The sequence below is a fragment of the Gossypium raimondii genome, chromosome 10 (assembly GCF_025698545.1).
Source record: "Gossypium raimondii isolate GPD5lz chromosome 10, ASM2569854v1, whole genome shotgun sequence".
NCBI lineage: Eukaryota > Viridiplantae > Streptophyta > Magnoliopsida > Malvales > Malvaceae > Gossypium > Gossypium raimondii.
Genome location: NC_068574.1, coordinates 1,432,233 through 1,492,246, shown reverse-complemented (window position 1 = coordinate 1,492,246; position 60,014 = coordinate 1,432,233). Strand labels below are relative to the sequence as shown.

At 31.2% G+C, this 60,014-nt stretch overlaps 7 protein-coding genes and 1 non-coding gene across 11 annotated transcripts; 3 read left to right on the top strand and 5 right to left on the bottom strand.

The window, feature by feature from the left end:
* Positions 1 to 5,924: 5,924 nt before the first annotated feature.
* On the top strand, positions 5,925 to 8,498 carry LOC105776538 (endonuclease 1). Its single transcript, XM_012599247.2, has 8 exons — positions 5,925 to 6,104; positions 6,189 to 6,369; positions 6,467 to 6,574; positions 6,660 to 6,799; positions 6,902 to 6,997; positions 7,082 to 7,146; positions 7,906 to 7,979; positions 8,195 to 8,498. Exons 1-8 carry the CDS (start codon positions 5,991 to 5,993, stop codon positions 8,317 to 8,319), a joined length of 903 nt encoding a protein of 300 aa, XP_012454701.1. The 5' UTR covers positions 5,925 to 5,990; the 3' UTR covers positions 8,320 to 8,498.
* Positions 8,499 to 17,949: 9,451 nt separating this feature from the next.
* Positions 17,950 to 20,022, top strand: LOC105776451 (putative cyclin-D6-1). 2 transcript variants are annotated; one of them, XM_052622714.1, is made up of 6 exons: positions 17,950 to 18,360; positions 18,441 to 18,527; positions 18,605 to 18,700; positions 18,770 to 18,971; positions 19,093 to 19,184; positions 19,621 to 20,022. In XM_052622714.1, exons 1-6 carry the CDS (start codon positions 18,181 to 18,183, stop codon positions 19,843 to 19,845), a joined length of 882 nt encoding a protein of 293 aa, XP_052478674.1. In that variant the 5' UTR covers positions 17,950 to 18,180; the 3' UTR covers positions 19,846 to 20,022. The 2 variants fall into 2 exon arrangements, with proteins under 2 accessions (XP_052478674.1, XP_012454559.1); XM_012599105.2 differs by having other exon boundaries at positions 17,965 to 18,360; positions 19,054 to 19,184.
* Positions 20,023 to 21,206: 1,184 nt separating this feature from the next.
* Positions 21,207 to 23,397, bottom strand: LOC105776454 (transcription factor MYB14). Its single transcript, XM_012599108.2, has 4 exons — positions 23,232 to 23,397; positions 22,925 to 23,133; positions 22,721 to 22,850; positions 21,207 to 21,746 (listed from the first exon to the last, which is right to left on the bottom strand). The coding sequence occupies exons 2-4, from the start codon at positions 23,049 to 23,051 to the stop codon at positions 21,491 to 21,493; spliced, it is 513 nt and encodes a 170-aa protein (XP_012454562.1). The 5' UTR covers positions 23,052 to 23,133; positions 23,232 to 23,397; the 3' UTR covers positions 21,207 to 21,490.
* A 1,387-nt stretch (positions 23,398 to 24,784) lies between these two features.
* LOC105776453 (uncharacterized) lies at positions 24,785 to 27,003 on the bottom strand. Of its 3 annotated transcripts, none has more exons than XM_052621750.1 (6): positions 26,512 to 27,003; positions 26,357 to 26,420; positions 26,029 to 26,193; positions 25,731 to 25,796; positions 25,427 to 25,645; positions 24,785 to 25,268 (listed from the first exon to the last, which is right to left on the bottom strand). In XM_052621750.1, the coding sequence occupies exons 1-5, from the start codon at positions 26,769 to 26,771 to the stop codon at positions 25,463 to 25,465; spliced, it is 738 nt and encodes a 245-aa protein (XP_052477710.1). In that variant the 5' UTR covers positions 26,772 to 27,003; the 3' UTR covers positions 24,785 to 25,268; positions 25,427 to 25,462. The 3 variants fall into 3 exon arrangements, with proteins under 3 accessions (XP_052477710.1, XP_052477711.1, XP_012454561.1); XM_052621751.1 differs by lacking the exon at positions 24,785 to 25,268 and adding an exon at positions 25,303 to 25,338; XM_012599107.2 differs by lacking the exon at positions 24,785 to 25,268 and having other exon boundaries at positions 25,303 to 25,645; positions 26,512 to 27,002.
* A 573-nt stretch (positions 27,004 to 27,576) lies between these two features.
* LOC105776452 (E3 ubiquitin-protein ligase CSU1) lies at positions 27,577 to 29,929 on the bottom strand. Its single transcript, XM_012599106.2, has 2 exons — positions 29,593 to 29,929; positions 27,577 to 28,449 (listed from the first exon to the last, which is right to left on the bottom strand). The coding sequence occupies exons 1-2, from the start codon at positions 29,829 to 29,831 to the stop codon at positions 27,777 to 27,779; spliced, it is 912 nt and encodes a 303-aa protein (XP_012454560.1). The 5' UTR covers positions 29,832 to 29,929; the 3' UTR covers positions 27,577 to 27,776.
* A 1,951-nt stretch (positions 29,930 to 31,880) lies between these two features.
* Positions 31,881 to 32,583, bottom strand: LOC105776455 (calcium-binding protein KRP1). Its single transcript, XM_012599109.2, has one exon. The coding sequence runs from the start codon at positions 32,376 to 32,378 to the stop codon at positions 32,043 to 32,045; it is 336 nt and encodes a 111-aa protein (XP_012454563.1). The 5' UTR covers positions 32,379 to 32,583; the 3' UTR covers positions 31,881 to 32,042.
* Positions 32,584 to 37,341: 4,758 nt separating this feature from the next.
* Positions 37,342 to 39,846, bottom strand: LOC128034106 (classical arabinogalactan protein 11-like). Its single transcript, XM_052622850.1, has 2 exons — positions 39,131 to 39,846; positions 37,342 to 37,797 (listed from the first exon to the last, which is right to left on the bottom strand). The coding sequence occupies exon 2, from the start codon at positions 37,774 to 37,776 to the stop codon at positions 37,495 to 37,497; it is 282 nt and encodes a 93-aa protein (XP_052478810.1). The 5' UTR covers positions 37,777 to 37,797; positions 39,131 to 39,846; the 3' UTR covers positions 37,342 to 37,494.
* Positions 39,847 to 51,282: 11,436 nt separating this feature from the next.
* LOC128034170 (small nucleolar RNA R71) lies at positions 51,283 to 51,389 on the top strand. Its single transcript, XR_008190302.1, has one exon. It is a non-coding gene; the product is annotated as a small nucleolar RNA R71 (small nucleolar RNA).
* Positions 51,390 to 60,014: the final 8,625 nt, after the last annotated feature.

Below are 60,014 nucleotides of genomic sequence, written 5' to 3'. Positions count from 1 at the left end.
ACATAACTGAGAACAAGAATCAAGTATTTATCATGTAATTCAGAAATCAAATAATAAGATTCATCTTAGGTTTCATCTTCCCTAGGTATCTAGGGAATTTAGTTCATAATCTGAAATAAAATCATCTCAAAATTAGGATAACAACAAAACATAAAGAAACTCAATAAAACTTCTAAGGAAATTGAATGGAGATCTTCAATCTTGGAGGAGATTCGCTTCTGAGTTGAATTCGGTGGCGTTCTTCGAGTATTTTCTTCGTTCTTCTCCGCGTGCTCCCTTAGGTCCTCTCCTAATATGTATTTATAGACTTTAGAATGCTCAGAAAACCTAAAAATTGAGTTTTTATGCGTGTTTGGGAATCAGGGTGCGAAATCGACACGGACTGGCACATGGGCGTGTGGCCAGCCCATGTGGAAATGCCCAGGTCCCAGGCCGTGTGGATCCTGAAAACAGCTCCACTGAAATAAGCACATTAAACATGAAGTAATATCTTGAAAATATTAAAACACGAAATAAGCATACATAACTGAGAACAAGAATCAAGTATTTATCATGTAATTTAGAAATCAAATAATAAGATTCATCTTAGGTTTCATCTTCCCTAGGTATCTAGGGAATTTAGTTCATAATTTGAAATAAAATCATCTCAAAGTTAGGATAACAACAAGACATAAAGAAACTCAATAAAACTTCTAAGGAAATTGAATGGAGATCTTCAATATTGGAGGAGATTCGCTTCTGAGTTGAATTCGGTGGCGTTCTTCGAGTCTTTTCTTCGTTCTTCTTTGCGTGCTCCCTTAGGTCCTCTCCTAATATGTATTTATAGACTTTAGAATGCTCAGAAAGCCTAAAAATTGAGTTTTTCTGCGTGTTTGGGAATCAGGGTGCGAAATCGACACGGGCTGGCACATATGCGTGTGGCCAGCCCATGTGGAAATGCCCAGGCCCCAGGCCGTGTGGATCTTGAAAATAGCTCTTTTTGTCCAATTTTGGCTCGTTTTTCACTCCTTTCACTCCCCTATGCTCACCTAAGTATATAAATATGAATTTAAAGGATTAGGAGCATCAAATTCACTAATTTACATAATAAATCATCCAAAAACGCATCAAGAATGAGATTATAAACATGTTACTTTTGTGGTGTATCAGTTACCATGAAAACTCTCACTAAAACTCATATACGACTACATTTTGTCACCCTCAAAGAAAAACCCTTATTGATTGACATAACTAAACAGGGATATAATAACCCCTTTAAATAGGCTTAGATTAGAGATCTAATTATACTAAAATATCCCTGCAATAATCAAAGTCCAATTAGGAGAAACAATCCACTTGAAGTCTAAAACGAGACTGCCAAATAAGACAACACGTCGTGACATCGTGACGTGCTGGCTCTCCTCGTAATGACATTGAAGTCGCATTTTCCTAAAATTTACATTGCATTGTCCCAACAAGCCTTACCTACTCATCATGACGTTAGGCCTGTTTTGGTCCTTCTTCAACTATTTGTTTATTTTTGTCTTAAATACTTGTAAATTTTTCGATAAATGCGAGATACACCTCACGTTTACCGAAACCAACCTATGACAACAGTACTAACTTGTTGAGAATCTAATGCCAATTCATGAATGACACATATGAGAGCTATCATACAAAAGCTTACAAACACCGAAAAATTGGGTCAAGACATTTTCACTCTGAGTGAACTGTTATAAACCGTCATTATATTAAGAGTGGATTTTATTTAATCAAATTTGACGTTGGATTTACAAGGTTTTTAATTAAAATTTTTCAAAAATATGTTATGATGGAATTTTGATCAAACACACATCATCCTCATCAATTATTAATATTTTGAGCAGTTAAAATCTCCGAACTCGAATTTTTCTTTATAGATACAATTTAAATAAAATCGGAATTGAAGCAGGCAATTAGTTTCCCAAGGGCAGAAATTCATTTAAAACTGACATTAATACAAGCTTCTGTACAAAATTACAGACATGAACATGAACCAATAATAATAATAAGCAGCTCACATCTTTCTTAGGACAGGCAACACCCTCTCCCATTGTTTTTTTTTTTTCCTTACAAAATCATCAAAAAATCGATTTTTATTATTATAAATTAAGACAAACGAGAAGAAGATGCTCTGCGACTGCTTGCAGTGAAAATAGAAGCAAAAGAATGGGCAATCCCCGCCATTATAGCAACTTTCACTTGTCCCCTCCTCGGTATCGGCCGGCCCGCGATCCTCCGTGAGATATTCCCGCCGTTGATCATTTCCCTCCTTGCACCTGCCATTTTTGCTTTTTTTTTTGTTTGTTTGGCGAAGATGGGTAATTGAAACAGAGATGAAAACAGAGAGGCCTTTGAAGGAAACTCAGGTGAGTTAACTGAGTTAGATTTGGGGTTGTATGGTTTATATAGAGAGGAATACAAATGATTGCCCTTTGATTCAGGTAGATATTACGGTCATGCCCACAGATTTTGACTGTATTGACATTTTGGCATTAGTGTACTTTTCTATGTCGGATTTTGACCAGAAATCTTCCTTTTCTTTAGTTTGTTTTAGATATTTTTAGATTATTGTTAAATTAATTCTTAAATAATGTATGTAATATGAAATTATTTTTATAAATGATAATTTATTTATTTTGAACATGATAAGTTAAAATTTTGATCAACACAAGTTGAAATGAGTTTCTTAAACACTAATATTTTCATTAAAAAAGCACTCTAATATTTAAATTAACGTTATTTTATAAAATTTCAAAATTTAGAGTTGTTTTGGCATCATTTTTGTTATATATAATATTTGGGGTAATCTAATTCAAATAGTGCTAAGTTTTAGCTCGAATTTTATTCGAATTTCAATATTTAACTTCAAACTTAATCAATTTTTATACTCAAGATTAGGGTCATGAAAAGCTTGATTAGGGTCATGAGTTGTTCGAATCGAGTATTAAAGTGTTCGAATTTGACTCAATCAATAGTTCAAGTTGCTCAAGTTCGAGCTCAACTTAATAATTACCAATCAAATTCAAAGTTTTTATTTCAAATCAAACTTTAATAGCTCTTGCAAACACCAACATCTTATTTACACCCTTAAGCTCTTTCTATATAGTAAGGTAAAAACATAGTTTCATTATATAAAAAATTATTAAAATGAAAAGCTTAATTAAGCTCACAAACTAATTGAATCAAGTACTAAAGTACTTGACTTCTGCTTGATCGTACTTGAGTTCAACTCAATAATTATTGTATCGAATTCGAGTTTTTTAAATCAAATTGTAATAATACCTAAACACCAATGTCTCGCTTACGTCTCTAATTATATTACTTTTTAAATTTCCATTATTTAATTTATTTGAAATAAAATTATATATAGAAGACAAAACCAGCTTGACGTAAAAAATTCAAGTTATTTTTGTTTTGTCGAACATATTCAAACATAAGAGAATTATATATATATATATGTATGTATGTATCGATGTTTGATTTAATGAGAAGTAGACTCTTTCAAGGATATTTTCTTTTATTATAAAATTTAAACAATTTTATTTTTAAAAATACTAGATTTTTATCGTCAATATTTTCTCTTATGATTTTGAGTGATAATTTGCACCTAACAGTCTTTACCCAATATTTTTAAAAAATTACTAAAATTCAAAAGAGGAAATAATTAAAATTATGTGTTGGCATCAAAACCGAAATATAAAATTGAAAAGTTAATTTTATAAATAAAAAAATTGATGAATTGGATCATATTTAGACAAGACGACAAAAAGGATGCTAATCTTCATAAAATAATATTAAATTAAGGTTTAAGATTGTTGTTTATATAAAGCAAATTATTGATGTCATGTCAGAAATAAAAAAATGAAAAAATCACGTGATGAATTGAATCCAGACCCTAAAGTCATCGATGGCTTTTAGACTTTAGTTACCCTGTCCCTGTCACTCACACTGCCTCCACCTTATCCAACGGATCCGATTAGATGTAGCCGCCACACTGGTACTGTCATTAAGGAAACCCTTTTTAGAACAGGTGTTCCAATCATCCCTTTATCTGTCCAACCAGTTCCGATCACACCATCCCTTAAAATTTTATTTGAAATGATATCTCGATTACTTCCTAATTCAATTGATTTGCCTAACCATTTTCATCAAATCTGATAAAATTTTGTTGTTTTATCATCTCTCCAAAGTCTGTATTTAATTCCAATAATAAATTGAAACTAGTCACGCCGACTCATTTCGCCCAAATCTAATTATATTGGCTAAAACAATATACATTGATTAAAGTTAAAAAAAATCTAAAATTACATATACAAAATAATTTTATTAAAACGAATCGATATCAGTACATATTAATTTCATTTGAATATGTTCACCAATACAATATTAATTATCTTATACTAAACTTAATTAAATTTAAAATTCAATCAAATTAACTCAGAAATTTTATTTTAAAAATATTAAATTCATTCTCACTCGATCCAATATCGTTTGGATCGAGTGATGTACATAATCTTTTCTTATGTGGTTAGTGGGGAAGTCACCACCTCATTCACCAATCTATTTAAAATAATGTAAGTTATAAAGTTTAATTTCTATATTTTTGAATTTTAAAATTTTATTTATGATCAAAATTGGTAGTATAAAGGTTAAATTCTATTATTCGTTACGTGGTGTGCGTAAGTTATGAATTTAATTTTTGTTTATTAATTTGATCATTTTAATTTTATACTCTTTAAATTTTAAATTTTCAATTATGTCTCAAATTTGATAACAATAAAATCCATTGATGTACAATAATAAAGCATATTGTGTGGATTTTATAAGTATTGTGTCTTGATAGTAAAGCATATTATATTGTCAAAAGAGAATGTAGGTTTAAAATTTAAAGAAGATATTGTTGAGAGGGTCAGTCACAATCTACGAATATGGATGGTAAAACAAATATGATGAATAAAAATAATTTAAAATTATAAATAAAATTTTATTAATTGTTATTAACATGTGATTATGAAAATTAATTTTTATATGTGGTTTTATTTTATTTTGTCATGTGATTTCAATATTTTAATTTAAAATTATAAATAATTTTTATTAATTGTTATTAACATGTGATTATGAAAATTCAATTTTATATAGGTTTTAAATATTCTTGTCATGTGATTTCAGTATTTTTATAAAATACATGTAAATAAATAATATTTTTCTGAGCAGTGCACAGGGTATCGAACTAGTTTAATATAACCAAATTGCACAAGGTATCAAACTATTATATATCCAAATGCACAGGGTATCAAACTATTTTTATATAGGTTAAAATATCTCATAAACCCTATACTCTTCGAGAATTTGAAATTGTCTTTTACTTTCATTTTCAAGAATTTAGCTCTTTTACTTTTCAATTCTCAAATTCAGCTTGGTTATTAACACTTATTATTATTATTTTGTTAAATTTATGTTCATAACATCATTTTTTAATCGCATGGTTATTAAGTGAGTTTTTTATTATTTCAAAATGTCACAACAAAAGTTTACCAGATTAACAATTGGATTTGAATTTTGAAAATGAAAATAGATGGACTAAATTCTTGGAAATAAAAGTAGAGGACTAAATTCTAAATTTTCAAAAGTACAAGAACTTATGTCATATTTTAACCATATATATAATTAACTAACCTTATAAACTATTACATACACCAAACTTACGTACGTACACCCATCATTAATCATCCTTGATTAATGATTAATAATTAATTAACTCTATGTTCATCATTGATCTACATCACATCACATATACCAGAATAATGCTCCCACTTGCGTCCATGTCAGGTCAACCTTGTGGTAGTTAACGTGAAAAACAGTGAGAATCTAGACCACTTATTGTGTTTATATACATTACATGAACCCCATTGTTATTGAGTTGCCAAAACTAGTAAAACAATAGCAGGAAAGACAAGACATTGAGGAATATGGTCGTGTTGTGGAGGTTGTCTTCATTGTTGGTGGCTCTGGCACTGGTTTTAGTGCCTAGAACCCATGGTTGGAGCAAAGAAGGTCATGTTTTAACATGCCGGATAGCTCAGGTACTGTTCGTTGAATTGCTCTTTTGGTACTTTTTTGTGCTTTGATTAGTATTTGATGGACCGTGTACGGAAATTTTGGTATAGGGTCTTTTAGAGCCTGAGGCAGCAGCAGCTGTTGAAAATTTGTTGCCTGACTATGCTAATGGAGACCTTTCGTCCCTTTGCGTATGGCCGGACCAAATCCGGCATTGGTATAAGTATCGATGGACGAGTCCACTTCATTTCATCGATACTCCGGATAATGCTTGCTCGTATGAGTACTCGAGTAAGCTGAAATCCCAGCAATTTTTTGGTCATAAAATAATGTAAAAGATCACTTGGATTGTGTATGAATAATGCACATTTGCTCATTTTTGTTTTAGGGGACTGTCATGATACTAATGGTGTGAAGGACATGTGCGTTGCTGGTGCAATCCAAAACTTCACCTCACAGCTTGTGCACTACAGGGAAGGAACATCAGATCGTCGATGTAAGAAAATCGTATTTACTCGTCCATGATTCATGTTATCGTTTCCTTGAATTCGATACCGGATGACCTCTTTTGTCCCCTGCAGATAACATGACAGAAGCCTTATTGTTCTTGTCACACTTCATGGGAGATATCCATCAGCCAATGCACGTCGGTTTTACGACCGACGAAGGCGGAAACACCATCTCGGTTCGATGGTTTAGGCATAAATCTAACCTGCACCATGTGAGTGTCTGTGGTTAAACTAAACTTATAGCTAAATTGAGTGATTTAATTAGTCACATTTTATGAAATATTTCAACAATGTGTATGTGTGTATATATATAGGTATGGGATAGGGAGATCATCCTTACAGCTCTAGCAGATTACTATGAAAAGAACTTGGACAGCCTTCAAGAGGACTTAGTAGGGAACTTTACTGATGTAAGTTCAATTTAGTCCCTAATTACTATACAAATTCTAGCTTAGTATTTGTATTTAAACATAATGATTGTTGCTTTCATATAGGGGATCTGGTTTGATGATGTAGCATCATGGGAAGAATGTGATGATCTTCTTACATGCTCGAACAAGTAAGATTTCTACCCTCTTTCGATCAATTATAAAACGTGGGTCAAATTTTGATTTTGGTACTTTAATAAGTTTAAACTTGAGATTTAGTCTTTATATTTTAATTTGGCGTATTTTGGTCTATTTACTTTTACAATGTCTTCAAGGTGAAGTCAACATAAAATTATAAAACTTTTGGATGCCAAAGCCGAAAACTTTTTTGTTAAAACTTTAAAGAACTTAATTGAATTATTAAATTTTGGGAGGATAAAATGCAATTTTTCCATTTAATCAGCTAAAATGGATTAAAATTAAATTATTAATTTTAGAAGCATCTAACCAAAGAGATAGAAGGGCTTAAATTAATTGATTTTTTAGGAGCTAAAATTACTACTTTTTCATTTAACCAAGTTGGGTCCCTATCTACTCTCAAATTTTATTCTTGAATGTTATTAGTGGTTCAAATAGTTAACATCGTTAACTTTTTCAATTCATATTTTAAAATGATTTTTTTAAAATTATTTGTTCTAACCCATCATATTGACATAATTTTTTTTAGATTGTTTTAAAAATCTCACATTTAAATCTTAACCAAAATAGTTAATGGAGTTAGCTATTATGTCAAATTAAAATACAACAGTTAAATCACAAAATTTAGCATAGTAGAAGGGTCAAACCAAATTTTTTTTCTATCCCATCTGGTAATTTCAGAGAAAAAAGAATATGAGTTTTTGCTTGCTTGATGATATGTTTAATAAAAGCTACCATTTTCATATGAGTAGGTATGCTAATGAGAGCATAAACCTAGCTTGCAAATGGGGTTACAAAGGAGTAGAGCCTGGACAAACCTTGGCAGGTATGTTATATTATTGCTTAAAGCTTTGGAAAAACAAGGTCAAAATTTTCTATTAGTCCCTGTATAATGCATAAGTTGTAGATTCAGTCCCTACAATTTGATCATGTTCTAGTCCTTACTGAACTCCTACCGATTGAATTGGAATTGAATTTTTAAAAGGTTAAAATATACCATAGGTGTTTGTACTCTTCATAGTGTCTTGTTTTTGGTTGCAGATGAGTACTTCAATTCAAGGATGCCTATAGTAATGAAAAGAATTGCTCAAGGAGGGGTCAGATTAGCCATGATTTTGAACTTGGTTTTTGGTGATTCTCAACATGGTTTTGCAGCCGCGTCTTAAATTTAACATCCAAAACTCCACCCAAATTTGAATAAACAGAGGGCTTTGTAGCTTTGTTTAATCTTAGAACAATAACATTACTATGATCAATGTTGATCCACCCTTCATTTGTACTTTGTAACTCCGATCATAAAATGAATTTGTTAACATCAACAATGGTATCATTCAAATTGATCAAATTTTCATTTTCGTCCCTCTACTATATCCTATATTTTTATAATATCATCAATGAGTCTTACCCGTGTCAATGCAAAACAGTTTCCAAAAGGCAGAAATTCATTTAAAACAGACATTAATACAAGCTTCTGTACATAATTACCGAAATGAACATGAACCCAAAATAATAATAATAATAATAATAATAATAATAAGCAGCTCACATCTTTCTTTAGGACAGGCAATACCCTCTCCCACTGGTTTTTTTTTTTACAAAATCATAAAAAATTCGTGTGTTTCTTTTTATTATAAATTAAGACAAACGAGAAGGAGATGCTCTGCGACTGCTTGTAGTGAAAATAGAAGCAAAAGAATGTGCAATCCCCGCCATTATAGCAACTTTCACTTGTCCCCTCCTTGGGATTGGACGGCCGGCGATCCTCCGTGAGATATTCCCGCCATTGATCATTTCCCTCCTTGCACCTGCCATTTAAGCTTTTTTCTTTTTCTTTTTTTTGGGGGATTGGGTAATTGAATAGAGGAGATGAAAACAGAGTTTTCTTTTTATGGAAACTCGGGTGAGTTAATAGAGATGGATTTGGGCTTGTATGGTTTATATAGAGGGGAATATAAATGATTGCCCTTTGATTCTGGTAGATATTACGGTCGAAGTTCGATAATCCTTTCTAAACTTAATTAACCTACTTAAGTAAGTTTAATTATTTTTATCGATTCTCGTATTCAAGATTGAATTAATTTAATTGAGTTAATGTATATGTTAAAATAAAAATGTAATTAAACTCGTGAGTTTTAAATCAAATATTAAAGTGCTCGAATAAAATTTAATTCATAGTTCAATATGCTCAAATTTAAATTTGATTCAATAATTCAAAATTAAATTTATTTATTTTTGAATCAAGTTCGAATAACACTTAAGAATTAATATCTCATTTACATTTTAATTATATATACTTTTTAACTTTACATAATTTAAAAATTTATCCATCATTATTTTTAATTTAATCACCCAACTTAAATTGAAACTCATAAAATATAGAAAATTTTATCACTCTATTCAATTATTTTCTTTTTATAATTTGAGTGATATTCGAAGCTAACATCTTTAGGCTAAAATGTTGAAAATTTTAATTTTATAAGTAAAAGGATGATGAGTGGGATCATATTTAGACAAGAAAGATACGTAAGGATTAAATTAAGGTGTAAGACAAATTATTGATGTCATGTCTGAAATTAAAAAGAATCACGTGATTAATTGAACCCAGACCCTAAAGTCATCGATGGCTTTTTTGCTTTCCAGTCCCTCTCTCCACCTTATCCGAAGAATCCCGGATTAGATAGTTCAGCCACACTGATAGAGTCATTGGATCCAATCTTCAAAATAGATATTCGATACTCACTAATATCATATTTCGTATCGATTTCAGTTGTATCGGTTAATACATATTATTTCGACTTGTATGTGGATTAGTTTCATCTAATTTCATTCTTATCAACGAAAATAATGTGTACCAACTAATGTATTTTACATGTACGAGATGATATTATTGTATGGAATGTATTTTTCCTTGTTTATTTTGTATTTGTAAAATCAAGATTTTTTCATATTTATTTTATAGTTTGAAAGCATCCTTTTAAGAATATTAAAAACTTAAAATAATATATCAAAATAATCGATATTGGTATGTGTCAATATTAATAGAAAAACGATACGTATAATGATACAATATTAATAACTTTATATATTTAAAATGAATTAAATTTGTCCAACATTGTCCAAATTTAAAGCATTGAAAAAGTTAACATGATTAGCGGAGGAGTCAACTCACCATCTCATTCACCAATATATTGTGAAGGACTGTCGCATCACTAAAAAGGTCTTCTTCAGGATTATATTTAATTTGGATTGAATTATTAATTAAATTGAAAATTAGTTAGAGTAATAGTTTGGAGAAAAGTTTTAAATCGGTTGATTTACGAAACAATTCAATAAAATTAAAAATTAATTAAATCTATTTTTAATAATTTTTTATTTTTAATTAATTTTTAATGATATATTTAATCAAACAGTCCAGACCATATTTGTGAAAATTGAACGTCGATAATGATAATGAATCGCAAAGAAAGAGAGAAAATAGAACACACATAATTTTACGTGGAAACCCTTTCGGGGAAAAATCACGGGCAGAGGAGAAGAAAATTTACTATGTTGAATTTGAATGATATAAGAAGGGAGACGACTACGCCTATTTATAGGTTTGTAAAACCATATTCTAATCAAAGTCTAATAGAAGTAATCAATAATGTTAAAATACGTTATTCTAATCAAATATCAAATAAATGAAGTAAACTTCAACCTATATCATACCACGGGGGCTAATACGACCCCAGTCCATTATTTTGCTTATTGGAGATCTGCAATGAACTACGACCTTCACATGTTCGACCACCAATTTGATTTTGAAAAGGTTAATAGAGAGGTGTAAAACAACTAATTTATTGTTGATATATTACAACTAAATACTATTAGTAATTATGAAGTAAATAATTTGTTATTTTTAAAAATTTAAGTTACGAATTTAATTATTATGCTCTTGGTGAAGTTTAGGTTTAAAAATTTTTAAAATTAAAATTTTTGTCGGGATCGAAATAACAACAATTAAATTTGTTAGGTTAAATTTTACTATTAGTCACGTATTAGGCATAAGTTATAGATTTAGTCTCTATTCTTCAATTTGATCATTTCTAGTTCTTATACTTTTTTTTTTTGAATTTTGATATTTCAACCATGTATTAAATGATAACCGTTAAATTTATTAACTAAAATAACATGATTTTTGTTGAGCATTATGTGAAAGTAATAAGCTGATATAACATTATATATGTGATAATATATTTGTCACATAAAATTTTGAAATTGGTATACACTAATTTAATGAATTTAATGACATACCATGATTGAAATTTCAAATTTTAAAAATACACGACTTGAAAATAATCAAACTAAAATAAAAGAATTAAATCTAATATTATAATATCTTTATTAAATATAATAATTAGTAAATTTATTTATTTTTTATATTAATCTTAAAAAGAAGATTACTTTTTAAAACATTCTTTAATAAATATCCTCTAAGTTGAAGTCATGGGCTCTTTATGGGGATTTAATTGGACTATCCATGCAAATAAAAGCCCATCGGGCTTAACAAAATACAGTGACGAGCTGGCTGGGTCACCTTTGCTCATGCTTTCGAATACTATGGTTGGGTTTGCTTTAAACTTACTCCAATAGCCGATGGAATCTAACTGAACGAAACTAAAAAAATTATATTAAGAGATAAAAAAATGAATCATAATTTTTCAGAGGGATTAAAATAAAATTTTATCAACGTATTAAGTTTACAATTTATGAGAAAACCTAATTATAATTTTATCAAGTTTGAATAATTTGATTGCATCTCGAGTTTAGAATTGATGTTTAATTGAACTCGAATCGAATATCGAGCCATGAATTTTAAGTCGAGTTTAACCTTGTATATATCACTATTTGAGTTCAACTTAGACCAATTACACCCCTACACCCAAGGGTGAATCCATTTTCTTTTGAAGCAGGCGAAATTAAATTATTAATGAAAATAAAAATAAAAATTTATCATTATATTAATTTAAATTTTATAATTTTAGCAATAATTAAATTATAAATTTATTATTTTTAAAAGTTTAAATATAATTTTATCATATCTTAATTCGGATCCAAGAACAGTAAAACTACATCCCAATAAATGAAGATGATTGATCAAAGAACCCATCATATTATGGCAATAAAAAAACATCATAAATAACATACACATTTTTTGTTATAATAATATATATATATATATATATATATATAATGATTTTGTCCTTGGATCAAAAATAGCACTCATACAACCCTCACATTAATCTTTCTTGTCCATTTAAAGCACCCCGTTCAACATTAATTAATATACATTTAGGTTAAAATATGCTGTAGGTCTTAATACTCTTCACAAATTTAGAGTTCAATTTATATATTTTATTTTTCGAGAATTTAATTTTTCTAACATTTATATTTCAAAATTCACTTCCAATTGTTAAATTTATTGGTATGATATTTTTAATTAAAAAATTGATGTAATGAACTTGAATTTAGCGAAATAATTTTAACAATGTTAACAATTAAACTTGAATTTTAGAATCTTAAAAGTAGAGAAACTAAATTTTAAGAAATACAAATATAAGGACTAAATTCTAAATTTACAAAAAAAAATATAAAGACTTATGACATTTTAACCATATATTTTAGTAAAGGCTAATTTAATGGATATATTATTAATATATTTTCAAATTGATACTGTAATTAGATATCAATTATTGTATACAAAGGTATGTAAAATGATATTTTGGATTTTATATATAAAGACACAGATATTTTCATTTCACATTTTCTTTATATAAAGGGACGAAGTATAAATCTATTGCATAAAACAACTTAATTAATTTTTGGGTTTTATTTTATTTACTTATACAGATAAATTATTCATCATACTTAACTGTCATTGTGATAAAAAAAAAATTTTGAAAGGGATATTGGATATTACACAGGGACAAAGTGAGGGGTGAAGAATGCTTTTTACTACCATTGCAGCATCCCTTTTCCTCCTCATCTTATATCTATATCACAATATAGGACTTTGGCTATACCGTAAATAGATAAAAAAAATTCTCAACCACGCAAAGAATTTTATGGATGGTTGTGTGTTTTTAATTGTTTATAGGATTAAATAAGAAATTTATCATTTTTTGAGAGATATAGTGCAATTTTATTATATGCTAATTTAAAATTTTATAAATCTTGAGGGACTAAGGAGTCGAGCTCCTGCTAGCCCCTAGTGCCACTCCTGTTGTGATTAGTTATGTAAACATTTTAGGGATGACACATGACATGTTCATCACGTGAAATCTCTTCTATCAATCTTATCAAAATAGATGTCGAGCCTTTCTTATGCTTGAATACCATGTGAGATTCTATTAAATTTATACAAGTTTAAAATCCAACCGCTACTCAATTAAGAAACTATGTTGCCCCCTAAAATGGCATACAAATGTCTAGGCTTGAGAAGAGTTGATGACCAAATCTGCTTATAAAATATCATCTCCTTCACCATCAAGGGTAAGGACTCTCTTTAGGCTAAAACCCTGTCTTATCTTCCACCAGTAACTCAGGTCTTCGCTCAACTTCTCCCTCACCACTGTGCGAACCATTTATGTTTCATATTCTATGGGAAAACACTAATAATCAAGGGACTTCGCTATATGACATCAAATCTTAGGATCAACCAATGACCATGGGATTATAATCTGTGGAATTCCTGCATATTCTTTGTTAATTTATAAACAAAAAAGGGTGAAAATAGTTTCATCTAATATAAAAGACAAGGAACCCAAAGCTGTCACCTCTGCCATGAAAATGAAAGAATATTAGAACACAAATTTGTTTGTAATGAAAAGTTCAAGAATGTTAAACCAAAAAAAAAGAAAAACTCTACTCGGGGAACAATTTGGTTTTTGTGACATTGTTGCTATCTATATCTTCTTTGTTTCTTCCTATAAAGGAATTGGGCATTGGCATGTTTGAATTTAATATACCAAAGGGGGCTGTCCTCGAAGCTACTTCACTTGTCCATTTCTTTGTTCTCACATATATAGTTCCGGGTTAATTTGTCTACATGTTCTTAAATCCGCTCGCGATTTGAAATTAATCATTATTTTTAAAATTACTCAAAGTATTACAATCTAATTATTAGGGTGAATCTAGGGAAATGTATAATGTATGGAGGTTAAAATGGGTTGTTAGTACCTATACTTTGACAAATTTTGAGATTTAACCTTTATACGTAAAAAAGTATTAATTTAAAAGTTGATTTTAAAATTTTCTATCAAAATTTGTCAATTGGCCTTATGAGAATTGTCATATGATTGACTGAAAATAAACATATTAAGTTAAAAATTTTGAACGAAACTACCAATGACGATAATGATTGGACTAATATTTTAAGTTGAAAAGTAAGAGGATTGAAGTTTTAATTTTTACTGTACAAGGACTAAATCTCAATTTAAGCATTCTAAAATTGATATAATGGTAAAATTTTCTTTTGGCCCCAAAGAATTTATTATTAAAATCTGCCCCGCCCCAGCATTAAATGCTAGCTCTAATTAAAATATATAGGTCAAATTGAAAACATACAGACGCTAGGTAACATAGATTCTATATATTAAAGAAAAAAATAGGCCTCTAAATTTAGAAACCAATTAAGAATCCAAAGGAGAGTTTAAGGACATGTAATGCAATTAGCCGTATAGTTTCCCCACTCCATGGCCATCCATGTTTTTGTTTAGTTCCCATATGAATAATATTTTGTGTTTTGTTGTGTTGAATTGATTGAAATGGCACACTTGTGTGGAACCAGCTTTTTGGAATTAGGAAATTTCCAAGAATCTGAGACTGGTGTTTTGGCAGTGAGTGGGGTCGTATGGCATTTTTGTTTCACAAGATTCTCAACATTTTGGTGAATTGTTGATGTTGATGAAAGGATGGATCTTCGTCGTTACTTCATCAAACTTTAATTTCTCAGCAGAAATGAAAAATTATATATATAGTTTTGGACATTTATCACAAACACGTGACTCTCATGTAGGGTCAAATTACATATACATATATTTATTGATTGCTTTGCCATGCCAGTTTAGCCACAAACATTGGAGGTTAATCATTTTGGTCGTGAGGTAAATTTGGATATGTGTGGATATTCAAATCGATTTTTATGGGTTTGAATATTGCAGATTAAATTATATTTAAATTTTAAAGTTATTAATCATTGCGGATTTAAGATTCATAGATAAGTCGAAATTCATTATCGAATTAACATTGTTTATTCGGATAAATGCATGTTTAAATTTGAATCTATTTGTTATAAAATGTTTATAAATTTGATTATATATATATACATATATATATAAATTTGTATTTTGTGGATTTGGATATAAGAAAATTATCTAAAATTTTGAAATTAATTCTTTTATGAATTTGGATATTTGATAGATGATAGTACTTAATTTGGATAATAGTACTTAGACAATTTACTGATGGTAAACGGACTCAGATTTTAAGTATATTTTGTTATAGTATGTTTGGAAAGTTATGTAGTAATTAGATTTGAGTGCAATTTGTTGTAAATAATCATTGTAATTAATAATTCTCACAGAATTGATTGTAATTGTAGGACTCAATTGTAATTTTCAAGATGAGAATTTAGGTAATTACAAACAATTATAGTCAAATCCAATTAGTGTATAATTTTTCAAACAAATTAACCCGTAAGTGATTTTTGTTTAAGAAATGATTTTTATACGATAATAATAGTGTTTTAAGTTTGGGACATATTTTCTTTTTAACATAAATTGTACCCTATTTTACTAATATTATTTTAATAATCTAAAAGATTTATTGAAAAAATATTTTCTATACATTGTGACCTACTAGGTATTTAACTAGATTACATAGTGTTTGTTATAAATAATTTATACTAATTTTAATTAAATACATAGTATTGTTAAATGTTTATACTTGGTTAGGGACTAACGATGAATACAGAAAGTTAGAGCAATTAATTAGATAAAATTGTATAAAATGTTTAATTTTCTTGTTAATTTTTTAGTAATCATGTTGTTGAATACTTTCTTTAACTAACATATTATATGCAATGATTTGATTTTATGTTTTGTTACTTACTTATTGATTTTTTCATTATTTTTATAATAATTAATTTCTTTTAGAATTTAAAATCGTGTAGGTGTGTAATTATAATTTAGACAATCAAACATGACACAAAGAATTACGATGTAATTACACTCTACCAACCAAATATGTCTAAAGAATTAGAATTCCTTGTAACTAATTACAAGAGGATGTAATTACAAACTATTAGTGTTGTAATTACACTTTTATCTAATTAGTCTACGGCGTCTAAGCACACTTTAGACCATAACTCAAACCCTTAGCTCCAACATTTAATGTTATTGGAACCGAACTAGTTAGCTATAATAATTGGATTGACAATTGGTCGATATATTGATTTGAACCAAGGGTTTGATCCAACCTCTAAGCGAATCACTTAAAATCAGTAAAAAAACGAAAAAATCTGGACGAAAAACCCGCAATTAAATTGATTGAATATGTTATAAAAAAAGGCAAGATAAAAGTTCAAAATTTTTGATAAAATATAAAACTCGGATGAAATTAAAGAGTTTAAAAACTCTTATATGACACATTTGAAAATATTAATTATAATTTTTTTTAAAAAATTATGAAATGTATTCATTATTTATAAAATTTTAAATATTTAATATGTTTATAATGTGTAAGATATAAAATTGGATTTCATTTGCTATATTTTGCAAGCTACTTTTCTGTGCTTGCTTTAGCTTTGGGCCACTTTGTCTTTTGCTTCTTAACTATAAGTCTTCCTACACTTTTTTCATTTTTAAAATTTTCTTTTAACTAAATTAAAATATAACCTTGTTTATTTGCAAAATCAAAGGTTGTAATTTTGCTTTTGGTGAATCCAACAATTAGTACAACAAGGAGCACTTAAAATATGTGATTTTTGGGACTTCCTTTTTCATAAAAATCTAAGTATATTGTTACTAAAATATACTTGACAGATGAAAACACTAATGCAACATTAAACAAATAATGTAACATAGAATCTTTTCTCATAAATATCAGTTTCAATGATTACTGTTGTGAAGTAGTAAATAGTAAAAGGTTATCCATTTCTTCGACATTATTAGTTTCAATAAATTAGTTTTGGATTAAATTAATGTAATAATTCTGTATCATCGGTTTTATAAAAGATTAAAAGTAATATTTATAGATAATTCACTAAATGAAATTGTTAGATATTTATTAGCAGAGACAAAATAAAAAATATTTTTAAAAAATCATAAATGAATAATAAATTTTGAAGAGTCTAAATACAATTTTACTATTATATTAACTTACGATTTCATACATTTTAAAAGGTGAATTAATCAAATTATCATTTTTTAAGGGTTCTATATTCAGGTTGCTAATGAGTTTTATTAATGTTTTTGCAACAGATAAGTGATTAAATTGGTCTGCTCACTTATTCTTGATCCAACCAATTAGTTCGATTAGTTTAAATAAATTATTAAAAATTATAAAAACAACCTTAAGCTAATTAATTTAACCATATTCAATCAATCAATGAATCAACCGATTCAAACTCTTTCTCTAGATTAATATACCAATCGATTACAATTCCAACCACCTACCCTTTTACTTCCCATGTTAAAAAAAAAAAAAGAAAAGAAAAAAGGAAAAATGTAACCCACAACTTTGCTTTACAGTTTTATTTTCTTTCCCAAGGGCAATGGGCAATAACAGGCAGGGACCAACCAAAACACACACAAACACACATATAAGTTAAATAGAGGGGCAGCTACTTAGCCTGTAAAAGATTCAAACTTGAAGTTGAAGATTTATCAGCATAAAAAGCAACGCTTCTCTTCTTTTTTCTCTGCAAAATTTACTCTTTTTTCTCACATTTTTCCCTCAAATTTCCTACATACAATTTCATAAAAAAAATGGAGTACTTTGATCTTGAAGATCCATTCACAACCTTGAAACAACACCAATTCGATACAATCTCAACCATCTTCTCTTCAGAATCTGATCACATGCCCTGTTTGAATTACTTACAATGTTTAACAACCTGTGATTTCCATGTTTCTTTCAGACAAGAAGCTATGTCTCTCGTTTTCCAGGTACCACCATCCCCCCTTTCACTAATTTTAAACTATTATTTGTATTGTGTGTGTTGTAAACTTGTTTTTAATTGGACCAGGCACAGTATTGTTGTAACCTTGATCCATATACACCATACCTTGCTGTTACTTACATGGATAGATTCATTTCCAAACAAGAAATCCCTGTAAGTTGATGAATTTTATAAGATATGCAACTGGTCCTGTTTTTGGACTTAAAAACTTCATCTTGAAATTTTTGTAGCAAGGTAATCCATGGGTTTTGAGACTACTTGTGATAGCTTGTATTTCGTTGGCTGCAAAGATGAAGGACATGCATTTTTGTTACTCTAATTTCCAGGTAAAAAAAACATGTATTTTTGGATTAAAATTATGGTCTTGTTTTTTGACCCTCATGACATTGAAACAGAGAGAAGAAGGGTTCATCTTTGATGCTTCAGCTATTCAAAGAATGGAGCTTTTGGTACTTGATGCGTTAAATTGGAGAATGAGAACCATAACACCCTTTTCCTTTATTTGTTTCTTCATATCTTTGTTTGAATTAAAAGATCCACCATTGATACAAGCATTGAAAGACAGAGCTACACATATAATCTTCCAAGCTGGCATTGGTATAAAACATAAAAATACATAAAAATCATTTCTTTGATGTTTTTATGACAAATCAATTTAAACCCAGTTTTTGTTTTGTAGAAACTAATCTGTTGGAGTTTAAACCGTCAACCATTGCAGCATCAGCTTTACTTATGGCTTCACATGAACTACTCCCATTGCAATTCCCGTCTTTTAAAGCTTCAATTTTGTGTTGTGAATATGTGAATGAAGTAAGCAAATATTTTTTTTTGTAAGAGTAGTACGGAGTTCCAAGTCATATTGTTTTTTTGTGATTATACAAATACTTTAGCTCTTATAGGTTACATTAGATTAAAAAAAATTATTTCTGTAAAACTTTATTTATTATTATTATTAAAATTGGTCATTAAATGTCATAATAAGATACACATGAGATAAAAGTTTACTCTTTATGTAAAGTATAAAGGATTGATTTATCAGTTTTTGAATAAAAGGTGATAAAATGATACTTTTTCCGAGTTTCTTTTGATTCTTTTATTTCAATAAATATTTTTTATAATTGGAGGTGAGAGATGAGCAGTTTGAGATTGAACTCAAGCAAAAATAGTACTTTCGTTATTAGGTAAATAGGGTGGTCACCTTTTCTTTCAGTAATGAATGAACGCAATGGTGTTTTTTGTTTTGTAGGAGAAGCTGTTGATATGCTTTAATGCCGTGATGGAAATGGTGACAAACAAAATGGATACTATATCAACTTCAAGCACGGTGACACCCATTAGTGTTTTGGATTGTCACTGCAACAAATCAGAAACTGAGGTGTCTGAAAAGAAAGGCATCAAACGACATAAATTGATTGGTTTTTGCAGTGAAAGTAAAAGGGTGAAGATGTCCCATATTCAACCATGTGGATAAAAGAAAAACCCCCATTTTGTTTAATGGGTTTTTTGGTTTTTAGAAGGTACATGAACCACAAAACATGGGTTTCAAAATGTTACTGCTTGTTTGTGTTAATGTCTTGTTGTTTTCTAGCAGATAGGGAATAGAGCAATTGCTTAATTCAATAAGATATTTTGAGCTTCTTCTTTTTTACATTATAGTATATATAACTTGTTGAAAAGACCAAAAATGGTGATTGGGCAGGAAAAAGAAGATACTCTCTGTTACATAAGAAATTACAAAAAATTTAATGGGGAAAAGGAAAGAGAAAGAGAGAGAGACTGTCAGAGACAGAGGGGGCAATGTTTAAGGCACGTTGTTGTCTTAAAAAAGATTTTTTGGTATCTTTGTCGAGAAAACCAAACACTAATTTTGGGGGGTTATTGAGGAAATTGAGAAGGTCAAGAGAAAACAAATAACAGTTTAAACATGGTTTCTTGGAATTCTGTTTTTTGGTTTTTAGTTATCCCAAAGATCAAGAAGGCTTTGTTTTTCTTGATGTGAAAATGTGTTGGGTAGAATCGGTTATGTTTAGAATGATTACAGTTCATATAGGAAGGGTGGGAAGAGCCATTAATGTTGGTGGCGAGAGAAAGTGAGCTTCTTATGTTAGTTTGCCTCTTCAAATAGAGAGGGCATTGAGCAGCTAATCCTTTATTATGACCTTTATATAAAGTCTAATGATAGAGGCTTCTTTTAGGGGTAAGATGGATTCGACACATAAATAGATAAGGCCTTTGAGCGAGTCCATTTTTCATGATGATCTTTGTGTAGAATCCAATCATAGGCTCGTTTTGGGATGATAAATGGAATAAACAAGACAAGACTACAATGGTATTAGTAAACTTGAAAATTTAAAGATCATTAAATGAATTTGAGCCCATCTATCATCATGATTATTGTGTAGAGTCCAATTATAAGGGCTCGGGGATAGGCTAGATTTGACCTATAGATGAATAAGAGCTTTGAGTGAGCCTTTTGTAGAGTTCAATCATAGATTTGTTTTAGGGTGAGCTAAATTTGATCCTTTAGCATAAGAAGTGGGTCACATGAGACTACTGTGGGGGTTGGTGATATATTTCAGTGTTGCCTATTAAGCCGCTCATACTCTGTAGCGTGCGTGCGCGTAGGGATGTAACAATATTAATATAGGGAGTTGTGGCTATTTTAGATGGTCCAAAGATCCAAACCCAAATCTCGTTCCAGCTTTTAATCTCTGTATGAAGCTGTTTCTGCCATTTTTGTACTTTGATTTCATACCTTATGATCATGATTGCATGAAAGCATTCATTCACTCATTATCTACCTACATTCAATAATGAAGCTGTAAGTCTTGGTTGCTATAAGACAGATATGATATATATATAGCATCCATTCAATGTCAATGCCAAGTCTACAACAATGCACAGTAGTGTATCTATCAACATTAATAGTCACCATACATGTCCCTTTTTGTTTTTCATCTAAAGTTGAAGTCAATTTACCCTGATTATATACTGCCTGCTGAAACAAATGAAGCAATGGCTGCTGTTATGCGGTGGAAGTTGTCCAATGGAACCAACGAATGGCTGTAATGCTATGAAGTTGTCCAACGAACCAAATGTATTGGCTTTTCGTTGAATTACTGTTTAGGATTCGAGCTTGAGGAGGGTAAACTGTTGGTGGAAGTTGCAGCAGAGCTTTCTGAAATCAATGCATTCGGAACATTGGTTGGTGGGGGATCGGTTTCGAATGAGCTATATTGGTCTATTTCGGCATCGGACATGTCTGGTAATGAATTCAGATCGTACTTCAAACGTTTGCTCAAGTGAGCATGCCAATGGTTTTTAATCTCATTATCGGTTCTTCCGGGCAACTTTGATGCAATCACTGACCATCTGCAAAAAAAAGTTGTTACGGCCTGTCGACCGGCAATATAACTCACGACCTGTCGACCGGTAAGGTACTAACACTGACCATTATAAATCTAATGGTACCAGATCTGTTTAGTTTTGACCTGAACTCAAAAATCTGAAACCGATCCCAAACCCAATCTAACCTAATTTGGCCATAAAAAAGCCAACCACACGAACCTATTTAACTCAACCATGATTTGACCAGAACTCGAAACAACCTGAACATGGAATGATCTAAACCCAAAAGATCTCTAACAAGTAACTAGAAATGAAGCACGAAGTGACCAGAACCTGTAATTGTCTAATCCTAAAAATCCGAATGACCCGGACTCAAAATTATCTGTATTCAAAATGAATCAAACCCGAAATTGATTTAAATCCAACCCATTGAATTTACTAGTCTAAATGGTACCATTATTTCAAAATAGACTCCTATATAAGGAGGTCCAGGGCGGAGTTGGACTTTCAGGCTACAAGGAGTCAGTGGACATCCAAAGGAGGACAATATCACGAAACCAGCGATACTTGTTGCCCGGGAAAATACATTAATACCCACGGGCGTAGACAAGGGGCAAGCAGTGACCTTGGCCCCCAAAAGTGGTAAATTTGCCTTGACCCCCAAAATTTTATGATGCATCTCTAGCCTTTTAAAGCAATTTTCCAGCTTTGCCACTGTTAATACCTTATCGATCGGACGGTGGTGAAATTATTTATCTTCTGTCACAAGTAACTACTCAAAACTCTGTTACAATCACATAAATTCTCCAATCTCAAAATTTCCAGATTTCATCAAATAAACCCTAAAAGACTAATTAGAAACCATCACAACTACAAGAAATTCAACTTAATTGCAAGTTCATATATTAATCCCTTTCAAATTCCTAAAATCCCTCATGTCTTTAAATTTCAAAGATCAAATTACCCCAAAAAACCAAACATCAGGTTACAGAACTTACCGATTTCCAAGCTTTTCATGTAAATCAATAATTGTTTCTTCTTCTTCTTTAGTGAAATTCCCATGTTTAATTCCCGGTCTTAAATAATTCACCCAACGAAGCCTACAACTCTTCCCTGACCTTTGCAATCCTACAAATAAACAAAACCCATAAAAAACCCAACAAAAATCATAATATAAGCAATCAATTTCTGGGTTTTTTTACCAGCTGGTTTAGCCATTTCTGCCCAATTCCAAATCCCATATCTCTTAATATAAGCGATTAATTTCTTGTCTTCTTCAGGACTCCATGCACCTTTCTTTAAAGCTCTATTTTCAACTGATTTTGCCATCTCTGCAACAAAGTAAATAAAACCCAGATTTGGCTGATAATCAAATTGCAAATATATTGGGCTGTTTCAACTTTCAAGTCACCTGCATGAAGAACGGATAGTACAAAATTAGAGTCAGTGGGTAAAAAAATCTTTATTCGTTAAACGAAATACAGAGACGACAAAGGTAATATAATGTACCGAATTTGAATGTCGTGTTGTTGCTTATTTAGAGTTTCAATTTGATAAGGAATCTGGTAATGGTGTGTTAGTTGAAGAAAAAAAAAGTTCATTGTAAGCATCGATGAGGGAGTTGAAAAAGCAAATATTTTAATGAAGTGATTACAAAAAAAAAACAGCCTTGTCTACTACAAATTTTGCATGTCAAAAGGAGCTTACATGAGGGTTAGGTAGCCGACGTTGATGGCATTCCCAATATGATTCTCCATCTAATTACATTCAATTTTGGTTAAATTAAATTATACAAATACAGTGGTGGAATCTCAAATTTTTAGAAATTATTACGATAGTAAAAATATAATTTTATCATTTTAATAGTTTATATTTTCATAAATTTTAAAAGGTTAAATTAAATTTTTATCATTTTCAAGTAGATCAAAGTGTAATTTTATCATTACTAATTTAAAATTTTATAAATTATAAAGAGCTTAAATTAAAATTTTACCATATTAGAGATACCATTACCGTCTGAGTCTCCACTACGCTTCGCCACTGAATACAAATAAATTAAAAAATAGTACAACCTGTACTAAAACCGACATATTAGACTAAAGTCTACACGTGATGGAACTCAAGACCCACACTTAGAATTGTGTATAATGGGTTTCAAAGTGAGGTATTTAAGACAAAAGGCAAAGCTAGAATTATTTTTGGATGGAGTAAATTTGAATTAAAATTTTTTGAGGGTGAAAAAAATATAATTTTATAAATGTATTAATGTAAAATTTTACTTTTTTTTAAAGATTAAATTATAAATTATATGTTTTTTGAGAGGGTATGATTGAATTTTAAATTTTAAGAGAGATGATTTTGGGCCATTTAACTTGGTCTTTGCTTAGAACTCAAAGTTTCTATCTTTATCGGGATTTTTAATAAAAGAATATTTTATATAACTAAAATTTTATTCAAGAATGGATTTAACGGGGTGATGTAATTATAAAGTCATATTCAAAGAAGTAGTTGAATAAATGAATAAATAAAAAGTGGCATCTTGATTAATTTTTATTAATGAATATTTTATTTATTGACTTGTTTGTTTCCTTGTGAAATTAAAATGGAAGATAAACGTGGCCAGAAACCAAAAACAAAGAAAAGATCGAGCATGAAACACAATTTTCCTTTCTCTTTTAATTTTTTTGAATTTTAAAAATTATAAAACCAGAAAATACCTAAAATAGAAAATATTTATGTTTATAAAAAAATTTTAAATAATCATTTTACTAATTAATTCCATCCTTACATTTTTATAATGAATGTCATATTTTTAAAGATAGTTACCGACCAAATTGATTGAGAAACACACACAAAAGGGTCAATTGGGTAATTATCAGGATTACAATTTTAATATGGAAAAAGTGATTGATGATGTAATTACCTTGCCACCCTCTACTTTTCTTTTTTTCCTTTTTTTTTTGCGGTAAAAGTATTATGGAGATTCCTCTATTAAGAGTCAAATTATATTTTATCTTTCTATTCCAAAAATGGGTAAATTAATATTTATATGTTAGATCAAATAGTAAATTGATGATTTTTATTAAAAGTTAACATAGCTAATGGAATAACCAAATAATGACTGTGGCATACTACATGTATCTTATGTTGACGTACAATACAAATAGATAAAATTCTTAATAAAAAGATCAATTTAGCGTTTAATCTAATATACAATAATTAATTTACTTAAAAATATAATGTAAGTCCTAGTACAAGAATTTCCATGATATTTTTACCATTAAGCAAATCTACCAAAAAAGCTATCTAATCTAACTACCATTGGCCCAAATCTGAAGTCCACCCCCCCCCCTCCCCCAACTACCATAACATGTAGAACTTTGTGGTTGTCAGAATCGGATCAAACCGATAGGTTAAATCAATAACTGATGGTTCAACCGATACCACTTACTATTGAACCGGCAGTCTAATTGGTCTGATTCTTACCACATTGGCAAAACCATTTCATTTTCCTTTATCATGTTAAAAGATTATATCCTTTAGGCCCTGCAAGAAATTTAGGAAAGACAATACCATCATGTAAACAAACTTTTTGCATTTGAGAAAAACCAAAAGCCTGCAATGGAGAGCATATGTCAATATGCCAAATTCAATGATGAAATGCTAGTATAGTACAAAGAATACAATTTTTGACAAGCATCTACCGCAGTCATGTCGTATAAGCTTCTCGTGTTCGAACTTTATCGAAAACCATTTAAACCGCTTTGCATGCTGCAGGGCTCCGGAATCTTAATTGATATAGGATGAGGATGGTGGAGCTCAAAGAATGGTCTGTTCCCTTCGCTGTGGCTTCCTATGCATATATCACCACGACCATGCCATGTACCGTCTTGGACATTGTTCATCTCTAGTGTTCTGGATTCCTGCTCCATGTCCAAACAAAAATGAAGCTAATTGAATGAAACTTATAAGCAAAAAGTTCAAACACAGTTTCGTAGGAACAAGAACCTGTGATAATGTACAGCAAGGGCAGATTAGATGGTAGATGCAATCATCTAACAAGTTATCGGTACCCTGCAAACAAGCATTTCCGACAACAGTACGATATCAGTAAAACCATAATCGATGTCTATGATGATATTCGCACTACCGTGTGATTATGTTGTTATGTAAAGTACCATGGGACGTATTACAAATTTTATGCAAAACAGGCTTTGCATCAATCTAGTTGGTCTTTCAGACACCTAGTTGAAACATTTATGTCAATCCCTAATAACCAAGCATGATCATAAGTAAAATTTCTTACCATAATATTGAATTTTCTTTTGATTTGCATACGGAAGAACCCCGAATACGCACCGAGAGATACGGTGAAAGCAACGGCTAAATACAGGAAGCAAATCCGGTCGGTGACCATAAAGGCAAGGATGTTGAGAAACACACTAACAAGAAGAATGAAATAAACAGTTCCCTGGAACATAGCATATTATGAATTCAGAAAAATATTGAAATACAGCACACCATTGGTAATAAACACTGAAGTGCAGGGACTAGAATATAAATAGAAGTTGCAAAAAAGATCCTCAAAAAACTTGCATATTATAATATGACCATGAAAACACATTATTTTTTACCTGAAGAAGGCAATAACCAAAACCAGCCCGCTTCATGTTCTTCCCAAATCTGTAGCAGGGGCAACTGCAACATTAAAACACAGTAGTTCACAAACATATAATTTAATCGCTCATATCAGTTTCACAACATCAAAACATAGAGAAAAATAACCGACCAGGCGGATTCAAGAGCGACACGGCGGTCATACATGAAATCAAGAACAACTTCACCTTCCCACATCCTCAAAACGCCGACGGCGTTTTCTTCCCCGGAGCTTTCAATTTCCCTCCATTTGCCTTGGGTTTGTTGAGAAGCCACCGTGGAACATAGCATGTCGAAATCTAACGCCGCCATTCCTTCTAACAACCTCGTTTCTTCTCCTTCTTCTTCGTTTCCATTTACAACTACTTTTTCTTGCTTGTTTAATTCCGCCATTAAAAACCCAAACCACGAAATCTCACAGCTTATCCTCTCTCCCGCTCTAAAGTTACTGCCTTTTAAATGTTGTAGTTAATGTTTTACGTTTTGGCGTGGGCGGCGGCGTGTGGGACCCAAATGGGGGCGGATAATTGTCGTTGAGACAGCTATTGCCACTAGGGATACAGATTATTAGAGGATTTATGATTATAATCTGCTAATAATTGCTATATGATAGGTTTCCCCTATTCCCACCCAGAAAAAGGAGCTAACTTTACTCACAAATTAATGATTAGGACCAAATATTATAAATCACGTACGAGGAGAGGTGAAACTGAAGTAGACCGCGCCGCCGCCGCCGTGGCAATGTAGAGTACATTGGAGGAGACTATTATAGTAAAATTACCATTGAAACCTCTGCGATAAAAATCAGATTTCACTTTTATCCTTTTACTCAAAAAATAATATTTTTGTATTTTAAGTTGAAAAGCAAACCCATCATTATTACTAAAATTTTCATCTAATTTTACTATTGAAAATTAAAAATTACAAGTATACCTTATTTGAAGTACAAGGACCAATTTTTAATTATAAAAATTGATAAAATTTTATCAAAAACACCAGTTTATTCTTTATTCTATACAATAATTAATTTACTCAAATATTTTTTGAGTAAAAGAGACAAAATAATCGAGTTCCTAATACAAAAACTCGATAGTACCCTGGATTAATCCCATGGAACCTGACCAACAATAGAACACTATTGGTTCCCAATTCAACTGGTCAGTCCGATTAGCAAATAAATTAAAAATCCAAAGAAACATAAAATCCAGTCCAACAACACTGCATGAAATAGAAAATGATATGGCCATAACTATTTTACAAGATTACAATAAAACTGAACACGTTAATACCAGAAGTACTGAACAAAAGGTTATTGAAGATAATTAAACCAACAGGCATTATGCAAAAATCAAACTTGTGGCATCATTTTTTTCCTCTTTCTTGTTTCACATTTCTTGTTTATGTCTTAGCCGCAGGTCTTACAAGCCCCAAGCCGCTACCACTTCCCAAATGCTTGAAATCAGTAGCTTCAAGATGATCCCCATGGCCAGCAAACCCTGTCCCTCCTTTTTCCAAAGTAACCAAATTCCTCTCTCTGCATGGCTTGTCGCAGACTAAACAAACTTTATCGACAGCCATAAACCTATTGGCACATTTCTTGCAAAAGACATGCCCGCAGGAACTTACAGCTACCAACGACAATGTGTTGGTCAAAGTGACCTTGCAGCTCGGGCAGATATAGGTTTTATCGAGATTGGATTTCTTTTGCTCGCTCTCATCTTCAGTGAAGTAGATAGGAAAAAGGGTTTTCAGTTTGAGTTTTTCTTTGCCCTCTGGACAGACTGTGCTGGTGGAAGGAGTGTCGACTTTAACAGGTGCTTCTGGAGTGGCGGAGGGAAGCCAAAATGCTTTCATTGTCCGGAGTGCTTCCTCTTCAAAAGATGTGACTTTGACACTGTTTGCTCCGTGGAAACCATTCTTGTCTCTGCTGTGGTTTTTGTCATTGTATTGTGGTAAGGCACCGTGATTTTGTTGATCGAATGCATCCAGCTCTCTTGCTTTCTCCAATATCAACCTCTCTTCTTCCTCCTCCTTCTCTTGTTTCTGCTGAGCAGCATGGGCAGCAAGTTTCCTGTCAGAGGATGGAAATCATAGTTTCCATTATTGACCCCATAAATGAAATGTTCTAGTTGAATCCGAGCACGACAATTTATACTCTTATTTTTCGAAGAAAATTTAGTACCAGAAACCCACTGTTTTTTCTACATCATGTGAAGGGTTGTTTTTCATATTGAAGACTACCAATTTTATATTGCTAAATAACCAAATAAAAATACATTACAGAACATTAAAATTCACAAACGTAGGCATATATAAATCCTGCTTTGTGTCGATGAAAACAGGAAAAAAGTAGCAATGATGCTCTAGTTGATCCTCGCAACCTTTCAACTACTATCAGAGAAGCTACTGATGTGATCCAATGGTCTAAAAGATTAATGATAAGCTTTCTAGATTATCATGAAACAAAACAAACACAAGGACAATCTAGAACCGTGAACAAAAAGATGCACATTAAGGCACCAATCTCAAATACATCAAGAGTGATTAGCGAAACGGCTAGTATAAGTCAAAGAAGACACCAAACTGCACATGAACCGAAAGCATCCTTCGCAACTTTAAATAAATAGTTTGTTAGAAGCTAAGGAGTCTATAATCCCTAGCATATGGAACACTGAATGAAGCAACACTGCACAATTTTGGCCATAAATCACCAGCTATCTTCTAAATGCATGTCAGCCTATACGATCCACCAAATACCCAGAAAATCATGTTCTAAAGATCTTAGACATTATCTGTTTGTTGAGAAATAACTCCTCAACGAAGGGGGAAAAAAAAAGGAAGAAAATCTACAATGTAATACACGAAATTCAATTTTATGCAATTGTATACATATTTTTTAATTTAATTTGATTTTCATACACCATAACACCATTATCGATGTAACACTGTTTTATGTTTACATTTAAATAATTATATTGTTCAAACATGAAAATAATTGAATTCGTTTACGTTTTTATATGTATACAATTGGATCAAAATTTTACATGTATAATTGAATCAATACACCAAGCCTAAGTTCATCATACTACATATTAGATCAAAATTCATGCCTAATTTTAAGATTTATCACAAAAATCAAACAAAAAATTGGGCAAAATACAAATAAATGATTCATTGAGATAAACACAAGGGTCTGGGCTAAAAAAGGGAATACCTTTGGATATCCTTTTTCTGGGCTAAAAGGCATTCGAGAATGCATTCTTTGCAAAATACATGACCTTTTTGGCAAGACATGGGATCGATGAAAGGTTTCAAGCAAAGGCAGCAAGCATCGAAAGGCTTAATGGAATCTTTTCCTAATCTCTCCTTTTGAGTACCGTACCCTAGCTTCCTCTTCTCATCGTAGGTGAAGAAGGCTAAATCGTTGTTGTTCTTCGAGTGACGTTGAGGCATTTTGGGTTAAATCAGAATTTGGATGGGGAAAAACCCTAACCCTAATTGATTTCGATTGTAATTGGGGAGAGAAGGCCTAGAAATTACAAGAGCTAGGGATTTAAAAAAGGAACCGAACCGACTCTTATCTATGGCTAGTACTGTGTATGGATCAGGCAGTCAGTCCAACCCAACGTACCCGGCCCAATTTAGATTGAGTTTGATAAAAAATCAATTGAAATAATAATATTTCATTAAATTTTAAATAGTGAACTGAGTTGACATGAAAACAAGCCTGTGCTAAGAAATTCTTCTAGGGAATGAAGCTGTGATCTATAAAAGCAACTATCATATACTACTTGTAGTTAAATTATAAGAAAATTGAGCTGGGATTCTTTGCTTGCTTAACTTTGGGTTTCATTAGTATCCTACTTTAGTAATTGATAGCTAATGAAAGAAAAATACTTTTAAATAGTTGATTCACATATAATCTTTTGATTGGATTATGGAAGAACCAATTATAATATTATTATTTATTTAAATAAAAATCCATGAAAGGTTTGAACTTGGATTTCTTCCTCCTACGTCAATATAAATCTTTTTGTTCATATGGCGGATGATTATAGTCTCACCATTTGTTAAGCATCACAATTTACGCAAATTTTCTTCCACTACAACCTTCGGATTTGGAATCTCAATCAAATCACTTGTGTGCTGTCCAAACTTGATGTACCTTCCTTTTTCTTCTTCATGTACATGAAAGCACATGCTTTTACTTGCATATACTCCATCATCTAATCCCACAACAACACTACACCATCTTCATGCCCAACAACCCCACAATGTCTAAATTTCTTCATATATGGATCCTTAAAATTAAATGTAGTTTGTGTAGATAAAATAAATTAAGATTAAAGTGAAGATCAATCTAACCGAATGTTTAAAAGTTATTAGATTTATAAATATTTTATAGGTTAAATGATCCTATTAATATTTAATATTTTTACATGATATAATATTATTTTTTGGAAATACAATTACGAGACTAATAAAATGATTAGTATTATATTATGCGATATTAAAATGATTTCCATATAAATTCAATTTGTTTTCGAAAACTTCAAGTTATTGTGTGAAATGATTAAGATAGTAATTTTAATGTTGTAATTTCAAATAATTGAAAGAATGACAAAATTTGAAGGTTAAATGAGTAAATTTAAATTGCAGAAGTAATTATCAATGTAGGGTTTAACCTAAACCCAAAGATGACCCTAATCTTAAATAATTTAAAATTTAAATGACTCAAATTTAAAATAATTTGGACTAATGATCCAAAATAACTTGAACCAAAGGAGTAAACTCAAAATATTCAAACTCTAAGATAACCCGAAAATTTTAAAAACCTATATTAACTGATTTGAAGTGATTTTTTTTGAATAATCTCATTATAGGTTTTGATCATGTCTACTCTTTTTGACACAATTCCTAGAAATATCCATAACCCCTCCCCAACCCATAAATAGCAGAATAATCCACTTGAGCGCATTCGAACCCATGCCCTCTTGCATTGACAATAATATCCTTGCTAATCAAGATAAAACTTAATCGACATTGACATGAAGTGAATTCTATTCGCCAATTAGCAATATTTGCAACAATTAGCCTAACCTCGAATAACCCATACTTTATTTTTTCTACATTCGTCTTTTATTTTTCATTTCAGAAATTTCTTATATTTAATAACTGAGTCTAAAACTAAACAAGATCCGAGGTTACAAGTAAGATATATGTTTCATTTCAATCCTCAATATTGCCCCATGAGTGTGGAAAACAACCAAAGATGTCTGATATGTATCTTTGTTTGTTTTCTTCCTTTGTCCATTTGCTAACTTTGAATTTTTCAATCAAAGCGTAGAAGCAACTAAAATTCTAAAACAAACTCATCCATGGTTACATCATGCGTAATTACCATGAATGGATGTTTAGTTTATTTATATGCGAATTATATGTATTTTTAATTTAAATATAATTATTACCTAATAACATCGTAAAAGTAGTAAGAGAATCAAATTTCGTCAAGTTAAAATATAAAAATTATATCTTAAAATCCGATAATGTATTATGTTATTACATCATGAAAAAATAAAATAAAAGAGACGTTTGATTTCATCATAGACAAATATAGCAAAACAATGCCCTAAAACAAAGAACAATGGCTACAATTAAAAAGGGTTACACTTCAGTAACCAAAGCTTCTTCAAGCAAACTCTTTGAACTTTTCATCAAAGCAGGACTTAACCTAAACATCAAAGTACAAAACTCCATCTCATCCAACCCACCATCACCATTCAAATCCCCCTCCCTCAACATACAAACCACTTCATCATCATCCATATCTTGTAACCCTAACAAAGCCAAATTCCTCTTCAAGCTCTCAAATGTAATCATCCCTTTCTCCCCATCCATTAACAACCTAAACCCATTGCATAGCTCTTTCATAAACCCTTCCGCACCTAACTTATCCACCATGGCAGGGAAGAAATCCTCGAACACAATAGCATCTGCCATGTTTAGTCTTTTTGAGAAATTTTCAAGTGCATGCTATTTAGGCAACTAGGCGTGTAGGGTATTTATAACTTCATGTATATAAGAAAGGATTGCTGATGACAATGAATGTACAGGTAAGAGGAAGGTTGTTGCAGGCGGCGTTTTGTTGGTGGGGGGTATATAAGTTCATGGCCGGCTTCGTTTTGAAAACGTTCTCTTTCCTCGAAGTTGCATTGGGGGAGGTACCAATTGGTGACGAAGGTATTTATTCTTAAAAAAGGATTTGGATTTATACGTGTAATTGCTTGCTGGGAAGTTGGACAACATTTGTTTGTCTAGTTTTGAGCCACTAGCAAATGTGTACATAATCGGACTTTGCACGTCACTATCATCATCAGATTGTGTCACCTGTCGATGAATTTTGAAGTGAATTGGCGAATGTGTTGGAGGGAAACACACGAAACCTAGTTTTATGCGTTTTCCATAAGTGGTACTAGGTATAAAATTTGGTGATGCTCATGCTTACTATCTTAAAATTTGAAATTTAGTTTTTATATTTTAATTTAATGTAAATTGGTCCTATTCAAATTGTTAACACCATTAGTTGTTCACATTGATAAGACTGAAGCTAGAAATTTTTATTACAGTTGAATTACAGTTTTATTATATATTAACTTATAATTTTATGAATTTTGGGGATTTGGGACTTGTTTGCCCCTTCCCCTCCCCCATTGTACATTGATAAAGAGTTTCAAAATTTCACATAGTAAAGGTATTAGGATTATTTCAAATTTTAACACAATTAGACTGATAATTTTTTTATATATTTAAAAAAAATCCTACCCTACTTCGAGTAAGTTAGATGAGTCGCTTTCCTGTCTAATTCATCCAAATGGAGACAGCATGAAAAGCACTGCTGCTAAGGATATGTACCATGGGAATAAGAATAGTCGAAAAATATATTTTCAAATATTCTTTCACACCTTCCAAATTGTGATTATATTTATAAGCTTTAAAGATAATCAATCATTAGGTTGGTCCACTGATTATCATTATTATTATTTTGGGTAATAGATTATCATTTCTGTTTTTATATTTTTATTTTTAAGAATTTAAATTCTTTTATCTTTTAAATTTAAAAATTTAAGTTTTGTTGTTAACACTGTTAAAATTCTTTGTTGTTATAGCATATTGAAAATAATAATAAAAATGCTCACTTAATAGTCATGTGATAAAAAGATGACATTATAATGGACTTAAATAACTAAATTTAACGATTTAACACTTCTTAAAATTCACATCAACATTTTAATTAGAACAAAGTATTTAGGCTAACTAACGATTAATTGTAAAAGTTAAGGTACTAAATTATGTTAAAAGTTAAAGTATATAAATTAAATGTTGAGCATAGTATAAGGATTAAAACTAAAATTTAACCATTATTATATAATCTCAAAAAATAGAGGATCATAGTTGAAATTTAACCATTATTTTATCATGTAAAGAAAAGATGTCATGTAAGACTTTAGGAACTTTCTTTTATATATAGTTGATAGACAATGACAATGGTAATGTCTAATTAAGGAATTATAATTCTCCCAAATGTATTGTTGGTAAAAAGGAGACCCATCAAAATTTAAGATTTGTTATATGTAGGTATTAATTTGGTTCTCCTGGTTGCTTTTAACATATTTATAATTTTGTTTTTATATTTGTAAACTAAGGGTTATGCTTTCAGATTTCAGGTAATTTCCTTTGGGTGAGTCTATGTACATTGACCATGAAATTAATTGGGGGTATAATGGTGCTTGTTAATCCGGTTAATAATGAGAAACTTCATATGAGTGTTCCACTTCCAATTTTAGCCTTCAAAAATGGAAAATTTTATAAACTAGTATAATGAAAAGTCAAAATGAAAAATTTTATAAATTTTGAAAATTAAAATTTCAATTTCAAAGACCAATGAGGCCTAAATGAAATTCTAATTATGGTACCATCCTAGCTAATCCACTTTAAAAGAATAAGGCCTTGTATTTCGAATCAATATATAAATTTTTTTGAATAATTTCATTGTAGGTTTTGATCATATTTAATTTTTCTCATAATGTTTAGAACTACCTATAGTCCCTTTTTAACCCATAAATAGGAGGAAAATACGCTTCAACACACTCGAACCCATGTCCTCCTACATTAACAACAATATCCATGTCAATCGAACTAAAATTCAATCTACAATACATTACATTGAATAATCCCACCGCTTCCTTAAGACCAATACCATTGTGCGAACCTTCATCCTCCCTTTTAATCTAAATCTTATATAAATTGTAACGTTGAGTAATCCCACGTTTGTAAGAAATGTAAAAATTAAAATGATTATATTCATATTGCAATGCCTTCAGCTTCCATCCATGATAACACAATGCCAAAAATAAGCAAAGCCTCCATTTAGTTAAATTCAACTGGTCTGTTAACCCACTTTGGTTCCATTAGAACTTGTATCGTTTCTATTATGGGCTTGGAAAGAAGGTTCCTAGTTGCTCATCTTTTCATTCCTTCTTTTAACTTGTAAACAAATGATCAAATTTGCCTTTTAGTATGCTTGGTTTTTCATTTGTGGTACTTTCATAATTCCACCAAGTTTCCCCTTTTTCTCCCTCCATCCATAATATAGAAACTAGTTAGTGATTCGTAAATTAGAAGATAAACAACGAATTAGCCAGTTCAGTAGGAAAGTTCTTAATCTCATAACCAAAAACCTAATCCGATTTTATAGGGCATTTTTTTTAAAGAAAAATTGAGTTCAAAGTTTTCAATTAGAATTTTGGAGCACAACCTTGGAGTTTTTAAATTTGTTTTATTTTTTAGTTAAATTTTTATAAGCCTTTTATATTTGTACTTAATCTTGTAAAGATGATATAATATACAAATTATTTAATATTTCAATGAGGTCAAGTGGGAATGGAGGAATTCTTTAGTGTCACAATTCAAGTACTAAACAAATTTGATACATTTAGTGTCATAATTCAAATATTAAACAAAATGAGAAAGAAAGATATAAAATCGGATCAGATTTCATCCAGCCCTATCCCTAGGCCTAGCCTGTTAGATATTGGGCAAAATTGGCCCAACGTTTCCTAATTACCACTAGGACTCTTGGTAAATTGCAAAAAGGGGCCTGCCCATGATTGGCTATTGATGAAAATAAAAGCGAAATGAAGCACCTCTTGTATTTCTTCTCCAATCCGGTTAAAATTAGAGATTTGATCTTTTTATTTTTATAATTGAGAAAGAAGAATGACGTTGCTTGATATCGAATCCAAACCTTTATACTTATAACATAATGCTCTTGTCACTAGGTCAAGAAGTTGTTGGCTTTAATTTTTATTTTTATTTTAATTTAACATAATTTTATTTCTCTATTTTTATAATGTTATTAATATGATCAAATTGATAACCCAGTTAGCTGCTTTCATTCAAGTGATGATGTGAAAAATATCTTTTTTATTCGATCACACAATTAAAACCACATAAAATTCATTCAATCATGTTCTATTAATAATAAGTTTATATAATGCTCATCACTATTCTTTAAAAAAATTTCATATTATCACTTTAATGGTAGCAACCAACATATTTTTAATTTGGGTTTACTAACAACATTATAAAAACAAAATATCAAATTATAGCATGTTAGATAGGTGGAGGAATTCTAATAAGCAATGATAGATCTAGAAATATGATTTGTGGGGTCGGAATTAAATTATATATTTTTATGATAGTAAAATGTAATTATTTCATTTTAATAGCTTATATCTTTATAATTTTAGAGAATTAAATCAAATTTTATTATTTTAAGGGCCAAAGTACAATTTTATCATTACTAATTTAAGTTTTATAAATTATAAAGGACTTAAATGAAAAGAATTCTATTTTAGGGCCCCTTAGATCAGCACTGGATTATTTTAAGGGCCAAAGTACAATTTTATCATTACTAATTTAAGTTTTATAAATTATAAAGGACTTAAATGAAAAGAATTCTATTTTAGGGCCCCTTAGATCCGCACTGGATTTGATAAAATGGCTCTTTTGGTGCCTTAAAATTTTAAGTTAATTAAATGAAAAAAATGTACTAAAAAAGAAATTAAAATTCAACCTTGGTTATAGATGAGATAAATGCTTGAGGAAAAAGCTGAAGTTGCATGTGAGGTTGGGTGGTTTACTCGGGTTAAAGTAGAACAAGAGATTTTTTATTTAGTTAAATCAAATAAAATTAAGATGAAATTAAATTTGAACGACCCACTCTAAGTCCACTTTGTACACATAAACTCCACTTGTTTTGGCCTTAGATTTTTTAAATGACGAAATGGATCGACATGTTCAGAAATTGTTGGTATTTGCTAGTAATCTTTGTTAGCTTCATTTTCATGATTATTTTGTTGGCAAAATTAAAGGAAAAATATCAAGTGACAACCTTGGATTGGACAAGTCTAATCCCCATACATGGTACAGTCTTTTTACTAGCTTTAGGCACTTTCTCTTCTAACCCAAATCTTAAACGTATCAATCCCAATAAAGGTTTGGCAATGGATGTTAAACGTTGTGGTTAGAGTCATAATAGTTACATAACACACATTGCATTATTAAGAAAGTGAAAATGTAGGAGACATTAACTGTAAAATAAACATAAAATATAGCTAAAAATAAAACTTTTACAAGGTCAAGGCCTAAAATCTTCTTTCAATAGGGCTGCCCAATTTATCTACTACCATTTCTCTCTCAATTAAGCTTCTTTCAAATTTTTTATAGTCTTTTCTTTCCTCAATTCAGTCCTTTGTGACTTTCGATTCACTAAATGATAAAATTACAAATTTATTTTCTTTCAAGTATTTTGATTCAATTGATTATAAAAATTTTATTTTTAACTCCATGATTCAAACAATTTAAAATATACAAAACAAGATATTTAACTTTTGATCCCTCAATTTTTTTGTAAGATGCATCCATCAGTTCCTCTTTATTCATAAATTTTTTTTATCAAATTACAGTATAATTAATAAGGCAGCTTCTTTTTCTTTTTCCCCTCATATAATAAAACAATAAAAGCCCGTTCCATCCTTAAAAAAACCATTATATTTTAAAACATAACATAGCCAGCAACGGTGGCCGCTCCAACTCCGACAATAGTCGACGCTGAGACCTCAAGAGCGACACCACCGCTAGGACTTGGAGCTGTAGCCAGAGAAGGAGGGGAGGAACCAGCAGCATTGCCATCTACAGAAGCCCCAGCTGGTGCACCTGCAGGGCTGCTACCGGGGGATGAGGCGGCTGCCTTAGAGTCGGAAGCAGGTGCGGCGGCAGAAACCACGCCGGTGAGGGCAATCAAAACCAAAGCAAGAACAACAAGTTGGCGTGCCATTTTTATTTTGTAATGTGGTCTCTGCGTTTATTAAGCAAGAAAATAAAAAAAAGGAGAGAGAAAAAATGTGGTTAGGAATGGAGAGATGCAATATTTTTGTAATCATGATTAGTGTATTAATACTACTAAATTACCGTATCGTACGACAATTAATTCTCTTTTAATTTTAAATTTAGCCACTAATCATACGATTTTTAAGTTTGTGAATCCTATAATTATTGAAAATTAGTTTTTGTGAATGTTAATTATTAGAATGGCCAAAAATAGATAAAACCGTAATTAGTAATTTCATTTTATATCACGATAACTATCGAAGCTATACATGAATTTTGATCCAATATTTAATATCATACATCAACTTTGATTTTCGTGATTCTATACATGAAATTTTTGTTTGTTTCAATTTTCGAAATAACTAATAACATTATCAAATTAGCATCATTTTACGTTGATGTATTGCGTACATAAACAATTATATTAATTCAATATGAAAATAAATTTATGTATTCCTTTTTTAAATGTGTATAATATATGAACCACAATTCAAGTTTCATGTGTGTAACTGCACCTAATTAAAGTTCATGTATCAAATTGCACATTAGACCAAAGCTCATGTATAAATTTGATATTTATTCCTTTCCTAAATTATTCATAAAATTTTGATTTAATTGCAGCATACATCCTCAAACAATGATTCTCATTTTAAATTGGTCCCCAAAGTTCAAAACATTCTAATTACATCTCCAAACTATCAATGTTAAATCAATCAAGCATTGCCATTATTGAAGCCGTTAACTTAACTATTAAATGACATGTAAAATCTTATATGACATTTTAAAGAAAAGTACAATGTTGTTGTATAAGTTTTAAAATTAAAACTAAAAATAAAGTAAAAGCGAAGAAAGAGAGAGTAAACGATAATTTCCTAAAAGCTACACTAATGAGGTATTGAACCCTTTCCATTTTTGATGAGATACTCATAGGTTCAACTATCATATTTTTAAGGGAGGAATCGGACTCCAAAACCAATATACCAATACTTATGACCTATAATACAACTCTAAAATACAATTATTTAATTTATTAAGGTCAATTTTGTTTTCTTGTCCTGTGAAATTTAGAATTTAATTATTATATTTAACTTAGCATAATTTGATATTTTTATTTTTGTTATGTGATATTTGGTGGGATAAAGTAATATTTAGTTTATTATTGAGGTTGAAAAATGCTGCTAATTGTTTTTTAAGAAGAGGAAATGTTAATTTTAAACATAATGCAGTAAGGTAGAAAAATTAATAGGGGATAAAAAGGTAATTTTAAGCACAATACATGCTCTCGGTTCTTTGATTGATACCTTCTTCGAGAACACTTCTTCGGGGCCTCCGCGCCAAGTCTTTTACCCTCGGCTTTGCATGACTGTTGCTACTCTAGGAACCTTCACTCACGGTTCCTTCACTTCCATGTTACCGACGCTCTCTCCACTTCTTGCGTTACACCTTTGCAGGAGTAGGGTTGGACTTCTTCTCGCTCAGTTTCACATTCTCCCTTGGTGCCCGATTCTCCTCTGCTTTGGGACACCTTCGAATGGCACCCAACCTTAACACTCATAGCTCCACGTCATGCGCATCACTTACCACTCGAATACTGCCAAGCCTACTTACTTGAAGCTCTCAGTCACTTCCACTACCATCAGCTTCAGACTCTTCCAAGGTCTTCCCGATTGCGGACAACTTGGCCTTGGTGGGGGCAATCTTGCACCCTATGGGGACCCTCGCATAAGAGGCAACTGAGTGGCTTTCTCTCGCTTACCTCCTTCACGATTACATCGAGGCACCTTTTGTCTCGTCGGGGCTTGGCTCACCTTGTCTCCTCATTCTACGAACCGCAGCTATCGACTCCTTACTCTTTTGCTCGCCACAGTTCTTCTGGGACTCGACAATTTAAGAAATATAAAAAAAAAAAAATCCAAAACCATATTTCTTTGGTACTAAAAAAATCGAAATCCATAAATTCCTACCTGGGATTGTTACAGCCTTACTAACTAATTTGTTTGATTATCATAGCGGCATGTGGATAAGGTAGGGATATGGATGTCCTGTATAAAGAAAACAACACTAGCACAATTCTATTGTTTTAAAAAGGACAAGACTGGGGAGAATCTTTGGTCATCAAGAAACTATAACCCTTGTTTTTCACCGCAATATATATAGAGGGAAGCTTTGTACAACTTTTTCGAATGCCTTATTAATAACCATGGAATTAAATAATGGACTACATATGGGAGAGAGATATCATATTATTTTCTTTAACAATACACGACTTGCAAATGAATAGGCTACTTTGCCTACTCCGGTTGCTGTGCTGTATTAATTGCAAATATATAAACCCTAAGGAATCATCCTATAAAAGTCACATGAGTCTACCATGTAATTGAGTCAAGTCAAGCTTGAATAATGGTTAGTTCGACCTCGAGCTTGACTTGAAATTCAAAACTCAGTACTCAGCTTAAGCATCAATTTTTAAGTTTGAGCTTGACTTGGATATACTAAACAAGTTATCCGAGCTTGATTAATCTAGTTACTTAAATTTCATGCTTTAGCTTGAACTCGAGCTTGATTAGACTAGTTTGTAATTAAGCTCTTTCTATATAACAAGGGTAAAAATGTAATTTTATAATATAAAATTATATTAACATAAAAAGCTCGATTAAGCTTGCGCTCAAGCTCTATTTGATAATTACCAAATCAAATTCCATTTTTTTTTGAGTTGAACTCAACTAGCTTGCAAGCACTAACATCTCATTTACACCGTTAAAGAATCTATCAACAATAATTATAGATATTTGTTGATGCAAGATACGATAGTGAAGAGAGATTCAAAGTGGTTAACATTTAACATTGTGAATAGCTTATTTGATTGTTATATGGTTAGAGTTTCATTTAGAATTTAGGATTTAACATTTTGCACTATTGATAGCCATTGTCGTAGAGACATGGCATCATAGAACCTCGTGTGGTTATGTTAAGGCTCTGGGAGCTAGTCCTTAGAGTCTTAAGAAATTCTGAGACTAGACATGGACATGTTCTAAATTGAACGAGGTTGTAGAATAGCAAGCCCTATTTCAATTTGCCATATCAATGCCATTATGAACATTTTCACTTATAAGTCTACCTTCCATTAGTTAAATAAATTAGATTCGTCGACCAATATGTCTTTTTTTTCTTAATATAAAAATTACTACATAATGGGAGCATTACAAATACCAAATTCCAACCACCATTCTCAACCACCGGTGGCTTCTTTCTTTTTTTACTTAATTAATACTTTAAATATTATTATAATTAATACTTAAAACACAGTTCACCGAATTAAGCCTGTTGACTTGATGGTTAAGGTGTTCACTACTCTAGATGTGGCCTGAATTTAAATCGTGTTAGTCGTGTTGTTGTTAAGGTTTTATCTTCCTCTCATAATTCACAAAAAAAAAATAGTTCACCAATCTACTCGTTTTAGTAGATTTGTTAAGAGTATAATGTTGTAAGAGAAATTATATATATGAAAAACAATTCATAAACTTAATGAAAAACATAACATTCTATTTATAGAAATAATTATTTATTTTCCAAAACCCCACCATTTTTTTGAATTGCAAATTGTTTAATGATTTGTTAGCATTTCCTTGGCAATCATTCTATTGATGAACCTTATGACTAGGACTCCACTACGAAACAACTAACTTACTAGTCCAATTAATACAATTATTTAATTAGTATATTTTAACTTGATTTTTCTATTTTCTATCAAGGTCAATAGCGATACCACCGCTAGGACTTGGAGCGGTAGCTGAGAAGTAGGGGAGGAACTAACAACACTACCATCTGCAGAAGCTCTAGCTAGTGCACTTGTAGGGCTGCCACTGGTGGATGAGGCGTTGGCAAAAACCACGCCGGCGAGGGCAATCAAAACCAAAGCAAGAACAACAAGTTGGCATGCCATTTTTTTTCGAAATGCGGTCTCTGTGTTTATTAAGCAAGATTTTTTTTTTAAAAGAGAGTGAAAAATGTGATTAGGAATGGAGAGATGCAATGTGTTTGTAATCATGATTAGTGTATTAATACTAGTTACCATATCGTATGACAATTAATTCTCTTTTAATTTTAAACTTAACCACTAATCATACGGTTTTTAAGTTCGACAATCCTATAATTATTGAAAATTATGTTTGGTGAATATTAATTATTAGAACGACCAAAAATAGATAAAACTAATTTCATTTTATATCATTACTAATGGTATAAATATCAAAGCTATACATGAATTTTGATCTAATGTGTAATGCCATACATATGAAGATAAATGTATGTATTCATTTTTAAATGTCTATAATTGAATCAAAATCAAACTTTCATGTACATATTTGAACCACAATTCCAGGACTAGGTATATAATTAAAGTTCATGTATCAAATTGCACATTGGACCAAAATTCATGTATATATTTGATACTTATCCCTTTTTCCTAACTTATTTGTGAAACTTTGAGTTAATTGCACTAGACATCCTCAAACTATGTCTCTCATTTTAAAGTGGTCCCCAAATTTTAAAATATTCTAATTACATCTCCAAACTATTGATGTTAAATCAATTAGGCATTGCCATTTGTTAATAATGAAAATAAAACAAGAACACTTGTCAAAGAAAGAAGGCCCTAATATATAGTAGAAAGGTATACATCATTTCCTTCAAATTATTGGAGTAACAATTTAGTGCAAAACCATGTTGAGAAATGAACAAATCTTATAGCTCAAAACAAGTAATTCAAAAAAATGGATATCATAATAAATGAAAAAAGCCAAAATTCCCATTTAAGTTAGGATAAGTATATTTAACTAGCATGATTGGTTAGACAATTGTTATAAAATCTAATTACCATTTTTGAATATTAAAAGCAAAAAAGCTCAAATCCAACAACCTCGTAACAACAAGCAAAGATTTAATGTGTTGAGATTGATAAGGACGGGCCACATTTTTCCATGGTAATTTCATGTATTGAGATTTTAGTTCTAGTTGCATGCGGTCTTAAACTCAAATTTTTCGTCTATGAGCCTAAATCAGCCTTCTAGTTTATGTGAAATGTTATCTTGTGTGATCTATAAAAAAAAGTGATTCGTTTAAGTATGCCTATTTCACCTAACATTACTAATGTGTTTAATTGTAGTATGTTTGAGCACTCACTGAGCTTTCATAAGCTCACCCACTTTTTTTTATACCATTGCGATGATTTAGCTTGTGTAGAGGTGGAGAAGTGAGCCATCCAAGTGACCCATAACGAGGCTATACCTTGGTATGTTGATGTGTTCCCAAATCCAATTGAAGAAGGCAATATGGGACCAAATTATGGGATTTAGAATTAAAACTAGTTATAATTGTTGGGTTGTAATTGGACATTATGGAGTCTTTAATTGGTTTGATTTGGAACTTTTATTACTACTTTAGATAGATGATTAAATGGTAGATTATGAATGCTTGATGAATGGTATGAGTAATTGTTCGAATAACTTGTAAGTGCAGGTTGAAGAGCCATTAGTTATCGAGGTAAGTCTTATACATTTTATTTGTGATTTGGAAATTAATCATGAGCTTAGTTTGCATGGAATGTAAAACTGGACAAATTATGTAAATAGTAGGTGGCCTGTGAACTAATTAAATGATGATGATTTTATGAAGAAACGTATAATGTGTAACATCCTATTTTTCAGTAGTGTCAAAAACAATAGTTTTGGGACTACAATTCTGATGTGTCAGTTTGTAAATATTAATTATTTAATATTTATGAGGTTATTGGTGTCGTATTAAAATTTGGTTAAGAAATTGCAATGTTTAGATAGTTAATTAAGTAAAAGGGCTAAATCATAAAAATGAAAAAAGTTAGTTTATATTAGTTAAATGTGTTGGATAGTTATTAAATGTAAATTAATGGACATAATTGGTAAATAATCCTTAAATAAAGATAGTAGACAATTATGGACAAAACTTTGTTTAGTATTAAGTTAAATGAAAAGGGTAAAATGGTAAATAGACAAATAAAAACAAAAACAAAAGAAAAAAAACCAAGTATCATCTTCTTCCATTATTCTTTTTCCTAGTCAAATACACCATAAGAGAACTTGGAGAGCTTCGGTCAATCTTTGCTATTGCATGTAAGTGAATTAGATCCTGTTTTTAATGATTTTTATATTTTTGAGATCGTTGTGATGGAATTTAACTAGTATAGGGGCTATTTTGTAAAATTGTCAAATGTGTAGAAATTTACAATTGATGATTTTTGAATGTTTTTTTTTTATGTTAGTTGGTTTTTTTTGGAAGCTTGTTTGTTAGATATGATTAAATTTCAAAGTGATTTATAGTAATCTTGAGTTTAGGGACTAAGTAGGTAAAATATTGAAGATGGCTTGGTTTTCTTGTGTATTTTTGAAATTTAAGGGTTGTAATAAGATGGAAAAAATCGGTTACATGGGTATAGGATATAATTGTAGAAATAAGTTTGTTTTGGTTTTAATGACCAAATTGTATAAAATGTAAATGTTTGAGGCAAATGTACAAAATTGTAAATAAGAAGTTATATGTATTAAATTGAATAGTATATGAAATTGAGGCTAATAATTAAAATAAATGATATTATAGATCAAGAACAAGTAGATATCTAAGGAAAAGAGAAAGTTACAGAATGGTCCCTAAACATTTGTTGTTTCTGTAGTTTAACCCTGGTAAGTTCGTTCGCTTTAATTTATTATAATTTGAAATATTATATTGATTGTGAAATTGGTTGTTGAATATTTTTTTGGTATAATTTTTCTGTTATAAACTCTTATGAATTGAGAAAGAAATTGTTCAAATGTCATGTGGTTATGTTTAAAGCTCAGGGAGTTGGTCCTTAGAGGCTTAAGAAGTTTTGAGACTAGACATGGACATGTTCTAAATTGAACGAGGTTGTAGAATAGCAACCCTATTTCACTTCGGCATATCAATGCCTTTATGAACATTTTCACTTAAAAGTCCACCTTCCATTAGTTAAATAAATTAGATTTGTCGACCAATATGTCTTTTCTTCTTTATATAAAAATTACTACAAAATGGGAGCATTACAAATACCAAATTCCAATATGCTTAACACAATTCATACTTAACACAATTCACCGAATTAAGCCTGTTGACTTGATGGTTAAGGTTTTCACCGCTCCAAATGTGGCCTGAATTCAAATTGCACTAGTCGTGTTGTAAGTGAAATTATATATATGAATAACAGTTCATTAACTTAATGAAAAACATAACATTCTATTTATAGAAATAATTATTTGTTTGCTAAAACCCCACCATTTTTTTAAATTTCAAAATGTTTAATGATTTGTCAACATTTCCTTGACAATCATCTATGGATGAACCTTATGACTAGGACTCCACTACAAAACAACCAACTCACTAGTCCAAATAATACAATTATTTAATTATTATATTTAACTTGACCTTTCTATTTTCTATCAAGGTCAATAGCGATACCACTGCTAGGACTTGGAGCGATAGCCTGAGAAGTAGGAGAGGAACTAGCAGCACTGCCATCTGTAGAAGCTCCAGCTGGTGCATTTGCAGGGCTACAACTGGCGGATGAGGCATCGGCAGAAACCACCCTAGTGAGGGAAATCAAAACCAAAGCAAGAACAAAAGCAAGAACAACAAGTTGGCGTGCCATTTTTGTTTCAAAATGTGGTCTTTGTGTTTATTAAGCAAGAATTTTTTTAAACAAAAAAGAGAGAAAAATGAGATTAGGAATGGAGAGATGCAATATGTTTGTAATCATTATTAATGTATTAATACTAGTAAATTACCGTATCTAACAACAATTAATTCTCTTATAATTTTAAACTTAGCAACTAACCATACAATTTTTAAGTTTAGCAATCCTATAATTATTGAAAATTAGGTTTGGTGAATGGTAATTATTAGAATGGCCAAAAATAGATAAAACTAGTTTCATTTTATATCATTACTAATGGTATAAATATCAAAGCTATACATGAATTTTGATCTAATGTGTATTAGGTTTGGTGAACGTTAATTATTAGAATGGCCAAAAATAGATAAAACTAATTTCATTTTATATCATTACTAATGATATAAATATCAAAGCTATACATGAATTTTGATGTAATGTGTAATGCCATACATATGAAAATAAATGTATATAACTGAATCAAAATCAAACTTTCATGTACATATTTGAACCACAATTCCAGGACTAGGTATATAATTAAAGTTCATGTATCAAATTGCACATTGGACCAAAATTCATGTATAAATTTGATACTTATCCCTTTTCCTAACTTATTTGTAAAATTTTGAGTTAATTGCACCAGACATCTTCAAACTATGTCTCTTATTTTAAAGTGGTCCCCAAATTTCAAAACATTCTAATTACATCTCCAAAGTATCTATGCTAAATCAATCAAGCATTGCCATTATTCAAGCCGTTAATTTAACTATTAAATGGGATGTAAAATATCTTGTGACATTTTAAAGAAAAGTAAAATGTTGTCGTATAAGTTTTAAAATTAAAAACTAAAAATAAAGTAAAATCGAAAAAAATGAGTAAACGATAATTTCTCTAAAAGCTACACTAATGAGGTAATGAACCCTTTCCATCTTTTATATGATACTCACAGGTTCAACTTTCATATCTTTGATGCGATAATTTGTTTAATGATTTGTCGGCATTTCCTTAACAATCATTCTATGGATCATCAATAGGGATACCACCGCGATTTGGAGTGGTAGCCTGAGAAGTAGGGTAGGAACTAGCGGCACTGCCATCTGTAGAAGCTCCAGTTGGAGCACTTGCAGGGTTGCCACCGGCGAATGAGGCATCGGTAGAAACCATGCCGGTGAGGGCAATGAAAACCAAAGCAAGAATAAGAAGCTGGCGTGCCATTTTTGTTTCAAAATGTGGTCTCTGTGTTTATTAAGAAAGAATTTTTTTTAAAAAAAGAGAAAAAAATGTGATTAGGAATGGAGAGATGCAATATGTTTGTAATCATGATTAGCGTATTAATACTAGTAAATTACCGTATCTAACGACAATTAATTCTCTTTTAATTTTAAACTTAGCCACTAATCATTCGATTTTTAAGTTTGGCAATCCTATAATTATTGAAAATTGGGTTTCGTGAATGTTAATTATTAGAATGGCCAAAAGTAGATAAAAGTGATTTCATTTTATATCATTACTAATGGTATAAACATCAAAGCATGCATGAATTTTGATCTAATGTGTAATGCTATACATATGAAAATAAATGTATGTATTCATTTTTAAATGAGTATAGTTGAATCAAAATAAAATTTTCATGTATATATTTGAACCACAATTCGAGGTCTAGGTGTATAATTAAAGTTCATGTATCAAATTGCACATTGGACCAAATTTCAAGTATAAATTTGATATTGATCTCTTTTCATAAATTTTTCATAAAATTTTGAGTTAATTGTGCAACACATCCTCAAACTATGTCTCTCATTTTAAAATGGTCCCAAATTTCATAACATTCTAATTACATCTCAAAACTATCTATGTGAAATCAATCAAGCATTGCCATTATTCGAGCCCTTAATTTAACTATTAAATAGCATGTAAAATGTCATGTGACATTGTAGAGGAAAGTATAATGTTGTTGTATAAGTTTTAAAATTAAAAACTAGAAATAAAGTAAAACTTAAAAAAGAGAGAGGAAACAATAATTTCTCTAATAGCTACACTAATGAGGTATTGAACCCTTTCCATCTTTGATGTGATACTCACAGGTTCAACTATCATATTTTTAAGGGAGGAATCAGACTCCAAAGATAAGAAACAAGCTTACAAAGTTTATTGTGCATAATTCCAAACTTTTTTTTGTATTTCTCATATTTTCTCATGCACCCACTTGTGTAATTATTTCTTTAAATATTTCAAGTGATGTAAAATCATTTATGTGGCCTATATTGTTGTAAATTAGTCTTTAAGAGGTATTCTTTGTTTGTAATTTATTTCTTATCTTAGTGAGGGTTTACTTAAGGTTTTCAGTAGAAAACCTTAAGGGGAAGCAGCTCTATCTTGCCTACTTAAAATATAGTGATTTTAAAGGTTAAACATTGTCCTTGAAATTTTCAAATTAGTGAATTTGGAAAAGTCTTTAGTTGTGGTAAGTTAAGGTAGTGGAGGTAGACAATAGGGGTCAAACCACTATAAATCCTAATGTTGATTTTTCTTTGCCATATTTCTTCCAAAATTTTAAAACATCAATCCATCCCTCCTCTTGGTGTATAACGAGCTTTAAACATAGTTAATATTTACTGTATGAAAAAATACCTTGAAAGTTGTTTTTTCAATTGAAATTCAAGAAGATGGCGCATTGTTTAAAATTCGGGGATTCATGGTGCAACGACACAAAGTTGTTGAAGGAAAAAATGTTCAATTGTTCAGTAATTACTTTAGCTGCTCATCGAGACAATGGATCATGGATATGGATTTGAAGTTTAAGAAAATATTCAAGGGAGATGCAGCGAAACTTGAGTTATCTTTCACATTGGAGGAGATGAAAGAAGTGGTATGGAGTTATGACACCAACTGGTTTGTGTTAAATTCGCATTGGTTTATATGAAAGATAATGGTATGGCTACAACCTGTGCTGCTGCTGGGGTGAGAAGATCAGCATTATTTAAAGTTTGGTAGTGATATATTCTTTATTCTTTATTAGTAGTTTGGTCAGATACCGTTATTTATATGTCTTTTTTTCTTAATATAAAAATTATTTTGTAATGGAAGTATTACAAATACCAAATTCCAACTACCATTCCTAACCATTAATGGCTTCTTTCTTTGTTTTCTCAATTAATGCTTTAACTATTATTATAATTAATACTTAACACACAGTTCACTAAATTAAGTGTGTTAACTTATGGTTAAGGTATTCGCCGCTCTAGATATAGCCTGAATTCAAGTCGTGCTAGTCGTCTTGTTGTTAGGTCTGTACCATCCTCTCATAATTCAGAAAAAAACAAAGTTCACCAATCTACTCGTTTTAGTAGATTTGTTAAGAGTATAATGTTGTAAGTGAAATTATATATATGAAAGAAAGTTGATAAACTTAATGAAAAATATAACATTCTATTTGTAGAACTAATTATTTATTTTCAAAAACCCCTCCATTTTTTTAAATTTCAAATTGTTTAATAATTTTTTGGCATTTCCTTGACAATCATTCTATGGATCATCAATAGGGATACCACCGCTAAGACTTGGAGTGGTTGCCTAAGAAGTATGGGAGGAACTAGAACACTGCCATCTGTAAAAGGTCCAGCTGGTGCACTTGCAAGGTACCACCGGTGGATGAGGCGTCAGTAGAAACCACGCTGACGAGGGCAATTAAAACCAAAGCAAGAACAACAAGTTGGCGTGCCATTTTTGTTTCAAAATATGGTCTCTGTGTTTATTAAGAAGGAAATTGTTTTTAAAAAAATTCTATTATCAAAATAAGGTTTGTGTCGCTTAATATTTACCTTAAAAGTGCCGAGTTTAGAATGAGTTACCTCGACTGTACCGTATGAGAAGACATTCAATACCGTAAAAGGAGTTATTCTATTTGCATTAAGCTTTGAAGTGGCAATTCGACGGTCAGTTTTATCCAACAATACCTGGTCCCCAGCCTTAAATTGGTTCGTTCCAGCCTTATGCTCGTCATGGCATCGCTTTGGTTCCGTATTGTGTATTCTCAGTTTCTCCTTGACATGTGTTCGCCATTTGTCTAGTTTATCGATCTGTAGCATTCGTTCTTCATGAGTCGTTCTATTTTTTTCGCATGAGCTGGAATGTAGCTCCATCATGTTTTTCCTAGGGATTTCCTGCAAAGAAGTTTTAGCCACAAGATTACTAAATTGAATAGAACTCGTATAATTATCTCGATCACTAGAAGTCGTAACAGAATTACGAGCTTGGAGTGTAATCATTTCGTCACCTACACGAAGCATTAATTCACCAGTACCAACATCTATAATAGTTCTTATAGTTGCTAAAAAGGGCCGACCTAGAATCAAAGGCACGTCGCTATCCACATCCATGTATAAAACAATGAAATATTCTGGGAATATGAATTTATCAATTTTTACAAGTGCGTCTTCAATGATACCCCTAGGAAATCTAATGGTTCTATCAGCTAATTGAATACTCATATTAATTTGTTTGGGTTTCCCAAGACCTAATTGTTTAAACATTTTATTGGGCATGACATTAATACTCGTCCCTAAATCAGCCTAAGCATTATTAATATTCAAACTACCAATTAAACAAAGAATAGTAAAACTCCCTGGATCTTTCAATTTGTTAGTAGTTTATTTTGAGAAATGGCCGAGCAAAATGCATTTAGCTTCACATGCAACAAATCATCTAACTTCCGTTTGTTTGCCAAAAGCTTCTTTAAAAATTTAAAGGAATTGGGCATTTGCGAAAGAGCTTCAATAAATAGTAAGTTAATCTGTAATTGTTTCAAAATTTTAAGAAATTTACCAAATTGCTCATTTGTGTGGTCCTTCTTTGTCGCGTTGGGATATGACAGATGAGGTTTATATTTCTTACTAACTGAATTTTTCTCATTCTGGCTTACCTCGACCTTACCGTTACTTACACAATTTCTTGCCTCGGTTTTGATTTAGATTCAATTAACCCTTCTTCATCTCGAACAGTAATTGCATGAAGCTGCTCCATTGGGTTAGTTTCGGTATTACTAGGCAAACTAACTTGTGGTCATTTTGAAATCAACTTTGCAAGTTGACCGATTTGGTTCTCGAGCCCTTGAATTGACGCTTGTTGATTTTTAAGTGCTGTTTATGCGTTTTAGAAGTGGGTTTTTGAACCGAAATAAACTTTGTAAACATCTCATCAATGTTTGGTTTTTTCTCTTGTTGGTAAGGTTGTTGTTGACAGCCTGGAGGGGGTTGTGGTTTTTGATTTCCTTGACTACCCCAAGAGAAATTGGGATGGTTTCTCCAACCTGTATTATAAGTGTTACTGTAAGGATTATTCTGAGGCCTAGAATTATTACCCATATAGTTGATTTGTTCGGTCTCTGTGCTATGACCGTAGGGCAAATATTCTGGATTGCTCATTCCTCCTCTATTTGCATCGCATTGCATCACCGGATGCACCTGCGTAGAAACACATAAACTGTTAATTTTCTTATTTAATTGTTCTAACATATTTGATAACATGGTGACTGCATCTAGATTGAAAACACCGGCTGCTCTATTAGGCTTCGTCTTCATGACTTGCCATTGATAATTATTCAATGACATCTATTCAATAAAATCATAAGCCGCTTCAGGAGTTTTATTGTTCAGAGTAACACCGACTGTTGCATCCATTAACTGCCTAGTTGAGGGGTTCAAATTGTTATAGAAGGTTTGAACTTGTAGCCATAGAGGTAACCCATGGTGATGGCACCTTCTCAATATATCCTTATACCTCTCCCATGCATCATATAGGGTCTCTAAGTTCATCTGCACGAAAGAAGAGATATCATTCCTCAGCTTAGCTGTTTGAACCAGTGGGAAGTACTTCAGTAAAAATTTCTCGGTCATTTGATACCAAGTAGTGAAAGAACCTTGTGGTAAAGAATTCAACCACTATTTAGCTTTATTCCTTAATGAGAAGGGAAACAATTGTAGGCGAATGTCATCGTTAGAAATACCATTTATCTTGTAAGTATCACAAGCTTCCAGAAAATTAGCCAAATGAGTATTTGGATCTTCGTCTTGCAAACCATCGAACTGAACAAACTTTTGAATCATCTGAATGGTGTTTAGCTTCAGTTTGAAATTATTCATAGCAATGGTGGGTCTCACAATAATCGATTCAGCCCCAGTTAGAGTGGGCTTGGCATAATCGTACATAGTACGAGGAGCAGGATTTGGATTTGCAGGATTCGCAGCAACCACAGGAGGTAGCTTATTATTTTGATTATTACCCATCTCTTCAATGATAATAATAACATCCTTTTACTCTTCCATTATACTCTATCTACTCTGCCTTGCTTCTCTACTGTTTCTGCGAGCTATAATTTCAATTTCACTTTCAAATACTAAAGGTCCCGACTGGTTTCTTCTAGTCATAAACTAAAGGAACCTGCTAAAAGCAAATAAAAGAAAAAATTAGAAAAAAAATTTAAATTGAAAAGAAAAATAAAATGAAATAAAAATAAATGGCTAAATTAATAAAAATCGAGTGTTCCTAATATTTTAGTTCCCCAGCAACGGCGCCAAAAACTTAATTGTCACTAAACTAACTATATGTACGACTAAGGCAAGCGCACCTATCGAACAATAGTATAGTTACGGTGAGTAGGGAATATCGTATCCACGAGTACTAAAAGTACTAGTAATTACCGTTTTTCTATTATTTAGCCGACAAATTGGAGTGATTGTTTTTAATCTAAAATTACTAAACTAATTTAACTAAGAACACAACAGAGAATAAAATAGGGAAATAACCGAACATACCAATGGGAGAGACAATACCCAAGAAAGAATCCACCTTGACTTCACTTACTATTATGAATCTGAATTAAATGATTTATTCACTTGTGCCTTGATCCGTAAAAAATCCCTAAATTATGTTAATATCTCTTTCGAGAGTAAGAACAACTGACTCTAGGTTGATCCATAGATTTGGGACCAGCAAAGAAGATACTTGGTATGGAGATTCTCAGAGATAGAAAAACAAGCAAATTGTTCTTAAGTCAGAAGGGGTACATTGAGAAAGTTCTTTACAGGTTCAATATGCAGAGTGATAAGCCTGTTAGTACTTCTTTAGCAGCCCATTTCAGACTTTCATCAGCTTTGTCTCCACAATCAGATGATGAGATTGTGTACATGTCACATGTTCCATACTCTAGTGCAGTGGGATATCTCATGTATGTTATGGTTTGTTCACATCCAGATTTATCATGTGCAGTCAGTGCAGTTAGTAGATACATGGCGAATCCCGGTAAAGAACATTGGAAAGTAGTTCAGTGGATTTTAAGATACTTACGAGGTACTACTGATGTTTGCTTACAGTTTAGATGAACTAGAGATTGAGTCATTGGGTATGTTGATGCTGATTTTGCTGGAGACCTTGATAGAAGAAGATCTTTCATAGGTTATGTCTTTACAATCGGAGGTTGTGCAATTAGTTGGAAAGCCACTTTGCAAACCACAGTCGCTTTGTCTACCACTGAAGCTGAGTACATGGCGATTATTGAGGCTTGTAAAGAAGCCATTTAGTTGAAGGGACTCTTTAGTAAACTCAATGAAGACCTTCAAATCAGTACAATATTTTGTGACAGTCAGAGTGCCATCTTCCTTACAAAAGATCAAATGTTTCATGAGAGAGCAAAACACATTAATGTTCGGTATCATTATGTTCGTGATATTATTGCTCGTGGTGATATTATTGTTAGCAAAATTAGTACTCATGAAAATCCCAAAGATATAATGACTAAGTCACTTCCTATAACCAAGTTTGAGCATTGCTTAGACTTGGGTGGTGTTCATTGTTGAAGTTAAACCCTTAAGGGGTTTTATGGAAGATGTAACGCCCCAAAATTTTTAATTTCGTTATTGTGAAAATATGACACAAATATCTGTCAGCTTTAGTGGTTATGTGTTCTGGGAGTATTTGGGAGGTCCCAAGTTCAAGCCTTTGCTTGGGAAAATTTTGGTATTTTGAATAAATTGGGCCTTACTCTTGTTCAGTAGGCTTTTATTTGATTGTTGGGTAAATTACATCAGAATGGGCTTGCTGGTCTGGTGGTTAAATGATGTGTTATTATGGAGGAGGTCATGGGTTCAAATCTGTGGGACGAGAAGGGTTGTAGTTTTTTGCTCCTAATTTAAGCAAGAGTTGTGCTGAACTGGGTTTCTAAGTGGTGGATGTGTAGTGGGAAGTGGGGGAGCGATTTTAGGAGTGAATTAGGGGATTATAGGGGGTATATCCAAAATCTGATTATTTTTTTCCTTTTTCGAAAAAAGAGAGAGTCGTTTTTCTCTCCATCTTTCTAATATTTTTTTCCTACCATCTCTGTCGAATTTTTCTTTTTTCTTTGCTTCTTACTCGATTATCTTTTCTTTTCTTTCCTCTACTGCCGAAATTCCCTTGTTCCCCCTAAACAATTATTTCCTCTTGATTTCGTAGCATTAAGCAACACTTGTGCAAATTTAGTAAGTTGTTGGGTATCATTTTAAGAGATTATTTTGTGTTCAATAGTCTAATTCCGGGGTGTTGGCAGCAGCATTTTGCGAGGATTAAGGTTCTCCTCGTGATTTTTGTAAGAGTACTAATTTGAAGTTTTTGCAGCTTTGGAGTACTCGGGGACTGTTTTATCATCAAACAAAACCAGATGTGTACCCGAAACACAAAAATAAGGGATTCAGTGAAAACCAAAATTTGAAAAATCACCATAAATTGTGGAAATCGAATTAGAGGATGAAAAAAAATATGGGATTAAAGATATTTGAGTCTAGTTTCTCATAGAAGAAACAAAGTAAGCAAAAGAATTTCATATTATGAGATATTTGAATTTTAGTGAGACAGGGTCAGAATGATTTTAGAATCCCGTATCCTGAATTTGGAAAATTATTAAAAATTATATAAAAATAATTATGAAGGAGTCTACTTTCATGAGAAACAAATGGGAACATCATCCAAATTCTGTACGAGAAGATAATTTATTTTTAGTGCAGAACGGTCAAAACTGTTAGACAGCAGAACAGGGGAAACTTTAAAGAATAAACTGTATTTATTGGTTAAACCAATAATTCTAAAATTTTATGGTAAGAAGATATGTGAGTCTGGTTTTAGGAAAAATTTGCGGATCTTAATTCAGAATTCTGTAGCTTAACATACAAATAATTTAGTAACAGTGACTCAAGTAGACAACTTTGAAGGATCATATAAATAAATAGTGGAAACACATATGAATAATTAACTAGCATGGGTTACATTAAAATGGATCATGAGGCCAAGGCCAATTTGGGTCATGTGGGCCACACGGGCGAACATCATGGGCTTGTATGCCCATTTTCACTGTTTTATTGCTAAGGTTGCACGGGTCGCCCGAGTCGACTGTGGACCTACTATAGGGTCGGTAAGCTTACCTAGACCCCTAATTGACTGAAATGACTATATGACTGATATGATTAAGCCTAACGATGTCCCACTTATTTGATACTGTATGCCCTGTTTACATGCATGATATTATGTTATAGCATGTCATATCTGTATATTGCATTGTATTGGGTTGGGGGATCGTAATGTTTCGAGGAAGTATACTGAAAGACCTCGAGCCTAATTTATTGGCAGCTCAGCTGCAAACTACTATCTAATGTCGTATTCGGTACTACTTAGAGTGTAGGGATGGGTGGGTTGATTATATCCCCACATGGAATGTAGGGTTGGACGGAGATGGTGTGTAGAGGCTGGATGGGTAGGATTTTTGTGACTGCATATCTGTTATTGCTACTGATATTGTGATGGGCTAAAGCCCTATTGCATGACTGTTTTTGTACTGAGATGGGCTAAGGCCCAAACTGGATTGATACTGATACTGAAAAGGGCTTAAGCCTATACTGTGATTATCTGTTTACTGTCTGTACATTTGTATAGGGATTAATCTGTATAGGTAATCCCCAGATATAGGCGAATTGGTGCGGCGGAGGACTCAGTGGTGGCCACACGACTTCTTTTACACATTTTATTACCTATTTATGATTTTACTTTTATTTGCGAGTAGTTTGCTGTAATTATGGCCTTTACGGATTTTGGTTTAAATTTGGATTTTTTACGGTTTTATGATTTAAATCTGCTAGTGTTAGGTAAAACTCGGGTTTTCAAATGAAATTAATGTTTTACAAAAAATACCATGAATACGCAAATTGTTTAAAATCTTCCGTAATAAAAAAAATGTTTGGAAATTGAATAATGATTTGTAAATGAATAATGTTTTGGAAACGAACGACACGATTTGAAATTAACATAAGAAAATGAAAAAAAAAAGGTTAAATAGAAAAGGGGATTTAGCGACGACATATTTTTCGAAAATCACTACCATGTGATATCGTCAGATTAGACCATAACGTCTAGGCTGGGTTTGGGGTGTTACAGAAGAGGTGGAGAACTTGTTCGTTAAGAATTCGCAATAAAGAACTTGTTCATTGAGAATTTGTGTTAAGGTGGAGATTGTTAGAATTGTGTGACCTGAATCCTTACAAAGGTTATTGTGCATAATTCATCAAGAGGATAGAAATAGAGTTCAAGAACAGTCACAACAATATAAAAAACAAGCTTACAAAGTTTATTGTGCATAATTCCAACCTTTTTATTGCATTGCTTATATTTTCTCATGAACCCACTTGTGTAATTATTTCTTTAAATCGTTCAAGTGATGTAAAATCATTTGAGTGGCCTATATTGTTATAAAATAGTCTTTAAGAGGTATTCTTTGTTTATAATTTATTTCTTATCTTAGTGAGGGTTTACTTAAGGTCTTCGATAGAAAACCTTAAGGGGAAACAACTCTATCTTGCCTACTTAAAATGTAGTGATTTTAAAGGTGAAACATTGTTCTTGAAAATTTCAAATTAGTGAATTTGAAAAATTCTTTAGTTATGGTAAGTTAAGGTAGTGGAAGTATACACTATAAATCCTTATGTTGATTTTAATTTGCCATATTTTTTTTCCAAAATTTTAAAACATCAATCCATCCCTCCTCTTGGTGTATATCGAGCTTTAAACATAGTTAATATTTACAGTATAAAAAAATATCTTGAAAGTTGTTTTTTCAATTGCAATTCAAGAAGATGGCGCATTGCTAAAAATTCGGGGATTCATGGTGCAATGACACAAAGTTGTTGAAGGAAAAATGTTCAATTCTTTCAGTAATTACTTTAGCTACTTATCGAGAAAATGGATCATGGATATGGATTTGAAGTTTAAGAAATATTTGAGGGCAGCAAAACTTGAGTTATCTTTCACGATGGAGGAGATTAAAGAAGCGGTATGGAGTTGAGACACCAACTGGTTTGTGTAACACTCCTAACCCGTATACGTCGATAAATTAGGGTTACGAAGCGTTACCGGATAAAACGCAACTTAACACAAACATTCAGTAGAATTCAAAAGTTTTACTTTAACCTTTTATAACAAAACATAACTTTTCAGTTCAGTTAAACCGTAAGAAAAATAAGCTAGTTTCATTTGGCTATTAATCACATATATATATATACAGTACATTAAAGTACGACTCCCAAAATATTATCTAGCCTATACATGCCATAAGTTAAAATTTAAACGTTTTAATACCGAGATAGTAGATAGAGTGATGATCTTCGCTAACGATCCCCGAGTCTGCAGCTTGGTTTTTATCTATAAGACAAATGGATAAAAACAATCGAAGTAAGCTTTTATAGCTTAATAAGTTTATAGCATATCTAAAAATACATATAAACGAACATATGTATAAACATTATATGCTTATAATCAAATTACGTACATAATCATTAATTGCATATACTAATTTCTAATATACTTATCATTTGCATTTCATCGAATGCATATATATGATCCTTCAAATACATATGTCAAAAGCTTATATTTTTACTTATCAACTACATAAACCAAATGCACATCTATACTTATAATCCACATATGTGAATGCATACATGTATATTCAACAGTTTTCATAACAACCAATATATGTGCCTTCTCACTAAACACGAGATCCAAACCTTTATATGCTCATCAAATACATATAGACAAATGCTCATGTAATTATCCATTATATATATCCCATAATCATTTATATATATATATATATATCAAATGCATATAATCACTTAATTTAACATATTCATATAGACAAATGCTCATGTAATTATCCATTATATATATCCCATAATCATTTTATATATATATATATATCAAATGCATATAATCACTTAATTTAACATATTCACAAGACTTAGCCCGCTAGGCTTATAACTCGATTCTAATCAGGCAGACTTAGCACGCTAGGTTTATAACCTCGATTAGGATCACCCAAGCACTTAGCCCGCTAGGTTTATAACCCGATCTGGATCACCGACACTTAGCACCGCTAGGTTTATAACCTGGTTCAGATCACCGGCACTTAGCCTGCTAGGTTTATAACCTGATTCAGATCACCGGCACTTAGCCTGCTAGGTTTATAACCTGATTCAGATCACCGGCACTTAGCCTGCTAGACTTAAAGTCTGAATTATTTCACCGGCCTTAAGCCTGCTAGGTTTTGAAACCTGAAAATTTCAATTTTCACATATACAAAATACTCCTCAAGTAATTCATTAAATAAAACACATAATTATAAAAGATCATATTCAAACCTAAGAGAATTTATAAAATCCTATCCTCATTTCAATTCAAATTTCTATAAATTGTATGCGCACACGTATATTCATATACCTTACTACTTAACTAATTTCATTACAAGAATTTTACATATATATATATTCACCTATTCAAACTAACTATACATGTATATTTGTACGTATTCAATACGCCCATATATATATAAACTTAACATCCATATCTTGAAATATGTTTAAGACCTATTCGAATGTATACATATATGTTTCAACTCACATTTAAACACTTATTCAAATTTTACCTATGCATATGTAATATACACACTTTTAATCTATCCCAAAAGTTATACATGAATGTACATGTATATGTTGAATCTTATGTTTACATTTACATTTCTTATATCATCAAATATTTTCAAATAAAAACATAAACATATAGATATATATACTTAAATATTCAAACGATGTATATATATATTTATCTATATACCATTCAGTAACTATATTTAATTCCAAAACTTATATAGGCATATATCCATTTAGCCGAACATAGCTTATACACAATTACTATCCATATTTCAAGTCTATTCAACCAAAGTATACTTGATTATAAATCAATAATAATTCAATATAGATTCGTACACACATTAATATACTAATTTAGTTCTATTTATAAGCTAGTAGACTTACCTCGGATATCAGCGGACACGATCGACTATTCAATTACTTTCGTTTTCCCCTGATCCAAATCTGCTTTCTTCGTTTCTTGATCTAAACATAATCAAATTTAACCTTTTTATTCATCAAAACATTCAATTAAGTCCAAAAATACATAAATGGGCAAATTACCATTTTACCCCTAACATTTTACATTTTTTTCAATTTAATCCTTTTTGCACAAAACACAAAATACACAAAATTTGCCCACACTAAGCTAGGGCCGAATGTTCTTTGTCTTCATACAAGTCTACATATTTCATTTATTTCACATTTTAATCCCTCAGAAATTCATTTTCACAATTTAATCCTTAATACACATTTTTACCAAAAATCACTTAATTAAACATAATAACCTAACAATATATTTTTATTTTTCATCATTAAACACAAAAATCATCAAGCTATCAAAAATGGCAATTCATGAATACATCATCAAATTCAAAAATTCAAGCATGGGCTAGCTAGTATTCAAAGCAACAATATCAAAACGTAAAAATCATCAAAAACTGAGCAAAACACATACCCGAATTAAGCTCCCAAAGGTGCCAAATGTTTAAAGCTTCCAAAGCTTTATTTTTCTTCTTAGAATCGGCCAAGAAAGATGAACACATGCATGGCCATTATTTATTTATTTAATACATATTAATATACATTTTACAATTTTAACCTTAATGATTTAATTAGAAAACTATTTAATGGTTGTCTATTTTTGTTCATGCATAATTCTAATGATTAAATTACAACATAAGGACTCCATATAATAAAAATCATAGCAAATAGGTACCTTTGCATATAGCATGCTAATTTTGCATTTTACACGATTAAATCCTTTTAATTAAATCGAGCACACCAACGATAAAATTTTCACACGAAATTTTCACACACATAAATTAACATACTGTAGACTCCAAAAATAATATTAAAATATTTTTCTGACTTGAATTTGTGGTCCCGAAACCACTATTCCGATTAGGGTCAAAACCGGGTTGTTACAGTTTGTGTTAAATTCGCATTGGTTTATATGAAAGAAAATGGTATGGCTACAACCATGGCTACTGC

Bases quoted from the DNA above. Each gene is read 5' to 3' on its own strand.
- LOC105776538 (XM_012599247.2), top strand. From the start codon at position 5,991: ATGGTCGTGTTGTGGAGGTTGTCTTCATTGTTGGTGGCTCTGGCACTG. The intron at 6,105-6,188 runs GTACTGTTCGTT...ATTTTGGTATAG, and splicing joins TAACATGCCGGATAGCTCAG to GGTCTTTTAGAGCCTGAGGC. The intron at 6,800-6,901 runs GTGAGTGTCTGT...GTATATATATAG, and splicing joins ATAAATCTAACCTGCACCAT to GTATGGGATAGGGAGATCAT.
- LOC105776451 (XM_012599105.2), top strand. From the start codon at position 18,181: ATGGAGTACTTTGATCTTGAAGATCCATTCACAACCTTGAAACAACAC. The intron at 18,528-18,604 runs GTAAGTTGATGA...AAATTTTTGTAG, and splicing joins TTTCCAAACAAGAAATCCCT to CAAGGTAATCCATGGGTTTT. The intron at 18,701-18,769 runs GTAAAAAAAACA...ACATTGAAACAG, and splicing joins TTTGTTACTCTAATTTCCAG to AGAGAAGAAGGGTTCATCTT.
- LOC105776454 (XM_012599108.2), bottom strand. From the start codon at position 23,051: ATGGCAAAATCAGTTGAAAATAGAGCTTTAAAGAAAGGTGCATGGAGT. The intron at 22,851-22,924 runs GTAAAAAAACCC...GTTTATTTGTAG, and splicing joins AGAAATGGCTAAACCAGCTG to GATTGCAAAGGTCAGGGAAG. The intron at 21,747-22,720 runs GTAAGTTCTGTA...TTTTTTTTGCAG, and splicing joins CATGAAAAGCTTGGAAATCG to ATGGTCAGTGATTGCATCAA.
- LOC105776453 (XM_052621750.1), bottom strand. From the start codon at position 26,771: ATGGCGGAATTAAACAAGCAAGAAAAAGTAGTTGTAAATGGAAACGAA. The intron at 26,421-26,511 runs GTCGGTTATTTT...TTAATGTTGCAG, and splicing joins GTCGCTCTTGAATCCGCCTG to TTGCCCCTGCTACAGATTTG. The intron at 25,797-26,028 runs GTAAGAAATTTT...GCTTGTTTGCAG, and splicing joins AAAGAAAATTCAATATTATG to GGTACCGATAACTTGTTAGA.
- LOC105776452 (XM_012599106.2), bottom strand. From the start codon at position 29,831: ATGCCTCAACGTCACTCGAAGAACAACAACGATTTAGCCTTCTTCACC. The intron at 28,450-29,592 runs GTATTCCCTTTT...ATCCTCTGACAG, and splicing joins CAGAAAAAGGATATCCAAAG to GAAACTTGCTGCCCATGCTG.
- LOC105776455 (XM_012599109.2), bottom strand. From the start codon at position 32,378: ATGGCAGATGCTATTGTGTTCGAGGATTTCTTCCCTGCCATGGTGGAT.
- LOC128034106 (XM_052622850.1), bottom strand. From the start codon at position 37,776: ATGGCACGCCAACTTGTTGTTCTTGCTTTGGTTTTGATTGCCCTCACC.